The sequence below is a fragment of the Tamandua tetradactyla genome, chromosome 6, assembly GCF_023851605.1.
Source record: "Tamandua tetradactyla isolate mTamTet1 chromosome 6, mTamTet1.pri, whole genome shotgun sequence".
Taxonomy (NCBI): Eukaryota; Metazoa; Chordata; class Mammalia; order Pilosa; family Myrmecophagidae; genus Tamandua; species Tamandua tetradactyla.
The window spans coordinates 112,771,356-112,843,444 of NC_135332.1; the positions used below are offsets into that span (position 1 = coordinate 112,771,356).

Consider the following 72,089-nt stretch of genomic DNA (forward strand, 5'->3'; position numbering starts at 1 on the left):
TTATTGCCCTAAATGCCTTTATCAGAAAAGAAGAAAAGGCAAAAATGCAGGAATTAACTGTCCACTTGGAAGAACTGGAGAAAGAACAGCAAACTAATCCCAAAGCAAGCAAAAGGAAAGAAATAACAAAGATCAGAGCAGAAATAAATGAAATTGAAAACATGAAAACAATAGAGAAAATCAATAAGACCAGAAGTTGGTTCTATGAGAAAATCAACAAGATTGATGGGCCCTTAGCAAGATTGACAAAAAGAAGAAGAGAGAGGATGCAAATAAAGAAGATTAGAAATGAAAGAGGAGACATAACTACTGACCTCACAGAAATAAAGGAGGTAATAACAGGATACTATGAACAACTTTACGCTAATAAATACAACAATTTAGATGAAATGGACAGGTTCCTGGAAAGACATGAACAACCAGCTTTGACTCAAGAAGAGATAGACAACCTCAACAAACCAATCACAAGTAAAGAGATTGAATTAGTTATTCAAAAGCTCCCTAAAAAGAAAAGTCCAGGACCAGACGGCTTCACATGTGAATTCTATCAAACATTCCAGAAAGAATTAGTACCTACTCTCCTCAAACTGTTCAACATAATCGAAGTGGAGGGAAAACTACCTAATTCATTCTATGAAGCCAACATCACCCTCATACCAAAACCAGGCAAAGATATTACAAAAAAAGAAAACTACAGACCAATCTCTCTAATGAATACAGATGCAAAAATTCTCAATAAAATTCTAGCAAATCGTATCCAACAACACATTAAAAGAATTATACATCATGACCAAGTAGGATTCATCCCAGGTATGCAAGGATGGTTCAACATAAGAAAATCAATTAATGTAATACACCATATCAACAAATCAAAGCAGAAAAATCACATGATCATCTCGATTGATGCAGAGAAGGCATTTGACAAGATTCAACATCCTTTCCTGCTGAAAACACTTCAAAAGATAGGAATACAAGGGAACTTCCTTAAAATGATAGAGGGAATATATGAAAAACCCACAGCTAATATCATCCTCAATGGGGAAAAATTGAAAACTTTCCCCCTAAGATCAGGAACAAGACAAGGATGTCCACTATCACCACTATTATTCAACATTGTGTTGGAAGTTCTAGCCAGAGCAATTAGGCAAGAAAAAGAAATACAAGGCATCAAAATAGGAAAGGAAGAAGTAAAACTATCATTGTTTGCAGACGATATGATACTATATGTAGAAAACCCAGAAAAATCCACAACAAAATTACTAGAGCTAATAAATGAGTACAGCAAAGTAGCAGGCTACAAGATCAACATTCAAAAATCTGTAGCTTTTCTATACACTAGTAATGAACAAGCTGAGGCGGAAATCAAGAAACGAATCCCATTTACAATCGCAACTAAAAGAATAAAATACCTAGGAATAAATTTAACCAAAGAGACAAAAAACCTATATAAAGAGAACTACAAAAAACTGTTAAAAGAAATCACAGAAGACCTAAATAGATGGAAGGGCATACCGTGTTCATGGATTGGAAGACTAAATATAGTCAAGATGTCAATCCTACCTAAATTGATTTACAGATTCAATGCAATACCAATCAAAATCCCAACAACTTATTTTTCAGAAATAGAAAAACCAATAAGCAAATTTATCTGGAAGGGCAGGGTGCCCCGAATTGCTAAAAACATCTTAAGGAAAAAAAACGAAGCTGGAGGTCTCGCACTGCCTGACTTTAAGGCATATTATGAAGCCACAGTGGTCAAAACAGCATGGTATTGGCATAAAGATAGATATATCGACCAATGGAATCGAATAGAGTGCTCAGATATAGACCCTCTCATCTATGGACATTTGATCTTTGATAAGGCAGTCAAGCCAACTCACCTGGGACAGAACAGTCTCTTCAATAAATGGTGCCTAGAGAACTGGATATCCATATGCAAAAGAATGAAAGAAGACCCATCTCTCACACCCAATACAAAAGTTAACTCAAAATGGATCAAAGATCTAAACATTAGGTCTAAGACCATAAAACAGTTAGAGGAAAATGTTGGGAGATATCTTATGGATCTTACAACTGGGGGTGGTTTTATGGACCTTAAACCTAAAGCAAGAACACTGAAGAAGGAAATAAATAAATGGGAGCTCCTCAAAATTAAACACTTTTGTGCATCAAAGAACTTCATCAAGAAAGTAGAAAGACAGCCTACACAATGGGAGACAATATTTGGAAACGACATATCAGATAAAGGTCTAGTATCCAGAATTTATAAAGAGATTGTTCAACTCAACAACAAAAAGACAGCCAACCCAGTTACAAAATGGGAAAAAGACTTAAACAGACACCTACCAGAAGAAGAAATACGGATGGCCAAGAGGCACATGAAGAGATGCTCAATGTCCCTGGCCATTAGAGAAATGCAAATCAAAACCACAATGAGATATCATCTCACACCCACCAGAATGGCCATTATCAACAAAACAGAAAATGACAAGTGCTGGAGAGGATGCGGAGAAAGAGGCACACTTATCCACTGTTGGTGGGAATGTCAAAGGGTGCAACCACTGTGGAAGGCAGTTTGGCGGTTCCTCAAAAAGCTGAATATAGAATTGCCATACGACCCAGCAATACCATTGCTAGGTATCTACTCAAAGGACTTAAGGGCAAAGACACAAACGGACATTTGCACACCAATGTTTATAGCAGCGTTATTTACAATTGCAAAGAGATGGAAACAGCCAAAATCTCCATCAACAGAAGAGTGGCTAAACAAACTGTGGTATATACATACGATGGAATATTATGCAGCTTTAAGACAAGATAAACTTATGAACCATGTAATAACATGGATGGACCTAGAGAATATTATGCTGAGTGAATCCAGCCAAAAACTAAAGGACAAATACTGTATGGTCCCACTGATGTGAACGGACATTCGAGAATAAACTTGAAATATGTCATTGGTAACAGAGTTCAGCAGGAGTAAGAACAGGGTAAGACAATGGGTAATTGAAGCTGAAGGGATACAGACTGTGCAACAGGACTAGATACAAAAACTCAAAAATGGACAGCACAATAATACCTAATTGTAAAGTAATCATGTTAAAATACTGAATGAAGCTGCATCTGAGCTATAGGGTTTTTTTTGTTTTTGTTTGCTTGTTGGTTTGTTTGTTGTTGTTGTTTTTTACTATTATTACTACTTTTATTTCTTTTCTTTATATTAACATTTTATATCTTTTTCTGTTGTGTTGCTAGTTCCTCTAAACCGATGCAAATGTACTAAGAAACAATGATCATGCATCTATGTGATGATGTTAAGAATTACTGAGTGCATATGTAGAATGGTATCATTTCTAAATGTTGTGTTAATTTCTTTTTTTTTTTCTTTCCGTTAATAAAAAAATAAAAAAATAAAAAAAAAAATCAAATTCTTCAATGATCTATGACCATTCCTTGTCAACTGAAAGTCCCCTACCTCTCATCATTATGACCCATTTTTGAGCGCTGGAATCCTGCCTTACATTTTCCCCTACCCTAGCAGCTCTCTACTCCTTCCAGCCTTAATTTATTAAGCCTAGTGGAAGAGGGTATAGAACTGCTCTGTGGCCTTTCATCTAGCCTCAATATCTGAAAGCTTGACTCTTGACCAAATCCTGCTTACAACACAAATTTAAAGAATATGTACTGGCTCCACGATGAGTCCTGCTGTGGTTGCTACATACTGAAGGAGCACGTCTCCTTCTTTGCAGAACTTGTTTATTGATTTATATGTAATTGATGAGCAAATGGTAGTTAATGAGATACAACTGCACTAGAGAGTGGAGTTAGGTGACTAGTAAGGATAAAAGCTGAAGAGACCCCAGAGTGAATGGCTTCCATGAGCCTCCATGGTCCACACCCACTCAGCCTTGTCTCTCGTGACCACCAGCAGCCAAGGTAGAGGGATTTGAGGCTGTCGGAAGCTATGCTGCGGGGGAGGGGAGGGACTAAGATCTCTGCTAGGCCTTTACCATCCTTATGACCCGCATTTGTTCTTAAAGCTATGTAAACATGGTACTGGGTGAAGTCTACTGTGTCTCATGAGTTTTACTGTCTATTTGAACCTTTGACTAGCACCAATTTATAGAATAATTTAGTCGTCTTTGTCTCAATCCTAATTCGTTCTCTCTATGTCCTGAGGGCCCTCTTCTATAATTAAAACCAGCTGTCCTCATGTTTTATAAAAGAGTGTTCCTTACCTAGGACAATTCTGCCTCTAGTCACCATACCAGCATGTTTGCTTTCTTTCCAGTGCAGGCACATATATTTAAGGCAAATGGTCTGGAACGGTATACTATAATATGTTAACATTAGACTTTTCTAGGTATCAATAGTTTCTTAACTGTTTTTATTTTCATATCCATATTTTCTTAATTAGACATACTTCTTTCATAACGATAACTTAGAATTGTATGTTTAAAAAGAAAAAAATAATATAGGACTTCGAGTTTAAATGATGGCATTTCTTCAACTTATGGTTATATTATATAATGACATTCAAGAGGAAACAAATTCGATATAATTGACGAGAATCTGAAAGGAGTTTGCTCACTTTACCATCAGTGCAAACAAATTAAGAAATAACATTTCTGATATGAAATAATGCAAAGCACTCAGTCAAGTAAATTATAAGAAGAAATATTGAGTACTTGCCGAAAGTGCTGAAAAGTAGGGAATGCACCAACTATAAAACCAGGTAAATTATGCCTCTCTCTGCTCCTCGCCCATACACATCAAGAACTTTTTAAGAGTGACGAATCTATTGCCTCTATCCACTCTTCCACACTAGTACATCTCTTTTTAAAACTTAATTCATTTTGAGACTAAACTTACATGAAAAAATAAGAATTGAAGTAGACTGGAATAGGATGAACTTTATAGTACCCTAGAAGACATAGCTTCCCCTGAAAGTTGTTGATAAGTGAAAATAAGAAAACTCTGTATGCTGAAGAATGGAGGTTTTTAACAAGCTACTTAATTGTAAATAATATCTATTACTCTCCTGTGATGGTTTGAAGATGTGTGTGTCCCCAGAAAAGTGTGTCCTTATATTTAATCCATTTCTGTGGATGTGGGTCGATTGTAATGTGAGGAGGAACTTAAGATGTGACCCATCTCATTCAGGTGGGTCTTAATTCTCTTACTGGAGTCCTTTATATGAGAATGAAATTCAGTGAAAGAGAGAGAAACTGCAGAGGCAAGAAACTGCAAGCAACAAAACCCAGAAAGAAGGGAGAGGCCAGCAGATGCTGCCATGTGCCTTGTCATGCAACAGAGGATTCCAGGGTCACTGGCAGCCAGTCTCCAGGGAGAGAGCAGAGCTTGATGATGCCTTGATTTGGACATGTTTCTCAGCTTTGAAACTGTCAGCTTGTAAGTGAATAAATTCCCACTGTTAAAAGCCAACCCATTTTATGGTATCTGCTTTCAGATAATTAAATTCTCCTGCAAAGGGCAATGTGAATTCTAGCAGTGCTCACATAAATGATGGCAGAAGCTAAAGGCAACCAACATGCCTGCGTGCTTGCAAACGTGACCCCTGGCTAGTTTCATTTACTTCATTGTGGGCAGTATCAGTCAGGGTTCAACTGGAGGAGCAGAACCACCAAGAGATGATAATAGATTTGCTGCAGGAAGTTGCCTTTACACGACTGCAGAAGTGGTTAGGTAGTCCCTGTAGGAATGTTATCCGCATAACTGATGCTGCAGCTTGAAGTCTACAAGGCGTGCAGAACAGAAGGGAGGGGGATGCAGAATGGGGATAGAAGCACAAGCTGGAGCCCCCCAAGGATAAATTGAAGCTCCTCACTTCCTGTTGCCTCTGCCCTTGTTGATGGGGTTCCTGCTGAACCCAGAGCCCTTCATCATGGAACTACACTCAGACCCCTGTCCCAGGAGTCAGAGAACCTGAAGGAAGATCCAGGGGAAGACAGAACAGCTACAGGCCCAGTTGCTGCCCCATACCAGTGAGGTGAGTTAGCACATAAGCAGGAAAGTTTGTGGGCTATAAAATGGATGCTGCTTCACTCCACTCTCCCAGTCTCCCACGAGCATCTCTCTTACCTTCACCAGGAACCTATAGGAAGGAGAATTTTGGGAAACATCGTTCAGTCTAGTCAAGTTGCCACACTACAAAGCCATCTTACCCATTTAGTGATTTGTCTCTCAGTACCATATCCATCGTTTTCTGTCCTGCTTTGTGATATTGACACTGGACTCCATAAGTAGTTCTCATTTGCCAGCTGGCAGAATGTTGATCTTCATCAGCAGAGGGCACTGGGCAGACACTGGAGGGCGAAGGTGGCAGTAAGATGTCCATCTGGAGTCCTGCCCTCTGTTATTCTTATTTAGCACGGAAACCAAGAGGCCTGTGTGGAAGAATTCTAGCTGCTCCCCAGGCCACATTTTCTCCACCAGCAGCTGCTTCCAAACAGCTCTGGCCAGCCCACACCCAAGGACAACTGTCAGCTGCTTCTCCAGTGCACACCCTCTCATGGTTTCCTTCCCTTGGAAGCCACACCCTCTAGAAGTCTGGCCTTCAGTCTTGGGAAGGGCCTTTCCTAATCCCCTCTCCCCCACCCTAGAGGTTATAGCTGCTACCACTTCTGGATCTCATAGAGTCCTCTTTTACCCCATACGTTATTTAACAACCTCCTCCTAGTTAACCATATTTTATATTAAATTTTCTGTGCTCAAGTAACTGGTGTGTCTGTCTCCTGACTTAGATCCTGACTGATCTACAAGGTTTCTTTATTTCAAGGATGGATCAAAAGAAAATGTAATCATTACATTAGATACATAGTTATTCAGATGTGTAGATACACAGACCTGTGGATTTGTAAATGAGCTTCTATAGCATAAGAAAAATTTACAACAAAAAAGAAGAGTAGAACTTCACTGAGTAATTGGGGAGGAGGACCGCCTGTATGTGAATGGTGTAATTTAAGTCAAGAAGAGAAGGAATTAGGAAATAAGAAAAATAGAGAAACATATTACTCATAGGATATGAGACATGATGTCAAAATAAAAGAACAGGCTGAGGGCCAAAGAAAGTGAGTAAGATAAAAAGAAGCAGGCTTCAAAGAAAGTGTAGCAAGCTGAATAGGAGTAGAAACAGAAAAAAAGAGGAATCTGGCCAATATAAGGAAAAGTAGGTCTCAAACTGACTCTGAGGAAAGTGTTCTTTGAAAAGAGACAATAATGGGCATAATAACAGAGAAAATAGGAGTTTGGAGATGATTCAATACTATTCCTAATAAGCCAAAGCAAAATAATCAAAGTCATGTTAAAGAAAATCTGTTGAGCTAAAAATTATAAGGTTCTATAATGTTCCAGAAAAAAAAAATTGTAAAAAAGTAATAAACTCAACTTGGAAAGATGCTAAATGAAAAGGAAATGATGTTCACAGAGATTTGAAGGGAAAAATCTTATAATCCAAAACTTCTGAATTCATAGAAGTTATTACTCATCTGGCAAAATCTCAGCAATGTAAGGGTTTAAAAATATAAAGCACATTTATCCTACCTTTAAAAAGTACTCAGAGATATACTCTAGCTAACAAAAAGAGTAATCCAAATAAAAATTCAAGGATAGGGAAAGAAGAATATGAAAGGATTGAATGTTACAATTGAGACCAAAAAAACACAGAGTTGTTGGATAATTAGTGAAAATTTTAATATAAATTTGAAAATAAAGCTAACTATAAAAAAATTAGTTCAGGAAAGTGTTGTCATCCTCTTCCTCCTCTTTGGTGTTAAATATCACGTTAAAGTAGTATTCCTGGGAAAGTGGATATATGAAGGGATATAAAGTATAAAGAAAATGAAAGCAAGCTAAACTAAATCATTTCCCTTACAAAGAGGAGATTAAAAATACATGACTTTTTTAATCTTGATAATTAGATAAAATAAGTCCAAGTTTGCTTTTGAAATGGTGGTAAAAAATAAAATGTCTTCTCTACAATTACCACAGAAAACAAAGGCAAAAGAATTAACAAAGAATACAAAACATTTATAGAAGTAAAAGGAGTTACTTTCATTATGACATTAAATGTCTGTGGTTAAAACATCTAAATAAAAGACCCAGAAAAGTTGGATTTACTTTTTTTATCCAAATTTATGCTTCTCAAGAATGACACATAAAGTCAAAGGACAAAAATGGTTGAAATAAAAATACAGAAAACTACCTACTACACAGGTTTAAAAAATTGGTGATACAAACATCTCACAGTATAAGAATTACAGAAAAGTAGAATTGATGCTTTTCTTCGGGAAAAAATAGTGGAGTAATTTTAAGAATAATTAAAAATTATTCTATTCTATTCAAAATTAAGAATAGAAGACATTATCATCGTTTCTTAGTACATTTGCATCGGTTTAGAGGAACTAGCAACACAACAGAAAAAGATATAAAATGTTAATATAGAGAAAAGAAATAAAAGTAGTAATAATAGTAAAAAAAAAAAAAAAACCCTGTAGCTCAGATGCAGCTTCATTCAGTGTTCTAACATGAATCTATGTGATGATGTTAAGAATTACTGAGTGCATATGTAGAATGGTATGATTTTAAATGTGTTAATTTCTTTTTTTTTCTTTCCATTAATAAAAAAATTTAAAAAAATTAAAAAAAAGAATAGAAGACATTAATGAATAAAATAAAATAAGTAAATTTAAAATATTTAATATTTCAAAATGAAATTTTAAATTTAAGATGCCTATTAAAAAATACCAACAAATGAAAAAATTCTGGAAAATGTAATACTGCTCTGCCAAGTTTAACTGATGTGGTCTTTGACAGCTACTTTAATCATTGTGATTTTTTTATTGATCATCTATAAAATAGGAATGTTATCTGTTATGGTTTGGGTTCATGTGTCAGCTTGGCCAGGTGATGATGGCACCCAGTTATCTAGTCAAGCAAGCACTAGCTTTACTGTTAGTGCAAGGACATTTAGTGACTGGCTTACTAAATCATTATCAGGTTGATAGCATCCATGGCTGAATACATCTGAATTGACCAAGGGGAGTGTCTTCCACAGTTATTGACATTTCATCTAATCAGCTGAAGTTGTTAAAGGAGAAGTCAAAAGAGAGTCTCTCTCTCTGATTCAGCCAGAGAGCCTCTTCTGGGGGATTCATTAAGACCTTCATCAGAGTTGTCTGCGCGCAACCTGCCCTACAAAATTTGGACTTGTGCATCCCCACAGTTACATGCAGCACCTTTATAAAATCTCATATTTACAGATCTGTTGATTCATTTTCCCTAGAGAACTGTGATTAATATGCTATAATATTTCATTTTTATAAGAACTAAGATATAGTGATGTGGAATGTATATGAAATCCTCAATCATGAATATAATTAATATCACTGAATTATATACTTAAAAGTGGTCAAAATGCATCCAGGGGTGAAAGTCTCCCTGACAGATGAAGCTGGCCCTGGCACCATGGGATCAACAATTTCATCCTGACCAAAAGGGGGAAAAGAAGTGTAACTAATAAAGTATCAGTGGCAGAGAGAGTTCAAATAGAGTCAAGAGCCTACTCTGGAGGTTGCTCTTATGCAACCTTCAGTTAGACCTTGCTTACCTGTCATAACCTGCCAACCCCCAACCAGGACCATTCCAGCCAATCCCAAAGAACACCTAGGGCAATATATAAGATTCCACAAGGGTTCATGTACTAGAATAACTTTCCGGAAACTTACAACCTCCAGATGGGTCCCTGGACCAGATAAATCCTGAAACCTAGAGGGCCCAGCCTCTCCAGAACGTCAGATAGTTCCAGCTCCCCTTATTATTAACAGTCCCTTCCAACATTAAAAAGTTAGAATGGCCATAGCCCAAACACCCCTAAAGAGAGGGATGGAAAGATCAAAGGTGATGGTGGAGTTATATAGAGAAGATAGGATTTAACAAACACATATGAATTCTAAATCATTAAATTGATATCTCTTTTAGTCTCTAGTATCTTAGAGCAGCTAAAAGTAAAATCCTGAAGTTGTGGAATTGTAATCCATGCCAAACTCTGAAATATGTTCTGCAATTAATTGTGGCACTATGCTTTAAAATTTATTGCTTTTTTGTATATATGTTATTTTTCACAAAAAAGAAAAAAAAAGTCAGTTTTCATGATAAAAAATATTTATGCCTTCTACAATCCCATATTCTGGATCAGTAGAAGGAAAAATCTGAGAGGATCATGTGGTAGCCCATGACAAACTCTGGAATCTGTCCTGTAAGAACTTATTGAAAAGTGCTTTGAAAACTATTGCTTTGTATATATGCTATATTATACAATTAAAAAATTAAAAAGAAAAGTGGTCAAATTAGGAAATTTTGAGTTGTATATGTGGTACCACAGTAAAAAGTAAAAAATATATATTTATAATAATAATAAGCAGTTCAAAGCAAGTGGTCAGTAAAGGGTTTTTGGTGCTGTTAGGAAAAAAATTACCTCAATGTATTCTAAAAGTTAGTCAGCAAAATTAAAAATTAATGCCCACTCCATTTAAAATTTTAGAGCTCTAGACTGATATATTTAAGGCTGCTATCACAATTTGGAAGAACACTAAACCATTGTTATTTAGCTTTGTTTTGCAAATAACCCACAGATACATCTTTTTTTTTTTTTTTTTAAACATGGGCAGGCACCGGGAATCGAACCCGGGTCCTCGGGCATGGCAGGCAAGCACTCTTACCTGCTGAGCCACCGTGGCCCACCCCAGATACACCTTTAAAGATCCATTTACTGCTTTTAGCAGTTATATATACCTATAGTTATGGTAAATTTTATTGATTGTACTCACTGTTTGTGAATGTACATATATTTGTATTGGGGATTGAAGTAGTACCAGAGTACCAGAGAGGTCAGAGAAGAGGGTGTCCCTGGGTTTCATTTCTTCTTAGAAAAATCATGATTCCAAGAAAATATATTTATTTAGATAGTTTCTATTCAAATAATAATGGTAAACAATAAATGGTAAATTAATTTCTTTTATTTTTATCATTTTATTATATGAATAAAGCATTATTAAAATGAAAACTATATATTAGCAGGTTAAGTAAATGAGAGCACTACTTCACTTATCAAACTCTACATGAAAAGGAAAATTTCAGTAGAAAACAAAACCACATCAAAAGCAGTCAAACTGAAATTCTAAACTTGAAAAATACAATAACTGAATTTAAAAATTCATTGGATTTGATTTCATAGCTGTTTAGACATAGCTAAAAGGAGTATGAATAAATGGAAAAATAGATCAGAAGAAATCAAACATGCTGACATTTACAGAGGAAATAAAGCAAGGAGAATAGAGATAAGAGCATGAGACAAACAGGGTGTATTAAAAAGGGTCCCAAAATACGTGTATTTGCAGTTTTAGAAGGAGAGCAAGAATGGAGTCCAGGAAATATTTAGTGATACTGGCTGCAAATTTCCCAGTACTGAAGAAAGACATCAAATCCCACATCCACATAGCATTAAATATTCCAGTAAGGATTTTTTTAATGGGGGAAAAAACAATATGAAGTCTTATTCAAATAAATGAAACTGAAAAGACAGAAAAATTTTGAAAGTAGCCATTGAAAAACACATAGTACCTTCAAAAAAGGAACAATAAGAGCTGAGAATAGAAAAAAGATTAATAATTGGAAGAGAATGTGATCTCCAAAGTACTGAAAGAAAGTAACTTCTAACTGAGAATTGTATAGCAAGCAATATTAGAAGAATCTATTTATACACCAAGTCTTATTTACCAGGTTTGCTATAATAAGTACCACAAACTGTTTGATTTAAATGACAAATGAATCGGTTATCTCACAGATTTGAAAGCTAGAAGTTATCAACAGGCCTTGCTTTCCATGAAGTCTGTTACTTCATAGTTATACTCAGTCCTTTTAAATGTTTTTTTTTCCATGCAGAATCGTATTTATTCAATTATTAATATTGCCACTCATAGTCTTTTTTATGGTGTATTTTCATCCATTCTCTTTTTGGTTGCTTGTCTGTGATCTATCCCTAGTAATAAAAAAATGTAGCTTATTTTAAAAATTGGATCTTAAAGGTTGTAATATTTTTACATGAGGATTTAGCCCATTCACAGCTATTACGCTTACTGATGTTTTATTCTTACCTGTCATCTTTCTATAGATTTCATTGTCATTCACGATGATAACCCTGTGCAGCCATAATCACGTCCGGATTCATCAGTACAGGTAAAATGACTTGGAAGCCTGGGCAAATTATCTAACATTTGAGATTTTGTGCAGTTAATGAATGAATGACAGGAGGTCTAGATTTAAGAGAAAGCAGCAGCAAGGACTCGCTGTCACTGATGCGTGTGTGTGATCACATCATGCATCCCCTGGTTAAATCACCTAATAGCCATTACCTCTGTGAGAAGGATTAAGTGAGGGGAAAGATGCTGCCTCAAGCCATGGCTACTTACTCAGACAATACTACTCACACTTCCAATTCACAGCCACCTTTGAAGAAAACAGAGGGACAGAGTTTTAGGTACTTGCACACTCCATCACTATGCTACAGTTTTTCCTTATTCAAGACTATGGCGTTTTGGTTTCTCATTGTTGGTCCTTTTAGCAGTTTCACCTAAAAGTTGCAAAATTATGATTTTTCTTAAGGAAACAGAATGCTACATTGGTGGTTATAAATGCTGAAAATATTATAAATCATGAGCTAATATTTCAAAGACAAAATGCAATAGTCTCCACAGCCCTGTGGTGATATCTAACCACATATGCTGTTTCCAAGAAAGCATTAATCACTGGCCCTGAGATTTTCTACAACATTCTCTAAATGAACTCCCATCAGCATTTGCATCTAGTTATTTAGTTACTTGTCTTTCCCCCTAGCATTTTGTGTAAGGAAATTTTATGATACATATGCAGCTTTGTAGAGTACTTGGTCAACTTCTATTCAGTGGGTTGTGTAACTTAATGGATATTTCCAGAATGGGTTTTCTGTTGTTGTTGTTGTTATTGAAGGGAGAACATGATATGAGGATTAATATTTGGGAAATTCATCTGGTAATTTACAATAATTCTCTGGCGTCAAACCAACACCCATGAAAAATCTCACACTACAAAAAATATGTTCACTATTTCACTGTTTCACTCTATTTTGCTACTTCGCTGGTTAAACAGAGCATACCAAAAAATTCTGCTATTGCATTATTTGTTTTTAGCATCTCTTTGAACTTTATCAAGAAGCATAACATTTGCCACTGATCTGCTTATTGTGACAAAAGAATATAATTATATTAGAAGAACAAATTTAGACTGAATGAAAAAGATGATTTAATGATTTTTTTTCATTCAGAGTTACTATTGCAAGTAATGAGAGAGCATGTACACTTGATTCCTGACTTTCATCGTTTTTTTTCTTCAGATGAAGAAATTCACAAAACCTCATCATTTTCATCCAAATAGTGTCCTCATGGTTTCTATCCTATGCTTAATGCTTTTCTTTTTTACAGTAGCTGAAAGTGCTTTGTAGGTTATGTTCTCTCAATATGTCTAGTACAGGAAACTCCTTTCTCTGCATATAACGTGCTCATTTCTATGTTTTCCTAGAGCTAAGACAGTAACAGTAAAAAAAAACAATAACAAATCAGCACTTGTGGGTTAAAAATGCATCTAATTTCATATTTATTTTATCCTGGAGGGCGCAGCATAGTCAGCCCTGTCTTCGGCAGAGATGTAGATGTGTTGTCTACTCTCAGTGTTCCTGCCCTAAAAGTACAACTTTTAAAGTACTTGTCAGTGATGTTTCATTCAGTACAATAAGCAGAAGAGTTTAGTTCAAAATAGGGAAGAAATTTGTAACAGTTAGTGCTGTACTATAATCATATGAACTGCCTCCATGATTCAAGAATTCTGGGTTACCAGGAGTGTTCAACAACCCTTTACCGGGAAACTTGCAAAAAGCTAGAAAAGATGACCATTAAGTATCTTTTGACTCTTTTTTCCATTAGACATTCATCGTGTGTGCAGTGGGAAGGGGAGAAGATAAGGACCTGAAAGACCCATTTAACAGCCTCACTTCAGGAACTCAAAGAATTTACCCTCTAGGCAGGCAGGCAAGGTGTATAAAAAAATCAGTCCAGTGCTAATATTATTGGTACTGACCAGTGTTCTAGGATTTGAGGCAAGCAAGAATAATGAGAAGTGAGGCAATCAGGTTAGGCTTTAAGTAGATGCTAAAACATGATGGGTGCATCAAAAATGGTTAAGGGTAAGTTGGATGGAATGGAAGGAGCAACATTCCAGGTGGGGCAACACAAGTAACCAAGACAGTCAGAGTGTATGAACACTGTGTTCAAGAAAACCTATTGGAGTGTATTGTGAAGACAGATTTCATGCATTTGCTTTACTAGTTTTCATCTCATTCTAACAACAGAGGCAATGACATTGATACTGTTCTGAAACAGCTGAATTTGGGGGCAAACCACAGGATACTAGTATACTCTGATGGATACACAAAATGTGGCGCATACATACAGTGGAGAGTTATTCAGCCGCAAAAGGGAATGAAGTTCTGATACATACGGCCACGTGGATGAACTTGTAAGATGTCATGTGGAATGAAATAAGTCAAACACAAAAGGACAGATATTGTACCATCTCGTTGATATCATACGATCTCGGGTGAGGTGGAGAATGGAAAGTGAATGGTTAATGGGCACACAGTTTCTCTTTTGGATGATGGGAAGTTTTAGTAATGGATAGCGGTGACATCAACACAATACTGCGAATGTAATTAGCACCACTGGATTGTGTATTTGAAAGTAGATAAAAAGGAAGGATTTTAGTTGTATGTGTTATTAGAATAAAAGTTTTTGAAAACCCTTAAGAGAATACAAAATGAACCCTAATATAAATATAGACTATAGTTATATTAATTATTAAATTATATTAACATTGTTCTGTCAACTGTAACAAAGGAATCATACTAATGTGAGGCTTTAATAATAGGGAAAGCTGTGGGTGTAAAGGGGGTATAGGAAGGTTCTGTATTTTCTGCATGAATTTTCTGTAAAACTACAACTCCTCTAATTAAAAAATAATAAAATAAAATAACACAAAAAATGCAGTAGCAATCATCTGCTCTGCTTCTTTTATTTGAATGCTTCATTAGCTGTAAAATGCTACAGTGCTATTTTAAATACAGGAAAAATTCTTCACATCCGATTATGGTTTGCAGTGTTCTTTTCCAGTCAAAAAAAAAATTGCCTTTTCTTTAAGTAGCTAGTCTTTGGCTTCACATTTTGCAGGCCACAAATTGGTGTTAGTTTACATAGAAACCAGACGTCCAATGCTGACTTCAGAGGTTAACTATTGACTGGCAAGTCAATAGCAGCCTGCATATGAGAACACTATAATAAAAAGCAAGTCTCAGAGATCATATTCTCATTAGCAAAACCTCCATCTCTCTATAATTTCTGTGAAACATTGTCTGAGTAACCTTTGAAATCCTAATAGGGGAAAAAACAAACCAGACTTTGGCTGACATTTACAGAAAAATCGGATCCTTCATTTCCACTGGATGGTGTGTGTAATGAGGGGAGTTTCGGGTTAGACAATAGCAGGAGTCCTACAAGTCTGTTTTACATCAGTTAATGTTGGCAGGTAATGCCCTTATTTTTGCCACTGTTTTGTTAAGGAGGAGGAATGTGGTGTAAATCCCCTTAAAATTAAAAATAAGGCACCGGCCCTCCCACCCCCAACATTTAGTCATTCCCCTAAAATGACTTCTTTTAGAATGGTTACGGAAGGTCTCAGACCCACACCTTTCTCCACCCAGTTACTGGAAGGCTCCCCATCCCCTCCTCTGTGGGCTTCATGGTGACAGCTCTAGAGTGGAATGTGGATGGCTTTGCTAAATGCTAAGTAATGATTCACACCAGATCTGTGAATAATGCTTGGGTGCAATGTGAGGCAGAGGCAAACAAGTTAGGGAAACCAGTATGAAGAGAACTTTGACTGAATAAAATGAGGTTATTTTCTGTCAACACTTGAAATGAAATGCAGCCTCATCTCCAAGGTGAAGGCATACTATCCCAGAGGTTACAGTCAGACACAGAATCCAAACCAGCTCCTTTTATTTTCAAAGCAATGTAGCTGTTGTGTGACCTCTTTGCTTTTAGCAAGTGGTCAGCTACTTCCAGTTAGGAGATCATAGATTCGTACTGAAAAGAAAAGAGACAATAATCGATAGCTTAGGAGTGAAGAATGAAATCTTTTACATAGCGAGCTGCCATGCTAAAACTACTCCTAAGAATTCCAAGGACATCATAAAGAAAAGCAACTGCCTTTCAGAACTAATGCAATAAATTTAACCCAACAGATTTTTAAAGGGCTAAAAATTTTCAAAAATGATCTCTGCAGTAATTCAAATTTTACAAACTCTAGGCAAGAATATTTTGATGTTAATATAAGTGGTTTATTATCTTCCAAAATTTATGCAACGAAACCAGAGATAAATACATCCATGTCTTCATTTGGAATGAACCCTCATAAAAAGGCAACTCTGGCTTTAGATACTTACCATCAACTTTCTATAATAATAAAATTAAAAAGTGAGCTCATGGATGGAAGCACTAATTTATTTCTGGTTTCTAATTTTTGTCTTTTTCAGATTTTGATGGATCAATTAATTACTGAACTCTCGTAGTGATAAGTACTATAAAGAATACATAGAAGTGGTTAAGAAGCCAAGAAGAAAACATAAATCTTTCCTTCTGTGCACCTTCTCTGTCTCTCTCCATCCCTGTGGGCACTTTTATTATCCTGAAGGGGATACTTGTGTGGTAGATTGTCTTAGGGATCCTCAGACTATGTCGTAATAAAATCTGAAATCCTGTAGAACAACCAACAATAAAACAACTGCCATTTATGGGGCCCTTCATATGTTACAGGCAGTCTAACTAGTGTACACACAATGTAGTGTTTATTTCACACATGAATCCTATGAGGTGTACCTCCACATTATCCTCAGTTGCTGCTAAGTAAAAAAAAGGTTAAAAATGCTTAATAAGTTATCCAAGATAATAAAACAACAGGTCATAAAGTTGAGGATTCAAACCCAGGTCCATCTGATTTGAGAGACACAGTTTTAACTACTACACTGCATTGTCTGTATACTGCTGCTTGTTTTGACTGGGATGATCATAAAAATGTTACAGGTAAAAGCAATCTACTCCAGACACAAGACATATTTAGGAAGGTAAAGATAATCCAATATGTATGAGTGAGAGTCATAAGCAGTAATATATACACGGAAGAGAAGAATAAAAGATCTGTATATCTAAAGTAGAAAATGATTAAATTAATGTATAGGACTGAATAGTTCATATCCATTTGTCATCTGTCCATTTGTTTTTGGTTTGTTTGTTTTTTTAATTAATAAAACCAATCCACATACAACAGGAACAGTGTTAATGTGAAACATTCCATACTTAGTGTGCAATCAGTGGCTCACAATATCATCACATAGTTGTATATTCATTACCATGATCATTTCTCAGAACATTTACATCACTCCAGAAAAAGAAATAAAAAGAAAAAACTCATATATTCCATATCCCTTACCCTGCCCTCTCATTGACCACTAGTATTTCCCCCTACCCAATTTATTTTAACATTTGTTTCCCCTATTATTTATTTTTAATCCATATTTTTTAACTCATCTGTCCATACCATAGATAAAAGGAGCATCAGAACAAGGTTTTCACAATCACACAGTCACTTTGCAAAAGCTTTATCATTATACAGTCATCTTCAAGAAACATGGCTACTGGAACACAGCTCTACAGCTTCAGGCACTTCCCTTTAGCTTCTCTAATACACCTTAAACTATAAAGGGGATATCTATATAATGCATAATATCCATTTGTTTTTAACCAAAAATAATCGAGTGTTTACTGACTACTGTGTACTGTGAGTCACTACAGGGGGCATAAAGATGGGTCTGATGTGGTCACTGCCTGCAAGGGCCAGGCCACTGTGCATAGTTTTGCTGATGTCTTTAGGAAGGGGAAGCAGACTGCCAGGGAGAAACTGCCATCCTGTGTCAGAGGTGATAGAGATTGACTCCATGAGAAAGATACTAGATAAGATAAAAGAAACTGAAAACAAAGATTCAGGTGTTAGTGGAATCGATGAACTTGAGCCAGTTCTAGACCTGGAGAAGAGCAATTTAAAATGGAAATGATACGCCAAGTAGACATGTAGCAGAACTCTGAGGAAACCGAAAAGGATAAGTAAGGGATCACTAGTTTAGTAGTCCTTCAAAGGTTCAAGAGCAGCTGGAAGGATTCGATGAGAGTAATTTCATTGCCTTTTCAATTCATTCCTTATTTGTAAGAACCAAAAATAAATAAGGAAAGAGATTGGAATTGGAATTAATTCTTCCAATAAACACTTCTTGAGTGGGCTGGACTAAAATGAACGGTTCAGAATTTCTGTCTTTGAAAGGTTTCCCCTCCAGTAAGAACGATATGGCTAAAAATACAAATCGTTTTTCAGAGCATATCGGGGGAAGTGCCACAGACAAGTAGTGAGTGTAATAGTGGCTCCGATGTACTTGCCAAGGTGAAAGGAAGGTAACATTAAAAGGGTGATATTTGAGCTGTGCTTAAAAGAGAGGAGAGGATCAAGGAGGTGGAAATGATGAGAGAACTTCCAGAGATAAGAAATCAAAGACAGAAACACCAGAACAGGTATTTGGGGAAAATGACAATTCTGAGAACATGAAATAATGTTGGGAAAAGGGAGGAGTTGAGGTTGGAAAAATCGTGTGGGAATTGACCTTGGATGGCTTTAAATGCTAACTTAAGGAAATTGGACTTCCGCTGGCAAAGAATAGCCTGCTATTTCCTTACATTCTTAAAACTGGTATACAAGGAGCTAGTTCCTCAGAAAAAAAGAAAAATGCAAATTCTACTTGCACTTAACTAAGCTACCAAGATTTGTGCTTTTCAACGAAAGGCACAAATTTCAGTATTTTCATCTACATGAATGTGGGAAACATAAGTGGATTCCCAGTAGGTGACAAGGAGATAAAGCTAATCCACAATTAGGTGAAGTTTTTAAGAAATGTAAGCGTGGAAAGTATATTTATGAAACCTGAAGCATGTAAATTAAAACATGAAATTCGGTGGCATGTAATATATAGGTTCAGAGAATGATGAAAAAGATTTGGGGTAATGGATAGATTCCTATATAAAACATGAAGAAAAATGTTTCAGTCCAGTTCTATGAAACTCAGAGATGCTGTTGAATGACAGGAATGTCAAAGTAAACAAAAGCAAAGTTGTAGCCTAAATTGAATTGCATTGTATATATAAACAAAGAGCAGGCAGCTCTATTTTAGAAGTGTGTGCAAGTATATGGGGGTGTTTATATGTTAATATACACCCCCTCACAGGGCATTTCCTAATATGCCAGGATTATTTTATTAGGTAATAATCATTTTGCTGCTGACAAACAGCAAGAGAAGAATGGAAGCCAGATGTTTACATTAAGTCCAACCCAGGAAAGAAATGCACACCCAATCAGTTTGACTGTTTCTATGTAAGCAAATATCAGCTGTACTCTGTGAGGTAGGGATCAGAGTTCATTGGTTTTGAAAATGTATACCCATAAAATCTGAGAAACTAAGCAGATAGTTTTCTTTTATTATTGACTAACACAACTATTGGCAGCATTATAATTTTACATTTTATGCAGAAATAATTAACAAACATTTTAAAATTTACATTCCAGATGTAATGTGGACTTTGCAACAACCATTCTGGGGTCTAAAACAGAGGGTCTTATTTAAAATAAACCTGAATCTGCCAATCTTCCAATTGCAGTTCAAACCTTGCAAATGCTTAATTCAGAAATACCTCAATTTTCTTCTTCAAATTTGTTATAAATGTCAAAGATGACATTGTTTATAGATTCTCATCACCAGTCCTTTTGTTCTAAACAAATATTACACTGTATTCACTGTGTCCCAAAGAAGTGTAATTCATGCTAATGCAACTCTCCTGTTCATAAAGTTGCTTGGACTGTGAAAGGTATGCCTTGCATTTATGTGTGACTCATTGACCCCTCATTTTAGGGGGCACTGTTCGGTCTGGGTCAACAGAGTGAAAGAGATGCTTGACCAAAGCCTAAGCACGGTTTGAATGTCAGTTCCGGCTGGTGGAGGTGTGGCTGGGCAGCCGGAAGATCCGAGCTCTGTGAGGAGAAACCAGCATCATATGGTAAAAGGCAACATGGAGCCCGTCCAGGTTTAGGGTGTCAACACTCCTGATTTGCCCAGATCTGTCTTTAGCACTTAAATATCTATGTTCCTGGAAATCCCTCTCCAAAACAAAAAATCCCTGTTTTCAGTGATGGATGCAAAACTTGGGGGGGAAGGTAAATTATCCATATAGTGGCCCCCAAAACAGAGGCTGAAAGCACCACTGTTTATTATGCCAAATGGTCAATACTGTAGGCAGAAAACAGCTTGGGTTTGGGCATGGTGGAGAAGGGAACAAATAAGAAAACACATATGGAGGCTGAATTTTGCAAGTCCAGAATGAGTCAGGAAAGTACTTTTAAATGAATCAAAGCTTTCGTTGTCTTTCCAACGAAAAGGCACCAAGACTTGGTTAAAAAAAAAAAAAAAAATAGCGACTGCTGAATAGCTTGGTCATACCACACCAATGAACATGGGATATTAGGTCATTCTGTTGATTGCTCTATGAATACAACTACATTTTTTGATTCAGAGAAGACAATTAATATGTCTAATGAAAAAACTCAGGGAATAGTTTAGAAACAGATACATTAGCCCCTTATGGAGAAGTGCTGTTTCCGTCCGATCTTACCTGCTCCGTGCTTTCTACCAAGTCACAAGGCAGATTGTGGCAGCAATAAAGTCCTCTCAGGTCTCAGGGACTTTGATTTGAACCACTGCATTTCAAGTCATCCTCTCGATTTCTGTAAAAGAGCTTGATGAAATGACAGAAAACATTAAAAAAAAATAGATTGTTGATAACTTGCCCCAATACAAACGACATTTTGCTCATCTCTCTCCTTATTTGGCAATAATTACATTGTGCAAATGTAAATTTTGGCAGTTTTCACTTAGTCTATGATTTTTTTACCAAAGAAAATAAAAAGATCTTGCCTTATAAATGTCCTGCATACCTTGTATAGAAACCTGCTAGAATGCAATGTGATTTGCCTAGTTTACATAATGAGAGCTTTGGGTCACATTTCAGTTTCCTCAAAATGTGCAGAAGAAATTAATAGAACTTTTGACATTTAGACATGGAAGGAGATAACCTCCTTACACAGGTACCTACAAGGTGGCTACTATTGTTCCTGCACATGGAAAAGGTGTTAAAATGTGGGCCTGCTATAAAATCATACTTTCAAAGTATGGGACAAAAAGGATGTCCTTCTCTAATTTGGAAGCGCTCCGAGGATGGGAATGCAGAAATAGGTTACAGTGAAATGCAAATTAATATGCTGTTTCTCCAAAATTGTGTGTTGGTCTTTGAAGACACCAGAAGGGGCCAAGAAAAAGAATGAACTGACTGAACCAGAGTTGTTCAATATTAACTGTAAATTATAGAATTCGTAAAGCAAAACTTCCTTGTTTTGAAGGAAAAAAGACTACTTCAGAACTACAAAGTGAAAAATGTCCCTAGCCAGGGGCAGCCAGATTAAACTTTCTTAATTTCTTTACTGAATCCCAATTTTGATTTCACAAGATCAACTTACATCTGTTCTGTAAAATGATTTTCCCTGGTAACAAAAGGTATGACTTAGGGTGACATTCACTGTGCTTCATAGTGTTTAGAAATGATGTGCATTTAGATATGGCTAGTCTCTCTGGTGAATTTGTAGGCGAAAAGGACCCAAATGACAAATCTACCAATGGAGATACAAAGGGAATGGACTTTTTTTTTGAAATCTGAATACTAATTTCTACAATTCTAAACACCTGCCCTTACTAATGAGGCTAATCCTAAGCATTCAAAGCTCAAATGTGTTTGTTCAGAGGATATTTAGCTGCATGTCTGATACCAAGAATCAGTATAATCTGATCCTGGTAACATTAGAGCTGCAAGTCAAAGTGAATTTTATATTTGACCATATTCAATTTACCTGTAACTACACAAAAGAAAAGAAGAATGCCCTAAAGTCTGCAGTTCAGAGAAATATTATTGGGAAAGGAACCAGTAATAGGAAAAATATCTTACTGAATTATGGGACTAAAGGAAAATTGCAAAAATACTCGTTTTTATTATACATATCGTTTGTATAATTAGTCCTACTATTATTTACTACTTATTGCCATTCTTTAGTCTTACTGTTGATTTGTTTAAATAGCAGCATTTATGTAAGAGAAAATAAGTATAAAATATATCATTTCAAATGAAACACCTCTATTTTTATGTTAATAGTGCATATTTGATAATTATCCATTATATATCACATTGTTGTCTTCTTTGTGTTTGGTATGGCTGGGTCTCAGGTTGACTCTCTAAAAAGTTGATCACCTTATCTCAGGTTTGAATTCTGGTTTAGCAGTTTTGTAGCATTGGGTTAGTCACATAACATTCAGCTCATTATCTTTCATCTTATAAAATAACTATATAAACAGTAATAAACTTTTAAAGGTTGCTGTGAAGACAGCAGATATCAATAAATATTAGCTCTTCTTTAAGTATGATTATCCCACACCAATCCATGACCAGATCTTCCACATGGGTTTTGTTTTCCATTATGGGGTTCATCTTTTCTTGGCCCTGTGGCCCCAGGGTCCTCAAATTGCTTGTTGCTCAAGTCCTTTTCCTTAAAGATCTTGTAACTCCCTGGGTGCTGACAGTATTTTTAAGCCAAGTCATCTCTGACTCCTTCTCTGGCCAATTCTTAGATGGCAATTCTTAGATTCTTAAATGGCAATTCCATTTGCCCCGTTTAAATTTTCCTAATTGGTGTGTTTCTTTTTTAACATTTCTGAGTGCTTTTCAATCACATCATTTCCTTCAAAAAAAAAAAAAACCCCTACCCTCTACTTCTGTTTCCATCCTTTGGATAGAGTAGGCTCACACTAGCTTGCCAACAAAATCCAAGTAGAAAGGATACCTATATGGACAGAAAAGTACTGAAGGCTGGCAATTCCTGCATGGCTTCTCTTCTGGGAAAGCAGTGACTGGAGGGAAGATGTTTTGAAGCATGGCCTTTGGTTTCTTAGCCTAAGTCTGCTAGCGAGAAACATTTCTCAGGAGAGAAACAAGAAAACACCCGAGAGAGATTGTTCCTAAAGGGGTAATTTCCTAGTGGCATTGTGCCAGGAAGCTAGTTCTTTCCCAGGGCACTTTTCCACTCCCCAAGACCATCACGCACAGTGCTCAGGATCAGTGCCAACTATGCTATCATCAGAGAAGCCAAACTGGAGAGAAATGCCATGTTCAATTTGTGGTCAAGGGTGACCGAGAGGCCAGACTATCAGTGGTGCCAGGAGATTCCGTGTGGTGTAATCAGAGGGAGACAAGGATGTGACCAATGCAATTATTGGCTTGATGGCTTGACGGCTCTCACGCCAACATGGGAACTTTGGAGGATGAGGTAGCCTGAAACCTCTCTTAGGGAGGATGTGGGCAAAAAGAAAATAAACCCTGGAGAACAGATAGAGAGCCCTGCCCAATAGCAGAGTCTCATAGAAAGAAGAATCAAAACAAATATGAAAAAAAAAAAAAAAAGCTGTTAGGAAAAGAGAAACACGTGAATTACTGACCCAACATTTCAATAGGCGCAAGTTGATGGAAGAGCCCATGAGGCCAGGGGTTGGGGGTGCCCTTGAAGGTTAAGTCCTTGTTCAATGAAAGAACCCCCAGAAGGATTGGCATAAGGTCTTGTGGGGTCACTGAGGGACCCCTCCTCCCAGGGGCGTGGGGCATAGTTGCCAATCTCATTGACCAGGGAATGAACATAAATTAGATTCTGTGTTTTTGAAGACGTAAACTACAGATGTTAGAATCTGAATGTTTGAGGTAGGAAACGATACGGGGAAACTCAGTCTATGAGAGACCATAGGCTTACACACTGTTCCTAGAGCCAGGTGCTGCACTGGGCGTGTGCTTGGTGGTGATGGCCAGGAGGGTGTGTGCGGGGAGTGATCTAAAAGGGGTAACCATTTAGAGTTAACATTTAAGGAACCCAACCATGGGACACTTTAGGATGAATTTAGTCGAAATAGAAACAGATCTGGCTATTCACTCGAAGTTGTAGAATGTAAATGTGAGAAGTAAACACTGGGGAGTTTATTTTAAAGGAGTCTGCAATTTTTGTTTCTTTAAAAAAGGGACTATAAAGATATCACTAGAATCTGGTGGAACCCTAGTGTTTTGCTAGAATGGAAGTTCCATGAGGATGAAGAATTCAGTGCTGTATTCTCAGAACTTTTGGTCATGGCAGTCTGTCAATAAAATATTTATTATATAACTGGATAAAAAATCTATTTGTTATAACATTTTGAGCTTTGTAAATACTAATTAAATATATGGGTGACTAAAATCAGTGCAGAAAAAAATGCAAACAGTTGATTTTATGTGTAGGGCAGAGATAATTAAATATTTTAAGTTTATCAGGCCTATGAAAATAAAATATAATTCAATTCAACTTATATAAACATTTATTAGGCTCTTATATTATGCCAGATACTGTGCTAAAATTTAATGGAAATGCAAGTTCCTGCTTTGAAGCAATCTAATGAAGGAGATGAACATCTGTGTCAGTTTGAAACAATTATGTACCCCAGAAAAGCAATCCTGATCCAGTCTCATGGGGCCAGACTTATTGCTCGGGGTGGGAAACTTTGATTGGATTGTTTCCATGGAGATGTGACATACCCAGCTGTGGGTGTGACCTTTTAGTTAGATTACTTCCATGGAGATGTGATACACACAATTGTGGGTGTGGCCTTTTGGTTGGATACAGATGTGACTCCACCCATTCAAGGTGGGTCTTGGTTATTTTACTAGGGTCCTTTAAAAGGGGAAACCTTTTGGGGAAACCTCAGATGCAGATGCTCAGAGAGCAGAAGCAACAGAAGTTACAGAGCCAGTGTGAGACCCAGATGTTGGGATATGCAGGGCTCAGCAGACCTCATGTGCCTTCCCGTGAGCTGCTAAGCAAGTCAAAACCTGAAGAGAGCTAAGGGAATCCAAGAGATAAAACCCAGTCCTGGAGAAGCCAAGTGAGGAATCCCCACAGGAAGCAGAGGTTTAAAGCAACAAAGTCCAGGAACAAAGGACCAGCAGATGCCAGCCAAGTACCTTCCCAGCTGACAGAGGTGTTGCAGATGGCATCAGCCTTTCTTTTTTTTTTTGTAGTTTTATTCTTCTTTTTTTATATATATACATTTCTATTGTCAAATCTTCACACACACACACATTCTATACATGGTATACAATCAGTGGCTCACAATATCATCACATAGTTGTGTATTTATCACCATAATCATTTTTTAGAATATTTGCATCACTCCAGAAAAAGAAATAAACAGGAAAAAGAAAAAAAACTTATACATCTCATACCCTTTACCCCTCCCTCTCATTGACCTCTGGTTTTCCTATCTACCCAATTTGTTTTACCCTTTGTTCCCCCATTATTATTTTTTAACCATATTTTTTAATTCATCTGTCCATACCCTGGATAAAAAGCCATCAGACACAAAGTTTTCATAATCACACAGTCACATCATAAAAGCTATATCATATACAATCATCTTCAAGAAACAAGGCTACTGGACACAGCTCTACAGTTTCAGGTACTTCCCTCCAGCCACTCCAATATGCCACAAACTAAAAAGGGATATCTGTATAATGCATAAGAATAACCTCCAGGATAACCTCTTGACTCTGCTTGAAATCTCTCAGCCACTGAAACTATTTTGTCTCATTTCTGTTTTCCCCCTTTTGGTCAAGAAGGCTCTCAATCCCTTGATACCAGGTCCTGGCTCATCCCGGGAGTCCTATCCCAGGTTGCCAAGGAGATTTACACCCCTGGGAGTCATGTCGCCTGTAGTGGGGAGAGCCTGTAGTGAGTTCACCACCTGCTGAACTGGCTTAGAGAGAGAGGCCACATCAGCATCAGTCTTTCTTGAATGAAGGTAATCTCTTGTTGGTGCCATAATTTGGATGTTTCACAGCCTTAAAATTATAATCTGCACCTTGATAAATTCCCTTTTAATTTATTAAAAGGGGGTGCAACGGTACTTCAGTAGTAGAATTCTCACCTGCCATGGGAGACCTGGGTTCGAGTCCCGGTCCGTGCAGTTCCCAAAAATCAAGCACGCAAGCAAAACAAGCAAACAAAAACCAACTAACCAAACAACCAAATCAACAAATGGTGCTGCAATAACGGAATGCTCACATGGAACCATAATGAAATGTGTCCCCGCCATACAGCATACAAAAAAAAAGCAGTCCAATTCTGGTATGTTGCAATTCAGCAACAATTGGTTGTACTGGTAACAAACCAATACAACATCCAAAGAGACAATGCAATTTACTTCAATAGAGGTATTCTGAACGACTGCAGGGATAAGATCATTTTTGTTAATGTTCTATATATCTAATATTAGCACACTCCCCATTTCTTTAGGTTCTACTGATCTGCAGTGCTGCCCTATCTCCATTTTTCCAGCTCATACAATGAAGCACATGGATGACCTCCTAGCCAATGCTGAGGATCTTCTTGATCCAAATTATTATACTCATCTCTTCTTTTCTTTCTTTCTCAGGATTTGTATTAGTTAGGGTTCTCTAGAGAAACAGAATCAACAGGGAACACTTGCAATATAAAATTTATGAAAGTGTCTCACGTGACCGTAGGAATGCAGAGTCCAAAATCCACAGGGCAGGCTGTGAAGCCGATGACTCCAATGGATGGCCTGGATGAACTCCACAGGAGAGGCTCAACAGCCAAAGCAGGAATGGAATCTGTCTCCTCTGAGTCCTCCTTAAAAGGCTTCCCATGATTGGATTTAGCATCACTAATTGCAGAAGACACTCCCCTTTGGCTGATTACAAATGGAATCAGCTGTGGATGTAGCTGACGTGATCATGACCTAATCCTATGAAATGTCCTCATTGCAACAGACAGGCCAGCGCTTGCCCAATCAGATGAACAGGTACCACAACTTGGCCAAGTTGACACCTATTCCTAACCATGACAGGATTATATACATATTGTGCCACTTCACTTATATCTGCCAGTGCCCACAGTTCAGCACATTTCTTCATGTATCACTCTGGCTCTTTCCATACCTCTGTATCTGTCACTGACCTTTTTTACACATTTCCATGTAGGTTTACAAATACATTTACCATTGTCATCACCATCACTACCGTCAATACCATCATCATCTTCACCATCATCACCATCATCTCTCCAAAGCATTATTCTGTTTTCCTTGATAATGAAAAAACACTTTAACTGTTGTATGCAATGAAACCTCTTCAATCATTTGAACAGCAATTCTGCTGTTTTCCCTTCTGCATCTCAAGGAACAAGGTATTTGCTTATCCCACTACCTGACTTTATTTCTAACTTGCTTCAACTTCTTTCATCTTCACAGGTACACAAAATAATCTGGTCTACATTGTAAAATACACCAAATTAAAAAAAAATTATAACGTGAGAGTAAAAAAATATATTTGTCTCTATCCAAGTTAACTTTTAATTTCCAGAGAGCCAAGAAATCCTGATCATCATCTCTCATAAATTAAGATAGATTATTTTAAATTTAAGAAATGCAAAAAATACATTCATCAAGTTGTTTTATTCTGTTGGTTTTTGTTACAGGGACAGTATCTCCTTTTGTTTCAAAAATTATGATGATTTTCTTTGTATTATTGCCAAGATCATCTAGCACGAAATTTTGTTATCTTGTTCTTTGTTTTATAAAAACCTTTAAAATTTTAAATAAAAGTCAAATAGTAAATTTTTGGAAATCATGAAAATTATATGCTTATAAAATAGACACATAAAGCATTATTCTATTAGTTATTTGTAATAGATTTATGTTTCTAAACTAATAAAGTGACTTTTTAGCCTACAAAAGCTATATTATAAGTTATTTTTAGTGTTAAACAAGTAAGGATAAACTATGGTGGTACCTTGAAAAGCAGCATCAGCATCACTTAGGAACCTGTTAAAAATGCAAATTGTCAACCCAACTTGGACTTACTAACCTAGAAACTCTAGGGGTGGCACCTTCTAATACATGAGTTAACAAGTTCCCCAGTTGAATCTAATACACACTAAAGCGTGAGGACCAGGTCTTTATTCTATGAAAGCAATCACTGGTGATAGTTGTTTCCCCAGGTAATGCTGACTTGGAAGACAAAGGAGGATGTGAACACTAATGACAATAAATATAGCCCCCTTGGTTTCTACCTGTAATAATGCTTGGTTACCAGTAGGCTTTGGGGAATGTCTTTAAAACTAAGAGGCCATGTCAGGAAGAAAACAGAGGTGCAGCCCCTTGGAGGGCAGTGTAGTGATTCCACAGGAGGCCAGGGGTGGGGATGCCATATGATCCTGGAACCCGATTGCTCAGTGTATACCTGGAGGAACTGAGTGAATGGACACTTCCACACTGGTGTTTATGGTGGCAGTGTTCGCAATTCACAATAGAAGGAGGAATGGAAGGGGGAACTGTGGTGTATTTATGCAATGGACTGCTGAGCACTGCAAGAAAGAATAAAGTTTTGAGGCATGCAACCAGGTGAATGAACCCTAAGGACTATATGTTGAATGAAATGTCAGAAACAAAAAGACAAGTATTATCATGCCTCACTCATATAGACTAACTGTAATATAAAAATCCGGTGAACTGAAGTCAAGAGCATGGGTTATCAGGTTTGGGCCTTTTGTAAAGGGTCCTAGATTGTAAGTTCTTACAGCACTCATATATTCAGGAGTTGTAACTATTATTTCTAAATGCTGAGATACTGAGCTGTTTGTATATAACCTGTTGGTTCCCAGAAACGTCAGATATTTATGTGACACCTGAGAACTCAGAGTTAGAACTCTGAAGCTATGAAAGTCAGCATTACCCCTTAGAGGAACCTTAAAAAGTTGAAAAAGGGATCCGACTTCAGCTAGAGATAAGAAGGAAGCTGATCTGGATAGGACTTGGGTAGATCAGAATACAGGGTAAAGGATGGTATTGTCCATATTTTAAAACTTCAACTTCTGTGTGAGACTAAAGGGAGAGATGTTTATTTGGTGCAAAATTTATATTTTGGGGTAGTGTTTGACCTAATTTAACTTGTATGGTCAGGTCAATTGAACACCATAAGTACATGGAATCTTGAATAGGGCATGAGATCTTGTAGGTTTGCATGTTTTTTACAGATGAGCAAGAAAAAAAATGGATAAAAATAAATAAATAATAGGGGCAATAAGAGGTAAAATAAATTGGGTAGATTGAAATATTAGTGGTAAATGAGAGAGAGGAGTGAGGGGTATGGGATATATGAACTTTTTTCTTTTTTTTTTTCTTTTTCTGGAGTGATGCAAATGTTCTGAAAATGATCATGGTGATGAATACACAACTATGTGAGGATATTGTGAACCATTGATTGTACACCATATATGAACTGTATGTGTGTGAGGATTTGTCAATAAAAATATTTTTTAAAATAGGAGAAGGAGGAGGTATAACAGAGAAAATGGGATTTAACAGACAAGTATGGCTGCTGAATTGTTTTATTAATCTTCCTCCTAGCCTCCAGTGTTTTGGACCAGTGAAAAGGAAAAATCTGAGATGGTGGAATGGTAGCCCATGACAAACTCTGGGATCTGTTCTTTAGCTACTTGTTGAAGTATGCTTTGAAAATTATTGCTTTTTTTCTTTCTTTGCTTTGTATTTATGTTATATTTTACAATAAAAATTTAAATGAAAAAAAAAAAAACTAAGAGGGCAGATAGCATATACAGAAGGGATGCTGACCCTGAACCCCTACCCTGTCGAATTAAGAGAGCCCAAGCCTACGAGGACACCTACTCTTATGCAAGAGTTCCAGATGCTGCCTGTGCTCTCTTCAGTGGCAAAGATTTCCTTTTGTGCCCTTTTTTATCTATCCCACTTCCATCAAATTTGATGGCTTGGTCAAAAGCTGGATTATACCTCATTTAGCTACCACCACCATTTTCCTTTCTTTGATGCTCATGTCATTTGTCCCAGCTCTCTTCTTCCCAGCTTCTCCTGCTTTTCTGCTCCTCCAGCTTATGATGCCTCTTGTTTGAGTCTGCTGAGGTTGGGGTGGGTTCTCACCATTCACGCTTTATTAACAATCACAATGGTTGCTAAGGAACTTGGAATATATGCTGCCCTGAGCAAAATTTGAAGGAAGATATCTGAGTGACTGAAATGCATGCATTCCCACTGACGATTAGGAGTGCAATGATACAGGCCTCTAGTGTTTCCTTTGTCATACAATGAAGAGAATATCCTTCTTTGCTAGGGCATATACGTACCCCCACTCTACCCCACTCTGCCCCCCCACTCCCACCCCACCAGCTTCTCTGGCGTTAGTATAACCACCAATCCCTTTGGCTAAGAGTCTCAGTTCCAATAACAAGGGTCTACAATTGACTTCCAAACTCCCTGGCTTCCATTCCTCCAGTCCTTCATTCCCAGGACAGCAGGCTTGCAGACTAATCGACATCCCCATACCACTGACTACCTACCACTCCACCAACACTCAGGATACCTGGATTTCCATTAGACCCCTAAATCTTTATTCCACTAACCAGAGCCACACTATTAAAATCAAAATTACTCTACCTTTTAGATATAAACTCTAAAGTCCAAAATTCTGTACTTTTAGAATTCCCTTCCAGAATTTCAACAAAATATCTCCAGTTGCCCATTTCCTCCTTGAAGCTTGTTTTTCTTCAAACACAACTGTAAGGCCTGACCCGGTAGCCTCTGGCTGGAAGACCCCCCTCCCAAACTAAAACCAGTGAACATCCGGGCATACAGCTGTTCAAATTCAGCCAATCAGGACCTGGCCTGACAAACAAAGGACCCTCACTGCACACGGCCCATAGCTATGCACCCCCTAGTTATGCCCCTGGCCCTAAAGTGTGCAAAACTCCTAACCTACCACAGGAGGCCCCGTAGGCATCGTCAGCACCCCCACTACCTAGCCTATATCCAGCCCCACCACCCCCAGGTGGGCGCGACTTCCCCAGCCCGCACCCTGAGCACCCGGACCCGGGAACCTCGCCCTGGGACAATAAACTTTTTTAAACTCGGACTCAGTTTCTCTGATTTTTCAGTCGGTTACCGTTTAAAACCTAACAACAACCGTTCAAGATTTATGTTTAAAAAACAATTTAGTTTCCCTATTATTCAGTTTTGTTGCCATGGGTTTTTAATTTATGATTATATTTTTATTATATTGTGTTATTGTAATAACATTATTTGCCACTGTTTTTTGTGGCAAACATAATCTAGCCAGGGAATATAATCAGTTATGGGAAATCTTTGGGAAGGTGTGTTTCAATATCCAGACATCTATAATGAACTTTTGAATACAAACTTCTTGTAATTTAACTATGTCCTATAGTATTTTGAAGACGGGATAAATGAGCAGTGGTAAATTAAACTCTAAAACTGCTAATACTGATAGAAAATTTGTTATTAGCATATGAATGGTGTTATTTTGAGAGTGGAACCATGATTCATGGACAGATTAAAACAAAACAATAAGTCAGCTTTTTAAAAAACAGAGTAATGCCATGGAATTTTGGTATTAAATGAAATTTCATACCAGGTCATCCATTCATTGAGTGAAAAATTCCCTCTGCAGATGTTCAATTAATATATTTATTAAATAAAAAGTCTGAGTTGAAGATAATCTGTATTAATTTATTTAGACTTATTGATCCTGGTTATTATGCCCTATTTTATTGCCTGAACAATTTTGCCAGATGATATAATGATATAGTAGGATCATAATACATGTACACACCATACATTCTATTAGATGTATGTATAATAGATGAGTTGTGTCTCTTTTTCATCCAATATGTAATCTGTCTAAAGATAAAATTCTTAAATATCTTTGACTAAAGGTAAATAAAAACTTGACTGTTTTTTTACAAAGTAACTAGAACCTCTGACTGCAAAAATAGTTTCAATTATAGGAGGAGGAGATTTATATTTTTAGAAAAGAACTGGAGCCTTTTAATCTGTTTGAACATAGCATTTTAACTGGATTAATTCCAGATTTTTAAGAAAAGGTATCCAATGTATAAAACAAATACTTTTTAAAATAAATCCATAAGTCATTTTAACAACTTTCCTTTCTATTTTTCAATATACAATTCTTCTAGAATGTACAGTGAGAAACCCCAAGCCATTTTGACATAGATCCAGGAGGCACTATATATTTTAGATTAAAATGGAGTTAGAAGCGGTGCTGGAGACCCGGGTTCGATTCCTAGAGCCTGCCTGTGCCAAAAAAAAAGTGGAGTTAGAACCCTTTGATACAACAAAGTGTGTCAGAATTTTACACTTCTTCCCATCATTTATTCCCAGCTTAAAATATTATGAAAATAACTCTCTTTTTTTCAATACCACATCAAAGTCAACTGCCAACAGAACATGTATTAAAGAAAAGTTGAGTAAAAATTTCAATTTTAGCATTTGGATTTGCATTATTCTATTTCACTTTTCTAAGTCTAGTCCTGATATCCCTAACCAGACATCAGTTTCATCTAATTCCTATATAAGAATTGTAAGAAACTTGAGCAATTAATTACAACCATTTATCCTTCTCTCTAATTAATCCATCTTCTGTATACCAAGACAGTTTCTTAGAAAGATCTTAAATTATGGGCTTAATTTACCTCTTTCCTATTTTTTTTGACAGCCAGAGCCAAAAATATTAGGTGTTTCTCTTCAGCTGCCTTTTTCTGCAAGCAGAAAAATTAAAGACAAGGCAGGTCTAACCCCACAAACAGTTTCTATTTAGACTCGCACCTTTAAATTGATTTACTTAATACCCGCATTGCTTCCAAACCAACTTGGCCTTCGAAGTTGTATCATTTATTTTTTAAGAGCTGGCTTATTTTTTGGACTTTTTAACTTCTGATCCAGCAAGACATACAATTCTGTTTAGAAATGCAGATTTGGATCCCAATGTTTTGCCAGACAACACCTTGGCACACCATTAGTTCCTATTGTGCTTTGGGCAAGCTCTTTGGGACTAATATTGTCACAATCAGCACTTATGTGAAGTTCTACTTCGTCACTCTATGGGCTGCATCTAACTTTCTTTCTTTAATTTTGTTCACCTGCCTGGAGATGGGCAATATAATATTGTTCTTTAAAATGTTCTTATCATTTAACCAAATAATTCCAATTCTAATAGTCTCTTTTAAGGAAAAAGAGTATGAATAAGAATTTTTCAAGTATGTTTACCATAGCATTATTAAAGAAAATTATTAACAATCTAAATATCTTACAAAAGAGAAATAATGAGATTGATTTAGGGTAATTCCACAGTATGAACTAGAATGCAGCCATTAAAAATTCATGCTTAAAAGCACATTTAATGAATTATAATTATGTCATTTTAGTTGCAATAACCAGGCTACAAAAATACTATATACAGTTATGATCCTTGAAAGGTATCTGGAATTTGACCAATGGGGTTTGAAATATTCTCACATTTAATCTTAAAAAGCCCCTGCCCCTACTCACATAATGAAATAGTATGTTTTACATAATCAGCAGAAATACTAAGCTCTATGAGAAGTCCCAGATCTTGTTAAATGTTGGAGGTCAGTAAATGTTGGGATACATTTTAGGAAATGTGGCCAACAGGAATCAAGAGAAAGGCAAGTGAACCTCAAAGACAAACATCCACGCATTCACCATCGGCTTGAGTTGAAACAACCCTCGGGAGCCATTTGCAAATCTGCCTACTTCTCCCTCTAAAGAGAGAAAATAAGCAATTCTTCATTGTTTAAAGGGAGAACACAGTTAAAGGGAATAAATCGGTCCCACATGGGGCCCTAAAGAGATTTTCACCTCTGTTCTCAGAAATAACATTTCTAGCTCCTTCCACCAACATAAAGAAGAGAAGTTATTTCCTTACATTTAAGTAATATGCAGTATAAATAGTATCAATGCTCTCCCCAATTCAAATGGAAGAAGGCAAACTCATTATTCCACAAACTGTTCCTAATTTTTATTATCTATTATCACTCCTTATCGCTCAGTTTTTACTTTTATAGGGACTCGTTTAACTCCTCTCCCTGAAGTTTTCCCTATTTTTCACATCTTGCATTAATGTGATACATTTGTTAAAATAGGTGAACCAATAGTGATACGTTACTATCAACTAAAGACCACAGTTTACATTAAGGGCTGTGCTTTGTTTGTGCAATTCTATGGTTTGTACCATTTTACATTCCCACTAGCAATGTTTGAGACTTCCAGTTGCCCCACACCCTCACCGGCATTTGGTGTTGTCAGTGTTTCGGAGTTTGGTCATTTTAATAGATATATAGTGATATCGTGTAGTTTTAATTTCAATTTCCTAATGATGTATTGCATATTTTTGTATGGTTATTTGCTATCTGTGTATCTTCTTTGGTCAATTGGTTGTTTAGATCTTTTGCCCCCTTTTTTTACATTGAGTTATTTTCTTATTGTTGAGTTTTAAGACTTTGTTTTTTTAAGATACACGTCCTTTACAATATAAATGCTTTCCAAATTTTGTTTGGCAGCTCCAACTGACCTCATCTTTTTAGTCTCTTTAAAAAGTGGGTTTCTTTTAGACTTCATATTGTTGGGTCTTGTTCCTTTTTATCCATTTTAAAAACCTATTTGAATTACTGGAATTTGGCCATTTTCATTTGATATAATTATTTATTGATATGGCTCAATTTTTGTTCTACAATTATATAGTTTTCTGCCTCTCTCCTCAGTTTTTCATTCTTTTACATTCCTTTTCTTGCCTTCTTTTGCATTGTCTGAATATTTTTAATGTCCCATTTTAATAAATCTATTGGCTGTTTTTACTTCATTTTTCTTGTTGCTTGATGGATTATTGTCTACTTATGTAACTTTTCACCATCTAGTAAGTGTGTTTTTCCAGGTGTCTACTTTTATTGATTTTTCCTAGAAAAGTTGTAAGTTTAGAGGAAAATCATGTAAAAATTACAGCATTCCCATATACCCCCTATTGTTGACACTTTACATTCCTGTAGAACCTTTTGTTACAACGATGAAAGAATATTAAAATTCTAATATTTGCTGTAGTCTATAGTTTACATATTATTTTTTCCCATATACCATCCTATTATTATTTTTATTGCAATTTTATTGAGATATAGTCACATACCATATAATCATCTAAAGTGTACAATCAGTGGTTCACAGTATCAGACTATAGCTGTGCATTCATCACCATGATCAATTTTTGAACATTTTCATTATTCCAAAAATAAATGAAAATAAGAATATAAAAGATAAATAAAAAAGAACACTCCAAGCATCCCATATCCCCTACCCCCCAATATTAAATTATTTATTGTCCTTACTTTTACAAATCTGTCCATACACTACATGAAGGGAGCATCAGTCACAAGGTTTTCACAATTGCATGGTCACCCTGTAAAAACTATATAATTACACTATCATCTTCAAGCATCAAGGCTATTAGAAGGTCAACAGTTTCAGGTATTTCCTTCTAGTTATTCTAATATACTAAAACTAAAAAAGGGATGTCGATATAATGCATGAAAATAACCTCCAATTGAGTATTCAATTATGGGTGTGACCTTTCAGTGAGATGGAGATGTGACTCCACCCATTTAAGTTGGGTCTTGATTAGTTTACTGGTGTCCTTTAAAAGGGGAAACTATTGGAGAAACCTAGATGTAGATGCTTGGGCAGCTGACAGAGCCAAACATGAGACCCAGATATTTGGAAATGCAGAACCCAGCAGACAACACCATGGGCCTTCCCATGAGATGCTAAGCAAACCAGGATCTGGAGAGAACCAAAGGAAGCCAAGAGATGCAACTCAGCCCCAGAGAAGTCAAATGAGAAGCCCCCACAGGAAACAGGGTCTGAAAGCAATGGAGCCCAGGAGCAAGGGACTAGCAGAAGCCAGCCACATGCCTTGCCAGCTGAAAGAGGTGCTCTGGACGACGTCAGCCTTTCTTGAGTGAAGGCAACCTCTTTTTGGTGCCTAACATTTTCAGGGCCTCAGAACTGTAAATTTGCAACTTAATACGTTCCATTTTTAAAAACCCCTCCATTTCTGGTATATTGCATTCAAGCAGCTTTAACAAACTAAAATACCATCCCAGTTATGTAGCCAATTCCTATAATAAATTTCTTAATATTTACATAGCCTCCTGTAGGTTTTGTTTCCCTGGAGAATTCTAAATAACACAGTTAGCTTTGTGCCACAGGGATGCCATCCATAAAATGGGAATAATAACAGCTCTACCTCCCAGTACTGGTGTGAGGAGCATTTATTCATTCAGTCATCAAATATGTGTCAGGTTCTGTGCCAGGGGGATACAGTTGCTAATATATCAGAAATAATCCTAGTTTTCCATGAAGTTTGTGATTCATAGAAAGAGCATTAACAAAATAATTTCTCAAATAATTAACTAATGCATGTAAATATTACCTATGAATATCACTACATTGCAAAACTTCTGTTTTAATAAAGAATACTGACATGGCTAATCCAAAACTGCCAATAAAAAAAAAAAAGAAAGAAAGAAAAACCTTTAGAATGACCTGTCTACTGTATTTGAAATCTCTCAGCCATTGAAACTTTATTTTGTTTCATTTCTCTTCCCCTTTTGTTTAAGAAGTTTTTCTCAGTCCCATGGTTCCAGGGCCAGGCTTATTCCTGGGAATCATGTCCCACATTGCCAGGGAGATTTACACCCCTGGGAGTCGTGTCCCACATAGTGGGGAGGGCAGTGAGTTCACCTCCTAAGTTGACTTAGAGAGAGAGGCCATATCTGAGCCACAAAAGAGGTTCTTTGGGGGGTAACTCTTAGGCATAATTATAAATAGACTTAGTTTCTCCTTTGCAGAATTAAATTTCATGAGGGCAAGCTCCAAAATCAAGGGCCCGGCCTATTAAATTGGTAGTCTCCAATGCTTGCAAGAATATCAGGAATTTCCTTGGTGAGGAAGTTTAATATATTCATATTATTTCCCAGTCCCTTCAGGGGACTTTGCAGATACTTTTTTATCCTCTGCCCAATTATTCTGGGATGTATCGGGGTATCACACTAATCTGTACAAACCCACAAGATCTCACTCCCTATTACAGTTTCCCTATAATTACGATGTTCAAATAAACTGACCATACAAGTTAAATTCAATAGTGTCCTATGGGAAATATTAATTTTGCACAAAATAAACATCTCTTCCTTTGGTGTCACACAGAAGTTGAAGTTTTAAGGCACAGTCAGTATCATCCTTCACTCCTTTAGTCTGATTGCCCTTAGTCCTAATCAGATCAACTTCATTCATATCTGTAATTGAAGTCTGATCTCTTTTTCAGCTTTTTAAACAATTGCTGTATGGGGTACTGCTGACATTCATAGCTGAGGAACTCTAGCTTTGAGTCTCAGGTGTCACACTGAAACCCAAAGTTCCAGGGAATGACCACGTTATACCCAAAGAGCTCAGCATCTCAGACTTTAGAAAATAACCCTTACAACTCAGGAATAAATGTGACTGATATAAGAGCTTACAATCTAGGAGCCTATATGATAAGTCTTCCCCTGATAACCTATGCCCTTGAATTCAATTCTCAGACTTTGCACATCATAGTTTTAGATCACTGTTATATACTTGTCTTCTCGTTTTGGTTTATTTCACTTAATATATTGTCCTCAAAGTTCGATCACCTATTTCAGAACTTCACAGCCACTAAACATTCCATTGTATGTATAGACCACAGTTCACCCTTCATTCATTAGTTGATGCACCCTTAGGTCACCTCTGTCCATGTGAGTTGTGAATACTGCTGGCATATACATCAGCATGCAAATGTCCATTTGTGTCCCTGTTTTCAGTTCTTTCAAGTATATACCTAATAATAGGGTTGCAGGATCATAGCCACCTGTGGAACCACCACACTGCCCTCCTACCACCCTGTTATTATTACCCTGTATTAGTGTGGTCCCTTTGTTTTATCTCATAAAAGAACATTCTTAAACTTGTACTATTAACTACAGTCCATCTTATACACTAGAGCTCATTATGTTATACAGTCCTATGTTTTATCTTTTAATTTTTATTCTGGTAACATATATATGACCTAAAATTTCCCCTTATAACCACATTTACCTAAATAATTCAGTGTGTTAATTACACTCAATAATGTGCTACCATCACCACCATCCATTGCTAAACATTTATAATCAAATTAAATAGAAATTCTGTTCAAAGTAAGCATCACTCCCCATTCTCTAACCCCAGTTTATCCCCAGCTAATCTATATTCTAGATTCTAACTCCATGAGTTTGCTTATGATAATTAGCTCATATGAGTGACATCATATATTTGCCCTTTTGTGTCTGGTTTATTTCACTCAGCATAATGTCCTCAAGGTCCATCCATGCTGTCTCATGCATAAGGACTTCATTCCTTTTTATGGCGAAATAATATTCTATTTTATGCATATACCACATTCTGTTTTTCCATCAGTTGATGGACACTTGGGTTGCTTCCATCTTTGGTGATTGTGAATAATGCCATTATGAACACTAGTGTGCAAATATCTGTTTGAGTCCCTGTTTTCAATTTTCTGGATATATACCTAGTAATGGGATCACTGGATCATATAGCAATTCTATACTTGGCTTCCTGAGGAACTACCTGTGATAGAGTCAGTTGTCAACTTGGCCAGGTGAAGGCACCTAGTTCTGTTGCTGTGAACATGAGTCGATGGTACGTGAACGTCATCTGTTGCTAGTTAAATCTGCAGTCAGCTAGGAGGCGTGCCTGCTGCAATGAATGATGTTCATTAATTGGCTGGTACATAAATGAGAGAGCTCAACGTAGCACAGCCCAAGCAGCTCAGCATTCCTCATCCAAACAGTGGCAGCTCAGCCCAGGCCTTTGGAGATGCAGAAAGGAATCACCCTGGGGAAAGTTGTTGGAACCCAGAGGCCTGGGGAGAAGGCCAGCAGAGATCACCCTGTGCCTTCCCACATAAGAAAGAATCTCAGTGGAAAGCTAGCTACCTTTCCTCTGAAGAACTAACAAAATAAATCCCCTTTTATTAAAAGCCAATCCATTTCTGGTGTGTTGCATTCTAGCAGCTAGCAAACTAGAACACTACCAAACTGTCTTTCACAGCAGCTGCATTATTTTACATTCCTACCAGCAATGAATGACTGTTCCTGTTTCTCCAAATCCTCTCCAGCCCTTACAGTTTTGTTTCTTTAATAGTAGTCATTCTAGTGTGTATGAAATAGCTAATAACGTTGAACATCTTTTCATGTGTGTTTTAGTCATTTGCATATACTCTTTGGAGAAGTATCTATTCAGGTATTTTGCCCATTTTTTAATTGGGTAGTTTGCCTTTTGATTGTCAAGTTGTAAATTTCTTGATATATTCTGGATATTAATCCCTTATCAGATACGTGTTTGACAAATTTTCTCCCACTAAGTTGTCATTTCACGTTCATGGCAAAGTATTTTCATGCATAAAAGTTTTTAATTTTGAGGAGATCCTATATATCTATTTATTTTTCTTTACTTGTGTTTTGGGTATAAAATCTAAGAGACTATTGCCTAACACAAGATCCTGAAGGTGCTTCTCTACATTCTTCTAGGAGCTTCATAGTTCTGATTCTTTTATTAGGCCTTTGATTATTTTGGGTTAATTTTTGTATATGGTGTAAGATAGTGGTCCTCCTTCATTCTTTTGCAAATGGATATCCAATTCTCCCAGCATAATTTTTTGAAGCAACTATTCTTTTCCAGTTGATTGGACTTGGCAACCTTGTCAACAATTTATTTGGTGCAAAATTTGTATTTTGGGTAGTGCATTATCTAATTTAACTTACATGGTCAGTTTAGCTGAATACCATAAGTACATGGAATCTTGAATAGGGCATGAGATTTTGTTGGTTTGTCCAGTTAGTGTGGTGCCCTGATATATCCCAGAGTAATTTGGGCCATGAATAAGGAAGTATTTGCATTAATAAAGTATCAGTGGCAGAGAGAGTTCAAACAGAGTCAAGAGGCTATTCTGGAGTTTGCGCCTAAAGCTTCAGGTAGACCTTGCTCCCTATCATAACCTGCCAACCCACAACCAGGACCATTCCAGACAATCCCAAAGAACACCTAGGGCAGTTTATAAGATTCCACAAGGGTTCCAGGCACTAGAGTAACTTTCAAGAAATCTACAACCTCCAGATGGGTCCCTTGTCCAGATAAGCTTTGAAACCTAGCTACCCCAGCCTCCCCAGAACATCAGATAATTCCATCTCCCTAGTCTATATTAGTGACAGATCCTTTCAATGTCAAAAATTTAGAATTGCCATAGCCCAAACAACCCCAATGAGAGGTATGGAAAGATCAAAGGTGATGGTAGAATTATTCATAGAAGATAGGACTTAACAAATGAATATGAATGCTGAATCATTAAATTGATCTCTTTTATCCTCCAGTATTTTAGAGCAGCTAGAAGTAAAAACCTAAAATTGTGAAAATGTAACCCATGTCAAAGTCTGAAATATGTTCTGAACTAATTGTGGTGTTGTGCTTTGAAATTTATAGCTTTTTTGTATATGTGTTATTGTTCACAAAAAAAGAAGGGAAAAAAGTCAATTGTGATGATAAAAAATTATTTAAGCCTGCTAGCCTCCTGTATTCTGGAGCCTCTAGAAGGAAAAATAAGAAGAGATCATATGGTAGCCCACAAAAAACTCTAGGATCTGTCCTGTAACCACCTGTTGAAGAGTACTTTAAAAACTATTGCTTCTTTTTTATTTCTTTGCTTTGTATATATGTTACTATACAATTAAAAAAAAAGCGTTTTTTTTTTTTTTTAAAAAAGAAGTATTTGCAAAGTCACCTTGTGGAACTGGGGAGAAAGAGGAAATATTCAACTTCCCCATTTGGAGAATTTCTGATATTCTCACAAGCAGTAGGGACAAGCAAATCAATAGGCTGAGCTCTTGATCTTGGGGTCTGCCCCTATGAAATTTATTCCTGAAAATGATATGCTAAGCCTCCTTAAAATTACATCTAAAAGTCACCCCCAGAAACCTCTTTTGTTACTCAGATGTGGGCTCTTTCTGTAAGCCAATTCAGCAAGTGAACTCACTGCCCTACCCCTATGTGGGACATGACTCCCAGGGGTGTAAATCTCCCTGGCAATGTGGGACAGAAGTCCTGGGATGAGCTGGACCCAACATCAAGGGTTTGAAAAAGTCTTCTTCACCAAAAGGGGGAAGAGAGAAATAGACAAAATAAAGTTTCAGTGGCTGAAAGATTTCAGGGTCGAGAGGTTATCCTGGAGGTTATTTTTATGCATTATATATATATCCCATTTTAGTTTATGGTGCCTTGGAGTGGCTGCAGGAAAGTATCTGAAACTGTAGAGCTGTGTTCTAGTAGCCTGGAAGATGACTGCATCTTCAAGATGTTTTTAATATGCCTTAAATTCAGGAAGTGTGAGTCCTCCATCTTTGTTCTTTTTAAAGATGTTTTTAGCTGTTTGGGGCCCCCTACCCTTCCAAATAAAACAGATAGTTGACTTTTCCAGTTCTGCAAAGTAGGCTATTGGGATTTTGATTGTAATTTCATTGAATCTGTAAATCATTATAGGTAGAATTGACAACTTAACAATATTTAGTCTCCTACTCCATGAGTGTGGAATGTCCTTCCATTTGGTTACTCTTCTTTAGTTACTTTTAGTAAAGTTTTGTAGTTTTTTGTGTACAGGTCCTTGCATCCTTGGTTAAATTTATCCCTAGATATTTGATTATTTTAGTTGCTATTGTAAAAAGTTTTTTTATTGCCTCCTTGGATGCTCATTACTAGTGTATACAAACACTATTGATTTTTGCATGTTGATCTTGTACTCCACCACTTTGCTGAATTTGTTTATTAGCACTTGTAGCTTTGTTTTAGTTTTTCACGACTTTCAATATATATAGGATCATGTCACCTGCAAATAGTGAAAATTTTACTTCTTCCTTCCAATTTGGATGCCTTGCATTTATTTTTCTTGCCTAGCTGTTCTAACTACAACTTCCAGCACAGTGTTGAATAACAGTGGTGAGAGTGGGCATCCTTGTCTTGTTCCAGATCTTAGAGGGAAAGCTTTTCAGTTTCTCATCATTGAGTATGATGCTGGCTGTGGGTTTTTCATATATGCCCTTTATCATGTTGAAGAAGTTTCCTCTATTTATATTTTTCTAAGTGTTTTTATCAAGAAAGAATGCTGGCTTTTGTCAAATGCCTTTTCTGCATCAATTGAGATGATCATGTTTTTTTCTCTTTATTTTGTTGACATGATGCATTGCATTAATTGGTTTTCTTATGTTGAACTACCCTTCCATAACTGGAATAAAACCCACCTGATCATGGTACATAATTCTTTTAATGTGCTATTGGATTTGATTTGCAGGTATTTTGTTGAGGATTTTTGCATCTATTTTCATTCACTAGATAGGCTATAATTTTCTTTTCTTGTAGTACCTTTATTTGGCTTTGATATTTGGATGATGTTGGCCTCATAGAATGAGGTAGGTGGTATTCTCTCATCTTCAGTGTTTTGGAAGAGTTTGAGCAGGATTGGTATTAATTCTTCTTGGAATGTGTGGTAGATTGGAACTGTATGTACCATAGAAAGGATCATGTTCTTTTTTTTTTACATGGGCAGGCACCGGGAATCGAACCCGGGTCCTCTGACATGGCAGGCAAGCATTCTTACCTGCTGAGCCACCATGGCCCGCCCGGATCATGTTCTTTTAATTCATTCTTGTGGTTAAGACCTAACTGTAGGTGAGAACTTTTGATTATTTCAGTTGAGGCTTACCCCAGGATTGACCTTAATCCTCTCACTATAGTCCTTTTTAAGAGAATAAAAGGCAGAAAAAGACCAGAGAAGTTTATTTTTAAAAGTCCTAGAGAAGCTGAGAGGACCCATAGAAAACAGAGAGGAAGTCACTGAAAGTGAATGCAATGAAACCCAGGAGAGAAGAACCAGTCAACACTGACCATTGCCTTCCCATGTGACAGAGGTGTCCCAGATGCCCACAGCCTGTCTTCAGAGTCCAAGTATCATCCTGTTGATGCCTTGAGTTGGACAGTTTCATGGCCTAAGAACTGTAAATTGTAAGTTAATAAATCTCCATTGTGAAAGCCAACCCATTTCTGGTATACTGCATCCTGGCAGGTTTAGCAAACCAGAGCAGAATGATTGGTAGAACTCAGCTGTGAAGGCTTCTGGTCCTGGGACTTTTCTTTGTTTGGAGGTTTTTGCTGAATGATTCAATCTCGTTACTTGTAATTGGCCTGTTGAGATCATATACTTATTCTAGAGTCAGTGTAGGTAGTTCATATGTTTCTAGGAATGTGTCCATTTCATCTAGGTTGTCTAATTTGACAGCATGTAGTTGTTCATAGTATCCTCTTAATATCCTTTTTTTAAAATTTCTGGGGTCAGTAGCAATGTCCTTCCTCTCATTTCTGATTTTATTTATTTGAATCTTCTCTCTTTTTCTTTTTTTTTCTTTGTCAGTCTGGCTAAGGGTTTGTCAATTTTATTGCTCTTTTCAAAGAATGAAATTTTGGTTTTCTTAACACTCACTAGTTTTTTGTTCTCAATTTCAGTTATTACTGCACTAATCTTTGTTATTTCTTTCTTTCTATTTGCTTTGGTTATAGTTTGTTGTTCCTTTTCTAGTTCCTCCAGGTATGCAATTAGATCTTTGATTTTAGCTCTTTCATCTTTTAATGTAAATGTTTAGAGCTATAGATTTCCTTCACAGTACTGCTTTGACTGCATCCCATGCGTTTTGATAAGCTGTGTTCTTGTTTTCATTTGTCTCAAGATATTTACTGATTTTCCTTGCACATTCTTCTTTGGCCCATGATGGTTTAAGTCTGAGTTATTTAACTTTCAAATATTTGTGGGTTTTCTAGTTCTCTGTCTGTTATTGATTTCTAACTTCATTCCATTAGGTCAGAGAAGATGCTTTGCATAATTTCAATCTTTTTAAATTTATTGAGGCTAGTTTTGTGACCCAACATGTAATTTATACTGGAGAATAATCCATGTACACCTGAGAAGAATGTAAAACTAGCTGTTTGGCAGTGCAACATTCTTTATATGTCTGTTAGTTCTAGTTCATTTAACATATTATTCAAGTTCTTTGTTTCCTTTTTTTATCTTTCATATAGTTTTTCTATCTTTCGATGAAAGTATTGTATTTAGGTCTCGAATAATTATCATAGAGGCATCTACATCTTCTCTCAGTTTTGTCAGTGTTTGCCTCATATATTTTGGGCCACTGTGCTTGGTGCATAAATGTTTGATTGTTGCGTCTTCTTGGTGGTTGTCCCTTTTATTAATTTATAGTGTCCTTCTTTGTCTATTATAATAGCTTTGACTTAAATTCTATTTTATCAGATATTAGTATACCTACCCCAGCTCTTTTTTTTTTTTTGGTTACTATTTGTGTGAAATGTATTTTTCCATCCTCTCACATTCAACCTATTTGTTTCTTTGGACCTAAAGTGAGTCTCTTGTAAATGACATATAGTTGGATCATGCTTTTTTAAATCCATTCTGACAATCTGTGTCTTTAATTGGGGAGTTTAATCCGTTAACAGTCAGTGCTGTTACTGCAAAGGCAGTATTTTGGGGCCGTTTTGTCTTTTGTTTTTTATATGACATGCATTTCTTTTGTCCCTCTTTTTCTTTGTTGCAACCTCCTTTTCTCTATAGTTGGTCTTTATGTATATGTGTACATGACCAGTCCCTTTCTTATTTCTGTTTCTTGTATATTTTCAAAATATTTTCTTTGTGGTTACCTTGGGGTTTATATTGCACAACCTACATCTATAACCTACTAATTTAAAAAGATATCAATTGTATACACAGTCTCTGATCCCATTTTTCTTTTCTGGGCATCTAATTATATTGATGAGTTAACTCTGAAGGTCAAATTCTCTCTCTTGTCTAGGGTTTTACTGTTGATTGGCTTTGTGTTATCTTTTCCTTGATTCTTGGTCTGTCTATTGTAGGTCTTTATCATAGCCTGTGTTTAAACTATTCAGATTTTCTCATCTCTTTATCTGACTCATGCTTTTATATATTGATTATTCTTCTTTTTCTTTGAGTCAACATTTATGGAGTCCTTCTCCAGACTCTATCATCCTCCAAAGTTCTGAGCAAATGATATTTGTCCTCTTATTGGTGACTCTGAGGAAAGACTGTTCCAGGGGATGTCTTAGATCATCATATTGACGACATCACTCCTAGTTTGTATTTTATCACTTCCAGTATAATATAGAGAACTTAAAACCATATATATATCCCTTTACCCTACAGCTTAGATGTTATAAGTGTTATATGTATTACATCTACATACACTGAAACCCCAATCAAACAATATCATGTTTGCTTTCAACAGGCATGCATATTTTTTAAAAATTTAAGATAAAAACATAATCGATTGTATTTATACCAATATTTGCCATTTCTATTGTTCTTCCTTCATTCCCATAATACTAAATTTTTCTGTACTATCATTTCCCTTACACCTGAAGAATGTTCTTTAGGATTTGTCTTAGAAATGGTCTGCTGATGATAAATTCTTTTATTTTTCCTTCATCTTAATCTGAGAATGTTTTCATTCCTAAGGGATATTTTTGCTTGGTATGGAATTCTGGGTTGATGGTCTTTTCTTTAGGCAGTTTTAAAATGTTGCACTGCTGCTATCTGGTCTCCATGGCTTCTGATGAGAAATTTGAAGTCATTCAAATCACTGTTTCTCTATATGTAATATGCTTAGTTTTGATGCCTACTTTCAAGGCTTTTCCTTTGCTTTTCAGTATATGATTATGATGTGTCTGAATATGATGTGCTTTGAGTCTATCATGTATGAAATTTTCTGAGTTTCCAGAATCTATAAACCTATATGCCTTTCATCAAATGTGTTAAATTTTCAGCCATTATTTTTTCTGCTTCACACTATTCTCTCCTTGTGGAAATCCACTAACATGAATGCTAGACATTTTTATTGTGTTTTTCTCAGTTGTTTCAACTGTAAACGTTCAGATTTTACAAAGTCGTTCCGATGGAAAAACTGATTTATTCAAGTCACTGACTCTTTCCTCTATCATCTCCAGTCTGTTGTCAATCTCATGCAATGAAATTTGTTTAGTTTTCATTAACTTCAAAAGAATTTACTCTTACCTGATGGAGCATGGTTATACTTATAGCTGTTTGAAGCTTTTGTCTAAAAATTCCACCATCTGCATCATCTCTGAATGGTGTCTATTCTCTTTCATCTCCTTGAGTGTTATTGAGATTTTCCTGGTTCTTTGTATGGTGAGTAACTTTGGAGTGTATTCTGAGTATTTTGACTGATATGCTATTAGACTGGATTCTGTGAAAATCCTCTGGAGAAGTTTGATTCATTGGTTTGTTTGTCTGTATGCCCTAATTTATAATCTCTCCAATTATGGTTACTGTGCAACTCTCACACCACCTTCATGGGCTGTGGTGTTTTGGTTCAGTTTAGATTTCCAAGCCTCTTCTGTGCTGTTGAGGTTGACTCCATGTATGACTCTGGGACACAGGTAGGTTCTACGCAATAGTTCATTCTCAAAGCTTTGCCATGCTGTGTTGTGTCAGTTACACACGGGCACAGTTCTGAGATTAGTCCAAGACTCCATACATGTAAATAAGGAATCTTCTCCGCCCTGATTTCTCCCCCACTATCAGGTCTTCACGATCCCCTTATACTACTCTTCTCTTTAAAAGTTTCCTCTACTGTTGCACACTTCCCATGACTGGGTCTGCCTTTGGACTAAAGGGGTAGAGAATAGGGAGAGAGAGGAAAATATAGGGATTCTCTCCTGTAGGAGTTTCTTTTCACGGTGCCTCTGGTCACAGAGAAGGATTTCTCTCCGAGTTTTATGTGGCTGCATGGCCACCAATGACATAAAAAAGCAGCATCAAGACTGGGGCCTGCCTGGAGCCAAAATAAGAGTTGTTTGTTTGTTTGTTTTAAAGGATCCCTTCCTCCCCAGCCCCAACCCCTCACAGTTTCTGTCACGAATCTATTTACCAGACCTCCGGCCAGAAAAAGATAGCTTCTTTTGGAACTTTCTTTGCCTATGATTTCTATGCAGTTCACAGATTTGAGCTTCCCTAAAATAGAAACCAGGAGATGCGGTGGGGAAAACACACAAAAGTACAAAACAAGAAACTCCCTGCTCTATAGGTAGTGCTAATTTTTATTTTCCTCCTCCTGTCTACTTGCTATTATTTATTTTCAAGGTCTCACATAACTGCTTTATGTATTTTACTTTGGGTTTTTAATTGTATTGAGTGGAATAGGTAGGGTGAAGTGTGCTTACTTCAGTTTAGCTGAAGTACCTGGACAGTTTCCACATCCACAGCGGGAAGCCGAGGCAACCATCCCAACCCAATAACTTTGATAATAAAGGTTACTTTATAACAAGAGAGCAAGATTGTACATATGTGATCCTGTTTCTGTTATACCTAATAGAGCACCACACACAAACGACCACTTGGAAGACACACTTTAGTAAGAATCCAGTAATGGTCTTCTATTAGGAAAGACATCTTGCTAGTTTATGTCTTCTTCCATTTTTCTGTGACCATGTATGAAATACCTTCCAGTCTCCTGTTTCCTCTATAGGTCAAGAAAGAAATGTCAGTGTGGAAGAGGGCAAGCAATTTAAAACAAAGGAGAAAACAACACTAATACTCCAATATTAAAATTGGAGTAATATTTTTTTATTATTTTTACTCAAAGTACTAATGTATGACCTGTAGAGAAGTTGGACATTTTTAACAGTAGTCATACTTTCCAAGGCAGAACTGGAGTACGTGAATCCCATAAAGAATAGTGAAAAATCACTTCCATTGTAATTCATCTGTGTCATCTTTTTAAACAATATATCACTTTTGTATATATCTATTCTCAGTGAATGTATGTATCTACTAATTTGTGCTTGAGTTTCAACTTGTGAGCCTAAGAGCAAGAAAAAGAGCTCAGATAAACAACAGAAAATAACAACCTCATATTCAGTGTGGAAAGCAGAGAATAATGAGTGAATCAGAGAGAAAGAGGCAGTGAGGGAGTGAAATTATTTTTCTTTAGAAGCTGAAAATAAAGGGAAACCTCGGGGTAGTGATGTAAGAGGATGCGTGTGAAAGAGCCAGAGAGGGGAAATCAGGTTGAATAACCACTTCCTTGAGACCCAGAGGAACGGAATCAAACATTGCAATTGTACTGAGGCACGATCAGGGGGACTTTAGAAAACACAAAAAGAATGGGTTCAGGGAAATAGGCTGGCAATCTGCACCAGAAAAACACTCCTAACTCCTTTCTGGAGTAAAGTGATATTCTCTGCATTAAGAGAAGTGGCCTAAGATGGTGTGTCTATTCCATACTTATCCTATGTGGTGTGGGGTGCAATGGGGGTGGTGGTAAGGGGTGATCGGTGGGAAAGTGATTTTTTTTTTTTTAACATGGACAGGCACTGGGAACCGAACCCGGGTCTCCGGCCATGGCAGGCAAGAACTCTGCCACTGAGCCACTGTTGCCTGCCCAGGGGCTTCATTTTTTAGGAAGCAGGTACTCAAAAGGTGGTGGCAGTGGAAGGGACAGGACAGACAGGGACCCTGAATTTCTTGTACCTACATAGCTTCCTTAAAAGTATTTATGAATAATAAAATAATAATGGGAGATTCTATAAATATTTTCTACTTCATCTTGTTTTTAATGTATTGGGAACTATGCATAATTTGCATTACATCTATGTTCATACCACTATATTTTCCAGATCAAATGTTATAAGAAAAATGCCTGCAAACAGATGACAGATAATCTTCTCTATATAATTGTATTAACCCCTGGAGGAATTCTTTCCATTTTGTAATAACGTCAGTCAGTGTTAAGAATTTGTGGTCATCTGAGAAGGTTTTCTGACAATGAAGACTCTTAGAAATGAATCTGTAGCCACAAGCTGAGGCTAAGAGGGTGACAGGACAACCATATAATGGGAAATTTGGTACAAATTCCCACCACATGAAACATCACAAATAGGAGGATGCATTATCATTTACTATAAAAAATATGCTTTGTTCAGCTTTGCAGCATAGAATATCTTACTGGCAAGAAAATAGAAGGTTTGGGTTTATCCCAGCTGTGTACTTAGCAAGGCCTCATGGCTGCTTTTTTTTTTTAAGCTCCTTTGTGGTAAAGCCCTTAGGGAGAGAGAAAGTGTGATTTCTCATAAACATCCTTATCCATGTTCTCCCTAATTCTTTCTCCATCTCAGACGTCTTTCAAAGTACAGATCTTGGCCTATTTTCAGAAAGTAGGGAAACCAAAGTTTTGCAAATGGAATTTAAATAAACATTTTGGACTTCTGAGTCTATCAGTGAAACAGTAAGCCAGAAGCTGAGTGCATCTTCTCTGGGCTTCCATCCCAGGCCGTGCTGCCAGCTGTCAGTGGGGCCGCCCTAACCCAGCCCCTCAGGCAGCGCCAGCCTCTCTATCCATCGTAGATCTCTCACCTGGGTGAAAAGAGCCCGGCCATGTGTAGAGGAAATTGACAAGGCAAATTCATACACTCAGACCTGCTGGCAAAAATCTCAGAATTTCTGGGGTATTAAAAATTATTGACCATATAGCACCCAAGCAGAAGAACACAATACACTAAAAAGTTCAAAGAGTTTTGATGGGTTAATCCACGGACAGTTTGAACAATTCCCTTTTCTCTGAAACTGACATCACTATATTGTTTTTAATTTATGCTAAAAGCAAGTAATATCCCGGAATATTCCAGATAGCCCTGCCAGCTTCTTCCTTTTTTGCCACTATAGAAGAGAAACAGCCTTTCTGTTACATTCCTTTTTGGTCCAAACCTGGAGGCTTAAACAAACTGTGAAACATGAGCTCAGTGATTTCTGGTTCGTACTGCTCATTTCATGCTTTTAAATTGAAAATAATAGTTTCTCGATCCCCTCCCCTTCCATTCGTATTCATTTCTCAAAAACAAGATAGGCAACTGAGGGTGACTTAAAATGATGATTTCTGGCAATCTGGGATCTCCATCTATCACCAGAAGACTAAGCTACCAGCTTTTCTGAGCTTGCAGGAAGTTGGCCTATGCTTTTTTTTTGCAAACAGCTTTCTGATGATTTCCTGATTTTCAGTCTGTCCTAATGGAAAATGTGACTCAGATAATATATTGCCTTGAATTTATGAAAGACAGTATGTTCTTCCAAGGATGTAAAAATATATACAGCCAGATTTCAGGGATTACGTACAAACATGGTCATTTTTCCGTACATATTGGTAGCCCTTTCTGACCCACATAACACCCTGTGGCACCTCCGATAGAAGGTATTCAAAATCTTTTTGAGTGGTACAGAAAAGCGTACAACTTCTCTCTTTTTACTGTGCAGGCAATTCTAAATTGGTGAGGTGGCAGTGAGACTGGGGAAGAAGAATGGAAAGTAATGGCCTAAATGCATCCGAAGAATTATTGATACACTCCTGGCCCTCTCATTCTTTGACAATCAAGATTTGGTCCCATGATATTTCTTATTAATCCCAATAGCAGTTATCGTAATGCTCAGGGCAGATTTAAACCCCTTTTTATATGGAGGAACAGAAATTCACTAACCCAGAAATCCAGCTCTCTGAGCCATCAAAAATATCAGTAACACTCCAAATACTCGGTGTGTGCAAATGAGTCTCATTCATGAAATGACATCACAGCCAGCCTCACAGATCAGTTCCTTAAAAGTGTATGGCTGACTGCTGGGGAATAAGAGACATTGGGCCCAGTTGTCTCTCTGTCATTCCTGCCGCTACCAAATATGTGAATGAGGCAGCCCTAGATCATGGAGCTACCAGGTGATTCACCAGCTGTCTGCAGATACATGGGAACTCTGGTAGAGCAGCAACCAGAAGAACCACCCAGCTGACCTATAGAGGTGTGAGCTAATGAATGATTGTCCTTACCCTCTAAAAAAAAAAAAAAAAAGGTATATGGCTGAATTTATTGAAAATGTGGCTTCTAAAAATAGAACGTTATTTTCCTATTTAGTCCATTTTTTTCTGGATATCTGTATTTACAGGGAATTTTGGAATATATAGCCTACTTATCCTTAAAATTGTGAAAGCCAAACAGGATTTTCTAAATTATCCATATTTTTATCTCCCTAAATACTTCTTGTTTTGCACACTTCTTATCTTTTGTGGATGTAGTGACATGAAAAATGATACCAATAAGATTTGTGTGCTTGATTTACTGATTATTTTACTCATAACTTATATAACATTGTTTGAGTTTGCTAGGCTGCTGAAAACAGTGCCATAAAATGGGTCTGGCTTTTAACCATGGGAATTTATGAGTTTAAAATCTTACAGTTTTGAGGCCATGAGAATATCCAAATCAAGGCATCTCCAAGGTAGGGGTTTCTTCCCAAAAACAGCTGCCAGAGGTCTTTAACTCTTTTGCCACATGGGAGGGGTGGTGGTGATATCTACTGGTTTCTCCCTTCTCTTTCAGGTTTCACTGCTCTCACCTTCTTGCTTCCATGGCTTTCTCTCTGTCTGAATTTCGTTCTCTTATAAAGGACTCCGGTAAAAGGATTAAGTGGCTCACACCTCAAATGAAGTGGCCTCGTCAAAAGATCTTACTTAAAATGGACCCACACCCACAGGAATAGATTAACTTTAAGAACGTTAGTTTTCAGGGGTCCATACGGTTTCAAACCACCATAATTATGTATCCAGAACTTCAGAAAACCATGGGTGAATCAGGCACATATCCTTATTTGAAAAAGCTAAAGAGACTAAAAAAGGAAAAGACATTTATAACAATAACTCTGGTACAAAGTTAAAAGAATAAATGACCTAAAAAAGTGGTAAATGTACTGCTGTATTTATAAAGGACTGGCCAGCAATTTTTTTTCTAATAATTTATACATGTGGGTTGCCAGGAAAAGGCCACTTTAATATAGGAAAGAGGAATGAGGAACAAGCCATGTACTTTGTAGGGAGGTAATCTGTAAAACTAAATTTTTAAAACCAGAAAAAGAAAGAAACTGGGCGGGCCACGGTGGCTCAGCAGGCAGGAATGCTTGCCTGCGATGCCAGAGGACCCGGGTTCGATTCCCGGTGCCTGTCCATGCTTAAAAAAAGAAAGAAAGAGAAAGAAAGAAACTCAGTAATGTATATCCCCATCTGAAGTATTGTTTTAAAGTCATACGTATATTTCATAAATTAAAAATTCCACCAAAAAAAGAGTTTTTGTGATGGATTGAATTGTGCTCCCCAGCAAAGGCTTGTTCTTAATGGTAATCCACATGCCTCTGGGTGTGAATTCATTTGTAAGTAGGACCTCTTGAAGATGCTATTTTTAGTTAAAGTGAGGCCCAGCTGGATCAGGGTGGAGCCTAATCCGCATTACTGGAGTCCTCTATAAGCAAAAGAAATGCAGATGCAGTTAGAGACGGCCAAGCGTGAGCCAGAAACTAGAAGTCAGTGGGAAGTAGAAGTGCAGACACAGGGACAGGGAGATCTTGATGTGGCAGGAGACAGAGATGCGAGTCAAGGAAGCTCAAGAATTGCAGCCAAGAATAGCACCAAAATGCTACAGATCTGGGGGAGAAAGCATGGTCTTTCTGATGCCTTGACTTGGGACTTCAGGCCTCTAAAACCATGACCCGATACATTCTTGTTGTCTAAGGCAACCAACTGTGTGATATTTGTCACAGCAGCCTGGCACACTATGACAAGTTTCGGCAAAATTTAGCCTTTAGATAGCTATAAAAAATTCTTACTAATTTTGATAGGTAAATATTATAGAAAGAGAGGTTTTCTTGCAAAACAGAATTATACGGGAGGTACACTTTTAGCAGGTCATAAAGAATGTATGGAAAGCATACATTCTAAGCATAAAAAGGCAGACAATGTAAGAAGCAGGGCCAGGGAGTCAAGATCATGGGTGGATGTGGGGTAGGCTTGTTTGTTTCTGGAGGGGAGTAATGGCAGATCCGATTATTCAGGCAGTTTAAGATCACATTATGGAAGGATTTGAATCTGCACTATGTGGTATGGCCGATCCTGAGATGGCAGTCAAAAGCCATTGAAGTGTTTAAATAGGAACATGCATGATATTCAAGTTGTTCTTTAGGAAGACTATACTAACCACAGTATGCTGAATGCACTGGAGTAAGAAAATGTATTAAAATGTTACTATAATCTCCCAGTTTATACGGCTGATTGATAAATATTGAGTGACTGAGTGGTAGAGTGAAGGTAATGGCAGTAGGAATTGAAAGGAGGGGATGATTGCAAGGCCTTCTCCTAGTGACAGAATAAATCGCATTTTAGGCAACAAGAACAAGTTTACCTTCACTCAGATTCCCTTGAAATACAAAGATGGCCCTTGCTTTGAAAGACTATTGCACAAACACTTAACAATCTCAAATAGTGGATCAAACCACACCACACTGATTTAAATTTCTACTTGTACTTGCAAAAAAAAAAGTTCGATGTCATGTACCCAGAATACTTTTAATGGCACTGTACAAGTATCAAGTTGACTAAAATCATGGATTTCCATCTGATGTGAAACACACTGCCAAGCCTTAACTTCATAAGGAATCTGCAGTGTGCCAAACAGATCATCAGAGAGCCATGTTTCCTCTGAATTCAAATGCACCAGTTGACCCTTGGATACCAGTCTCCCTAGCTTTGGAATTAAGGAGGAGTCTTGTAACGTCATATAGCACAGTTGGGTGAATAAGTCTGTGTATGGGAGCCAGTGTTTTTATGTCAGTGACATACCTGATTGTCTCTTCAAATTAAACTTCAACTACCCCACCTTTCTTTATGTCAGTTGTTCTTGCTGAAGTCTAAATAGAGGAAATTTAATCTAATCAAACTATAGACTGAAAATAAACACTAAAGAGGAAAGTAAGCAGCCTATGTTATTTGAATTTCGAGGGCTCTTTTAGTTCAGCCAACACCACTCCTATTCGGGAAGCCTCCGGTGGGACCCACGGTAAGTGTATAAACAAAAAGCCAAGAGCTATCAAGTTATTGTCTGGCAATATCAGAAAATTTCCATCTTATTTAAGAAAGCACTCACTGGTGTCAGTGAACATAGCATAGCAGTGAGGAAATCCACACTGGCATGCCATGGCTTTTCCCCATTAAGCCGTGAAGGGCAGGTTGAGTTACATTCATGCCTTGCCAAACAAATTTCAGTTGAAGTCAGGAAGTGGAAAATGCCTGGGTATTTCATTGTTTAATGGAGAACACCAGATATACAGTAAAACCATCAAGAATCAGGAATTTATTGACTGACAAACATGCTCAAATGGAAATAGGGAACTAGAGGGTTGGCCAGAGAATAGATTTTCCTGTAATTGTTTGCAACTGAAAGTTCCTGGAAAAGATCACCTTCCCAGGGAAAGAAGAACCACTCCTATGGACATGGCCATGGCGAGCTGAATGGCCCAAGTTTTCAAACCAGACGATTTAGGAAATTATATGACTGCATTTTTTAAAACCTGCATTTCTACTTCATATATCACAAAGCACTTTAATTTCCTAACCTGTAATCTTTTTACTCAGACTTTCCACAAAAGAAAAGTTTAAATGAAAATTATTCTTTTCAAACCTTTGAAATCCTTTCTCATTCGAGTCAATGTGAAAAATTGTGAATTATTGAACAATCTGGACCAGAGAATGTTTCTAAAGCAATTATATTGAAGAAGCAGGGGAGAGAATTTCTCACTTAAGGGAAGGAAAAATAACTAACTTCTCAGCCCTTGGCACCTGTAATTAATTTACTTCTGAGAGTTGGCCACTGTGGTAGGTATGTTGCACTCCATTTTATAGATGAGGAAGGAGACTGAGAAGTTAAAAATTGTCCAAAGTCACACAAATCGGAGAAGCCCAAAGGTGGGATTTAGTCACTAGAAATTCTAGTGGCTCATAACTCCCACACCCCTGGATCTTCCCAATGTCAACCAGTGGCCACTAAACTCTAAATTATTCTCACCTCACGGTCCTAGGATGAGGAAGGCTTCATTTCAGGGTGACACATGCTTCTCTGGTCATCTGAACAAAGAAAGCAAAACTAGTTCGATTCTTACAACTTTCACCTGAAAGTGAAACCTGAGGCTTCTGCTCACATTACATTACAGCAAAGAAAGTTTCATGGCTGTGACAAACGGTGGTGATGTGCTATCCTGCCATATGCCAAATCTGGAACACACAATCGCAATTCTGATTTAATATAATTTCTACAATTAATATACAAAAATAAATACCAACTTAAATCCTCTTCAGCATACTCTGGTTTTTCTTCAGACCGTGTAAATCTTTCACCTTTTACAAAAGATTTCTGTGGAGAGGAACGATTCTGAGTTTATACTCAATTTTTTGAAGCCTTGTATTATGCAGGGCTTATAAAGCTGTACGAAAATAAAATTTGAAAAAAAATCCTCTTTAGCAGATACTCTTCTTTAGTAAAATCATTATTAATGAAGTTGTGTTATGTTAGTAAATGCAAGTACCCCTCACTATCCAAATGTATTCTCTTCCAAACTCTACTTGCAAAATATTGGAACTGAGGGAGAGCCGTACTTAAAACCAAAATAGATGCTGCATTAAACTGAAGACTTTCTTTCTTTTGTACAGCCTTCCTGTGGATATCCCAATTGTAAACATTTTATTATATTTGCCTTATCTATATATTTTTTCCTTGAACTATTTGAGAGAAAGTTGCAGACATGATGGCCCATTAATTCTAAGAGTTTCAGTGCAAATTTCACACAAAAAGGCATGCTCCTTTATAATCTCATAAATACAACAAAAAATGAGGAAATTAACAATCATACAATAATACCATCCAACCTACAGGTCCCATTCAAATTTTATCAGTTGCCCCCAGTATGATGTCTAAATTCTTTTCCTTCTGAGCAATGAGTGGACAGATGTCTGCTGAGTAATGAGTGGTCCGATGTCTCATGATTCCAGCTGCAGCGCCCTCCCCTGTTCCCCCGACCTAACACCTCCCAGTTTAGGATCCAATCATTTAGTTCTCATGTATCTTTAGTCTCTTAAATTAAAATTGTTCCTTGGGATTTTTTCGCTTGTATTTCATAATCTTGACATTTTTTGAGGAATACAAACCACTTGTTTTGTAGAATGTTGATCATTTTGGATTTGCCTGATATTTTCTATAGCAGGTTTTGTTATTGTTGTTTTGTTTTTGGTCAGGTGTACCACAGAAGATTCTATATTCTTCTCTATTTATCATATCATTAGGCATATGATGTTGATTCCTCCCACTATTGGTTATATATTAATTTTTATCACAGTTAAGATTGTCTTCTTCATTGCAATAATACTTAAGAAGTTTTTGTATTTTGCCATTTTTCATAAATATTTTGTGAGAAGATACTTCAAAACTATTTTAATATTCTGCTCCTCATCATTCACCTACTAGTCTTCGCATCTATTAATGATTCTTACCTAAATCAATTACTATCATGAGGCTACCAAATGGTCATTTTTAAAGTCCATCATTTCTTATTTGTTGACATGCTAATAGACATATCCTTTCTCCCTTATTTATTCATTCATTCATTTTATTATGTCAGCGTGCACTCATAGATTCTTCTTTTATCCAATGGTATGCAATTCATTGCTATCACACATTTTTCAGTGCTCAAATTTTGGTGTATTTAGCTAGTGGGAACCTGTTTGAGCTGTTTTCTCTATTCTTTTTACATTAACCCATCATTCTTTTTTTTTTTTTTTTTTTTTTTTACATAGGCAGGCACTGGGAATCGAAGCCCGGGTCCTCTGGCATGGCAGGCAAGCATTCTTGCCTGCTGAGCCACTGTGGCCTGCCCCCCCATCATTCTTTAAGCAATTCCTATTTTCTCACACACACAAAAAGATGTTCAAGGCTCATCTTATATTTTTCTTGACCTAGTCTTGAAGACTAGGTCAAGAAAACAATACCCGGGTTCTTGGTGTGTTCACTGCTACTGGGATGGCATTGCTTCCTAAGTTCTCTCAGAGGAGGGAAGTAGGAAATACAAACATATATACACACACATACACCATTCAAACATACACAAAAGTGCATTTATATCCACATCTATTTCTATATCCTTCTATCTCTATATGTTAAAAATCCTAAGTTCACACCAATACCTCTAGTTTAAATTCATGCTACCAGTGTTTATTCTGGTCTTCCAGCTTTCCATATTTGCAACTCCATTCTCTGATGTGAGTTCCTTCATCTCAGTCCTTCTGATGTGTTAGCCACCAGGGCTGACCATTCCTGCCCCAGGCGCCTAAAGTGCCTGAAGTCCCTTTGTTAAAACAATTTGGAAATTATAATAGGAATTGAATGGAAAATGTTTTCTTCTGTGAGTGGGCTAATTTTATTCACAGCAAAACATATTTATGCCAATCCTAAAGGACACTGGGGGCAATATATAAGATTCTACAAAGGTTCCATGGACTAGGGCAACTTCCCAGAAACCTACAACCCCTAGATGGGCCCCTGGTCCAGATAAACCCTGAAACCTAGAGGGCCCAGCCTCTCCAGAACATCAGATAGTTCCATCTCCTTACCCTCTACCCCTATTATTGACAGCCCTTCCAACATGAAAAATTTAGAATGGCCATAGCCCAAATACCTCTAAAGAGAGGGATAGAAAGATCAAAGGTGATGGCGGAGTTATACAGAGAAGGTAGGGTTTAACAAACAAATATGATTGCTGAATCATTAAATTGATATTTCTTTTAGTCTCCAATATTTTAGAGCAGCTACAAATAAAAACCTAAGATTATAGAATTGAAACCCATGCCAAACTCTGAAATCTGTTCTACAACTAATTGTTGAGCTGCACTTTGAAATGTATTGCTTTGTAGTATATATGTTATTTTCCACAGAAATAAAAGAAAAAAAGGTTGATTGTGATGATTAAAAAAAAATTATTCCTTCTAGCCTCCTATATTCTGGAACAGCTAGAACGAAAATTTTGAAATGATAGTATGGTAGCCCATGACAAACTCTGGGATCTGTCCTGTATCTACTTGTTGAAGAGTGCTTTGAAAATATTTCTGTTTTTTTTTCTTTGCTTAGTTATATTATACAATAAAAAATATTTCTAAAAAACATATTTATGGAAGAACCACAGTCAGGTCAATAGATGGTAGAAAAGTTTCGGGTTTGGCTAGAGTACGTTGCATATCCACAAATTTACAAAGTAGGAAAACAGATATTTGTTGATGTAGCTTTAATGATTTTTATTCCAGAATCATACATAAGAAGGTCTATCTATAAATGTGGGTGTACATGAAGCTTTTCATCAGTATGGAATTTATTTTATTGAAATATTCTCTAAATACAGATACCTAGGCAAGAGAAAAATGGAACTTTTAGTTCCAGTAGGAAGAAATAACCCCTTTCCTCCCAGGTTTTCCCTCCAAAAATTATAAAAACCCTGGACATAACACAGCAAATATACATATGAAGACACTGAAAGGTGGAAAGGAGAAGACAGACTTCCTCAAGACTTGAGAAATGACACAGTGGCGAATTACCTGGGCTTCCTTATTGTCTACTGTATATCCTTAAGGTACAACAGAAGCCTTTGACCCTGAACTGCCAACAGACACAACTGAAAAAGCTTTCAAGAAAATCCTGTTTCCTAGACCTAAGGAAGGAGAAAAAAGGTGTCCTGTCAAAAGAAAACCATGTTGGTAATATTATCCTACTCCAACCAAACATCAACAGAAAAATGAACTCACCAAACCCTCTGCAGTTTCAGCAGAATCAAGCAAAGAAACACCTTCCATCCCACCCCTCTGCCCCATGGAAGCAAGTGGTAGTACTTTGTTGCCCCTACTCAGTGGTATCAGTAGAGCCAAGCAAGAAACTGAGCCTCCATCTCCAAACATCATCAATGAGATCGGGAAGGTGGTGCAAGTCGGGACTGGTCAATGCTCCCCTTTCCACCTTCCCTGGTGTCAGCAGGCCCAGTGCGGAGCTGAACCCCCATGCCCAGCCAGCAGCAACAAGACTGAATGAGGACGGGCAGAGCAAGGCTAATCAGTACTCTGCTTCCCCTCCCACAGTGTCAGTGGAGAGCTGTGTGTCCACCCCTATCTGGCATCAATGAGGTGGCAAGAAGTGGTGAGAGGCAGGGCTAGTTGGCACTCTTCCCCTCCTCTGGTGTCAGTGGGGCCCCAGTGGAGAGCTAAGCTTCAGCACTTTTCTGCAGCTGCAATGAGCTGAAGGTGAGCGTGCACACCCATCTCACCGTCATGCTACGCAACCAAGGGAAATGGCCTAGAAGAGAAAAGAAAAAGGAAGTTGGATCCAGAGTCTCAAAAAATAATATCTGAAATGTCCAGGATATATTTTTAAAAATCCAGGAAAATCACAACTTGAATGAGGAAAGACAATCAACAGACATCAATACCAAAATGAATCAGATGTTGACATCAAATGACAAGGAGTTTAAACTAGCCATCTTAAAAATATTATACCAAGAAATTCTCTTATAAATGCACAAAGTAGAAAACCTCAATAAGGAAATAAGGTTATACAAAAGAACCAAATGGTAGTTATAGAACTGAAAGTACAATAACTGGTATTAAAAATCTTACTGAATGAGCTTAATCGTGGTGTGATGCCAAAGGTTAGATTCAGTGAATTTGAAGACGGATAGAATTTACCTAATCTGAGCAACAAGAGTAAATAGACTAAAAAAAAAAAGAAAATGAGTCTCAAGAACATGTAAGTCAATAAGAAAAGAACTAACATTTGTATCATCCGAGTCAGAGAAGGAAGAAGAGAGAATGAAAGAACAGTAGCCCCCCAAAAATATTCGAAGAAATAATGACAGAAATAGTCCCAAATTTGGTGATAGACATAAACCTACAGATTCAAGAAACTGTGCAAGCCTCAAATAGGTTAAAACTCAAAGAAATCCATGCCAAGACACATCACATATTACTGTTAGACTTCTGAAAGCTTAAAGATGAAGAAAGTATCTTGAAAACAGGCAGAGAAAGAATACGTTATCCAAGGGGTAATGGTAATTGGGATAAGAGCAGATTGCTCACCTGACACCCTTAAGACCCCAGCCTATCAGGAATTTTCTTAAATGTGTGTGATCCAACTATGCCAACTAAAGACTGAGTGGGAGAATAGATGTAAAAACTGGTCCATCAATAAGCTTTCAACGAGAAAGTCATTTCAATTCCAGCACTGGTAGGTGGAGACTAAAAGGTTGAAATATACACTTTGCAGACCTTAATTAAAAATGAAAAACAGGATGGTAACTTTAGTAGAAACAGAAAGGGACATTACACAATGGTAGAAGAATCGATCCACCATAAAGACATATGATCCTTCCTGTGTTGCACAAATCAAGAGAGTATCAAAATATATGAAGCAAAACTGATAAAGCTGAAAGAAGAAGCAAGCAAATGTACAGTTATAGTTGGAGACTTCACCTCACTCCCAATAATTAATAGAAATATCAGAAGGAAAACCAGCAAGGATATAGAAAATCTGAGCAATGCAATCAATGTAATGAAATAATTGTCATACTTGGAATATCCCACCTGACAACACAGACTACACTATTATTTTAAGCACCCATAGAACATTCACCAAAATAAACCATTATGTGGGCCACGAAACAAACTTCAAAAAATTTAAAAGAATTGAAGTCATACAGAGTGTGTTCTCAGACCGTAGTGGAATCAATAACAAAATGATGAGAATCAATTGTCAAAACAATTGGAATTTTAAAAACACAGTTGTAAAGTAATCCATGGGTCAAAGAAATGTCATTAAAGAAATACACATTTATGAATGAAAATGAAACATGCCAATTTAAGTGTGATGCAGTGAGAGCAATGCTGCATTCCCAAAGAGGGAAATTCATAGCACTAATGTTAACATTAGAAAAAAGGGAGTCTTAAATCAATAAAATTGAAAACCTCTAGGAGGACTGCAAAAGCTAAAGAATAGAAATCCCAAATCATCAATATGAAGAATGAAATAAGGGGTATCACTACAGATTTTAAGCCATTAAAAAGATAATAAGGCAATACTATAAACAACTTGACACTTATAAATTAGAAAACTGAGAAGAAATGATCTAATTTGTCAAACAGTAAGCTACCAAATGAAACCAAAGTGAAATAGACAATCCAAGTAATCCTGTAGGCATTAAATAAATTGAATTCCCAATGAAAAAGCTCCTGAAAAAAAATCTCCAGGCCTAGATAGCTTCACAGGGGAATGTTACAACACAAGTAAAGAAGTATTAATGCTAATTTTACACAACTTAGTCCAAGAAATAGAAGAGGAAGAAAAACTTCTCAACTCATTTTATAGGCTAGTATTTTTCTAACATCAAAGACAGTACAAAAGTAAGAAAGAAAACTGGAAATCATTACCTCTCATGAACTCAAGAAAATATTCCCCAGTAAAATATGAACAAATTCAATCCATAAATCTATAAAAAGATATAGCCAAGTGGGATTTAGTTCATGTGTGCAAGACTTGTTCAATATTTGAAAATCAATCAATATAGTTCCCCATAGCAACAGGCTAAAAAGAAAAAAATTATATGTTCACGTCAGTTGGCACAGAGAAAGGAATTAGCAAAGTCCAACACCTATTAAAAATAAAAATTCTCAGTATACCAGGGAATATCAAGTAAAAAGAAATAAAGGGCATGCACATTGGGAAGGAAGAAATAAAATCATCTCTATTTATAGATGGCATGATTGTCTACACAAAAAAACTCAGGAAATCTAAAAAAGAACTTCTAGAACTAATAAATGAGTTCAGCAAGATTACAGAAGAGCACAGAAATCCGTTGCATTACTATTTACTAACAATGAACATGTGGCATCGGAAAAACAATTTTCAATTGCTTAAAGAAAATGAAATACTTAGGTGTAAGTCTAGTAGACATGTGTAGGATCTGTGTGTTGAGCATTACGAAATGCTGATGAAAGAAATCCAAGAAGACCTAAATAAGTGGATATATATATGTATGTATATGTTCATGGAAAGGAAGGCTCTACATAGTAGTGACAATTTTCCCTGAATTGATCTATAGGTTTAATCCATTTCCTATCAAAATCCCAGCAAGATATTTTATTGGCATAGATAAGCCTATTTTAAAATTTATATTGACACATTGTTTTAAATTTGTAAAATTAAGAATAGAATGGAAGAAAGCTTCTCTGCCCCATATGAATCCTTACCAAATTCTTCAGTAATCAATATAGGTGATAGTGGTGGAGGGATAGTACCTAGATCAATGGAATCAAATAAATTACCTAGAAATCGGTCCACACAAATATGCTCAACTGACTTGTTTTTGTTTTTGTTTTTGTTTGTATGCGGTATGGTGGTGTCACATTTCATTATTTTTCCATGTAAATATCCCATTATTGTAGCATCATTTGTTGAATTTTTGGTTTTGTTCGTTTGTTTTTTAGGAAGTGCACGGACTGGGAATCAAACCCGGGTCGCCTGCATGGCAGGCGAGAGTTCTAACACTGAACTATCCTTGAACCCCCCTCAACCGTTTTTTGTTTTTTTTTTTTTTGTCATGGGCAGGCATCAGGAATCGAACCTGGGTCTCTGGCCTGGCAGGCGAGAATTCTGCCACTGAGCCACCATCACACTGCCCCTCAACTGACTTTTGACAAAGGTGCAGAAGCATTCAGTAAAGGAAGGATGGCCAAATGGCCCTAGAGCATTTGGCTATCTGCAGGCCAAAAAATGAACCTCTAGCTAAACCTCACACTGTATACAAAACAAACTCGAATGGATCATGGACCTATGTAATATGGAAATCTAAATAACTTTTTTAAAAAAATAGGAGGGACTTCCAGAGAAGATGGCGGCTTAGTAAGACCCGGGGGTCTTAGTTCCTCCTCCAGAAAAACAACTAAAGAAACAGAAACAATATAAAACAGCTCCCGGAGTCACGACAGAGACCAAAAAGACAGCGTACCCCATTCTGGAACGGCTGAATGGGCAGGGAGAATCCGCTGCGGTGAGGTACCCGAGGGGCGCGTGTTTTCCCGGCCGGGGCGGCTGGCGACTGGGGTCCCCTCCACGCACGTGGCTCCCCGGTCTGACTGGGAACGTTGGATAGCGGGGCCCTCCCGCCACGCTTGGCGTCTCGGGCCAGCTGGGCAATTTGGACCGGCACTCCCCCAAGCCTCGGCGGCCCGCAACCCCCGCCTCCACACGCGGTTTCCTGGGCGGACTGCGAGATTCAGATTGGCAAGTTAAAGGAGCCACAGCATCTTTTACTGGTGGGCCCCGCAGACAGACGAGTGCCACGAGTGCCACCTACTGGGCAGGAAAAGAAAAACAGAGCCCAGAGATTTCACAGAAAAACCTTTCAACCAGCCAGGTCCCACACCCAGGGAAATCTGATTAAATGCCCAGACACCAGCAGAAAATAATGGATGACGCTCGGAAAATTGAAGATATGGCCCAGTCAAAGGAACAAACCAATAGTTCAAATAAGATACAGGAGCTGAGACAACTAATGCTGAATATACGAACAGAAATGGAAAAACTCTTCAAAAACCAAATCAATAAATTGAGGGAGGACATGAAGAAGACATGGGCTGAACAAAAAGAAGAAATAGAAAATCTGAAAAAACAAATCACAGAACTTATGGGAGTGAAGGACAAAGAAGAAAAAATGGAAAAAACGATGGATACCTACAATGGTAGATCTAAAGAGACAGAAGCTACAATTAGTGAACTGGAGGATGGAACATCTGAATTCCAAAAAGAAACAGAAACTATAGGGAAAAGAATGGAAAAACTTGAGCAGGGGATCAGGGAACTGAATGACAATATGAAGCGCACAAATATACGTGTTGTGGGTGTCCCAGAAGGAGAAGAGAAGGGAAAAGGAGGAGAAAAACTAATGGAAGAAATTATCACTGAAAATTTCCCAACTCTTATGAAAGACCTAAATTTACAGATCCAAGAAGTGAAGCGCACCCCAAAGAGAATAGACCCAAATAGGCGTTCTCCAAGACATTTACTAGTTAGAATGTCAGAGGTCAAAGAGAAAGAGAGGATCTTGAAAGCAGCAAGAGAAAAACAATCTGTCACATACAAGGGAAACCCAATAAGACTATGTGTAGATTTCTCAGCAGACACCATGGAAGCTAGAAGACAGTGGGATGATATATTTAAGTTACTAAAAGAGAAAAACTGCCAACCAAGACTCCTATATCCAGCAAAATTGTCCTTCAAAAATGAAGGAGAAATTAAAACATTTATAGACAAAAAGTCACTGAGAGAATTTGTGACCAAGAGACCAGCTCTGCAAGAAATACTAAAGGGAGCACTAGAGTCAGATACGAAAAGACAGAAGAGAGAGGTATGGAGTAAAGTGTAGAAAGAAGGAAAATCAGATATGATATATATAATACAAAAGCCAAAATGGTAGAGGAAAATATTATCCAAACAGTAATAACACTAAAAGTTAATGGACTGAATTTCCCAATCAAAAGACATAGAATGGCAGAATGGATTACAACCCAGCAATACCACTGCTAGGTATCTACTCAAAGGACTTAAGGGCAAAGACACAGATGGACATTTGCACACCAGTGTTTATAGCAGCATTATCTACAATTGCAAAGAGATGGAAACAGCCAAAATGTCCATCAACAGACGAGTGGCTAAACAAACTGTGGCGTATACCTACGATGGAATATTATGCAGCTTTAAGACAGACTAAACTTATGAAGCATGTAATAACATGGATGGACCTAGAGAGCATTATGCTGAGTGAGTCTAGCCCAAAACTAAAGGACAAATACTGTATGGTCCCACTGATGTGAACCGACATTCGAGAATCAGCTTGGAATATATCATTGGTAACAGAGACCAGCAGGAATTAGAAACAGGGTAAGATAATGGGTAATTGGAGCTGAAGGGATACAGACTGTGCAACAGGACTAGATACAAAAACTCAAAAATGGACAGCACAATAATACCTAAGTGTAATGTAACTATGTTGGAACACTGAATGAAGCTGCACCTGAAATATGGTTTTTTGTTTGTTTGTTTGTTTGTATCTTTTGTTTTTGTTTTTTTTCCTTTTTATATATATATATTTTTTTATTAGTATTATTATTTTAATTCTCTTCTCTATGTTAACATTCTATATCTTTTTCTGCTGTTTTGCTAGTTCTTTTCCTAAATCGATGCAAATGTACTAAGAAATGATGATCATACATCTATGTGATGATACTAAGAATTACTGAGTGCATGTGTAGAATGGAATGATTTCTAAATGTTGTGTTAATTTTTTTTCTTTTTTTTGATTAATAAAAAAAATTTAAAAAAAAATAGGAGAAAATCTTTGGGGCTTAGAGCTAGGTGAAGAGTTCTTAAACTATATGCCAAAGCACAGATCCATTAAAAAAATAATAATAATAATAAACTGGACCTCATCAAAACTAAAGACGTTTTATTGCTCTATGATAAGTCCTGTAAGGGGAATGACAAGACAAGCTATAGACTTGGAGGAAAGAGTTGCAAACCACATATCTGATAGAAGACTTGTACCTAGAATATAAAGAACCCTCAAAACCTAATAGTAAAAAAAATCCGATTAGATAATGAGCAAAAGACATGAATAGACCTTCACTGATGAGTACAAACAAATGGCAAATAAGTACATGAAAAGATGTTCAACATCATTATCCGTTAGGCAAATGCAAATTAAAACCACAATGAGATATCACTATACACCTATCAGCTAGCTAAAAAAAAAAAAAAAAAAATAGTGATAACATGAAATGTTGGCAAGGATGTGGAAAACCAAGTCATTCATACCTTGCTGGTGGGACTGCAAAATGGTACCGCCACTCTGGAAAACAGTTTGGCATTTTATTACTGAACAAAACATGCAACTACCTTCAACCCAGCAATTACACTCCAGGGCATTTATCCCAGAGGAATGAACACTTAAATGTTCACAACAAAAACCTATATATGGACGTTCATAGCAGCTTTATTTATAATATCCATAAACTGGAAACAATCCTAATTTCCTTCAATCAGGTGATCCAACTAAACAAGCCATGGTACAGCCAAACCACCAAATACTACTCAGCAATAAAAGGAACAAACTATCGGGTAGGCCACGGTAGCTCGGCAGGCAGAGTTCTCGCCTGCCATGCCAGAGACCTGGGTTCGATTCCTGGTGCCTGGCCTATACAAAAAAAAAAAAGAAGAAAAGAAACAAACAAAGTATTAATACAGGCAATAATTGGGATGACTCTTAAGGAAATTATGCTGAGTGGAAAAAAGCCAATCTTAAAAAAGGGTTGAATACTGGATGATTCCATTTACATAACATTCTTGAAATAACAAAATTATGGAACAATTATCGGTTGCCAGGAATTAGTAGGGGTGGGGGAGTTAGAAAGTGGTTGTGGCTGTGGCTCTGAAAGTGCAGCATGAGGGATCCTTGTGACAGAACTGTTCTGTGTCTCAATTGCGGTGGTACATGAATCTACATGTAAGATTTCATAGAACTAAGTACGTGCACCTTCCCCCCCCCACACACACACAGATAAATACATGCCAAACTGCTGAAGACTGCATAAGGTTGATAGGTTGTATCAATGCCAATTTCCCAGTAGTGCTATTTGTAATACACTTATGTAGGTTGTTACCATTGATGGAAACTGGTTCAAGAGTATTTGAGATCCCTCTACTTGATTTCTTACAAATGCATGTGAACCTACAATTATCTAAAAATAAAATCACTTTTGGTTGTTGTTGTTTTTTAATCTACAAAAGAGGCTGGCTTGACATGGCAGAAAAAAATATTTAGAAAAGGAATATCATGACCACAAATTTTAATTTATATAGGAAGGACCATTTCTTCTTTACCGAAACCATCCACTATAACAATATATATACAGAATTCTCTTTAGAAAACACAACAAAACAATCTCTCAATAACTGTTTGTGGACCTCAGCTTCTTTTTTTTCCCTGTAGGCAGATTCATTGGAGAAATAAGATATATACGTTTTCAACTAAACATTATTTAGAAATTCTGATCTGAAGTTCAGAAACAATGTCGTCTGTTGCAAAGGGTTTTAGAATAGCTGCAGAGTCTGAGCTGTAGGTGTCATCCCAGACTCCTGCTTCTGGATAGTGGCAGAAATGTGGTCCCATCGTGGAGCCTCAGCCACAACTGCTCACAGAGCTAAACGGCCCATATTCTCAGTAGTCAACCCTAGCCTTGAGCTAACAGGGCCCCAGGAGAAAAAGCTCCTGCAACTTCTCACCACAAGAGTGGGGATATCACTGGAAATAAACCCTGTGAGTGCTCTTCTAGAAGAATTCCAGTGATTTGAAACCTTTTAAAACTCAGCCCAGAACTAATCTGGCAAGAAAAGAAAAGTTGGATTCATCAATTTTGTCCAAGAAGGTTGGGGGTGAACGTAGGGGAATAGTAGTTCAGTATAATTTAGGGAGACAAATAACTTTTCCACCATTCCTCTGCCTGAATATTCAAAGTCTGGAATACATCAAAAGCTTTTGAAAATAAAGAAGATCATTTTAGTTATCTGTCATCCCAATACAGTTTCCATATTATTTAAAATAGCAAGCTATTTTTGGGTGACATTAGCCTCAGTGATGTGAGTTGCAATCTTTTTATGCTGTGGGAACTCAGCTATTTATTGAGTGGAAGGAAAACTATGTAACAGAATGTACCTTAATAGGAAGAAAATCAGTTACACTAAGTAAACTAGAGTTTACATTCCCTCTGTCTCTCTATTTCATCTAATATTACCCCATGTTACTGTAGCCTCAGCCAACAGATGGGTTTTATTCTTCCTGGCTGTGATTCTCCCATCAGTAAGAAATGTTCAGGCGAAGGCACATAATATATGCAAATAAATTTAGCTAGTATTTGCTTGGCTGGTTCTCAAAAAAGGATGAAGAGAGGGAATGGAGAACACCAACTATTCTAAGGAACATTTTGAAATTGGCAATGTTGCAAGAATGTTGTTTTATGGTGATTCAGATACATAATATGTTTTATATAATGTTTGGAAAAAAAGAAAATGATTAAACCATAGCCTTGTAGACATAGATGGCATGACAAGGAGTTTATTTGATATACAGTAAATATTTGAAAAATGGTTTCAATTCATTTAAAGTGGAGTACAGAATAAGACTTGGTGAAGAAAAGAACTTTATAAAATACACTGTGGTATTTGCAGTTCTATTAGATTTCATTTGTGATGTAAGAGGAAAATCAATGTTTCTTTTATATTTTAAGAAGTTATTTTAATTACTTGTAAGTATTCTACTGTTGTAATTTTGCACAGAAGACTGTATTAGGCATAGTACATGTGCTTTATTAAGTGACATTATTACCCTTCTTAAAAAAAATAAGTTCTGAAATTCTGCTGCTTATTAGTATCACCGTGGATTGCTTTACAATAAACACATCAGTAAAAAGGTATACATTCAAACTCATTTCTTAGTAGTGTTAGAAAAAAAGAAAATACAAGCTTGAACCTGGAATAAATTTAACAGAAGAAGGGTTCAGAATGACCGGATTTTTTATTTATTTTGACTTTCATTCAAATGGCTCTTACATTTTATTTATTTTTAAAATATTTTTGCTTGAGAAATCTTCACACACATACAGTCCATCCATAGTATACAATCAGTGGCTCAAAATGTCATCACATAGTTGTGTATTCATCACTGTGATCACTTTTAGAACGTGTATTATTTCAGAAAAAGAAAAAACTCATACATCCCATACCCCTTACCCCTCCCTCTCATTGACCACTAGTATTTCAATCTACCCAATTTTTTTACCCTTTATCCCTCCTGTTATTTATTTATTTTAATCCTTATTTTTTTTACTCATCTGTCCATACTATAGATAAAAGGAGCATCAGACACAAGATTTTTACAATCACACAGTCACATTATAAAAGCTATATTGTTATACAATTGTCTTCAAGAATCCAGGCTACTGGAACACAGTTCAACAGTTTCAGGTACTTCTCTGCAGCCTCTCCAACACACCATAAACTAAAAAGGAATATCTGTATAATGCATAAGAATACCCTCCAGGATAATCTCTCAACTCTGTTTGAAATCCCAGCCACTGAAACATTGTCTCATTTCCTTTTTTCCCCTTTTGGTCAAGAGCTTTCATTTTATTTTGTATTATTTTAATTCCTTAGGTCTTCTGCCCATCACAAAACTGAAGTCCTAAATAAGCTAGCCACTGTGACATCCAGGTTGCCCAAATAGGGAAATGCTACGCAATTTGATTAGTGCTATTTATTTTCCATATCAAGTAACTTAGGTCAACTCAAGGAAATTACACAAACATGAACTACTAGAATTTTAGAGGAAGTAGATGCAGTGAACCGCCAAATCTCAAGGGGTTGTTTTAACCTCAGAAGTAATTCTATCTTTACAGTTAATCTAAGACATGGTTAAGAAGTCAGGAGAAAAGAGGTTATTTGCCAGATGTATCTGTAGATGTTTAAATTCAAATAAACAAGAAAAGCAAATGACCCAAAGACAGTAATCTTTAAGAGTTTCCTTGGAATTCATAAAAATCTTTCCTTTAAACAGTGCTGTTTCTGGACTAGCTTTTTCACGTTGGATTTTAGTTAATGAACAAGTGGTTATTTTGAGTGTTCTCCTGGTTTAGCTAATATGTCATTTAGAGGTCATGAATTGGTGGAAAATAATATGAGGTAATACTGGACCTAATATTTGATCTCTTTTTTGACTGATATGATTCAAAAGGTTTGCAGGCAGAATAACCTTGGATTAAGACAGCCTAACTTCAGTTCAGGCATTCCTATTCTCTCACTTTATGACCCCCAAAGCCTTTTAACTTCTCTGAGCTCATCTACAAAAAGAGGCCTATAACATTCCCTCTGTTTGCTTCACGTGTTGTCATGAGACCTTGATGAAATAATAGAAACGAAACTGCTTATAGAAAGTAAGTCATTACACAAAGAAAATATATTTTGTTTTATTTTCATAACATTCAAGTGAACAAAATTAAAACCATCCTAGTTATCCAAATTGGTTAAATATGGTTCAGCAGTGATAGCTGGTCATTTTTCACACTTGCAATGAAAAGCTCATTGTTAACTGATCAATATCATGGCTGAATCAATGGCTTTGAGGTCTTAGAAGAAAATTATAGACCACAGATTGGCTTGTCCTTAGGGTTTGAGTAATGCTTTCTGAGGAATTAAAAATTGTTTAAGAAATATTTGCCGAATGAAGTAATGAATGAACAAGTCTTGTCCACAGAAATAAATCCAACCCATAGATGCCAGATTTGCAAGGAAAGCTACTCACGTAAAGATCATTGTCTGTTTATACTAAATACATTTAGAAAGGCCCTGAATTGCCATCAACAGAGAATGTTATACGAGTTAGGGCATTATCTCCTTATGATCACCTGAGAATTGATATTTGAGATAATACACTTGGTTTATTCTTGATGTATGCATATTGTCTTTAACATTGCAAATAGGAAAAATTAAATGAACTATCACAAGGAATAAATCATTTTGATGCCTGGATTTTGATAGCATAGGCAGATTGTATATGCAAGTAGATTTCTGAGTGCCATATAGGAAGAACAACATGGGACACTTCTTTCTCTTAAAACAAGTGTTTTTTTTTCATAGAAAATGAATAGCTTTAAATGTTTATTCATATACCAGTTAAGACTTGTGTGCAAAGCATTAAAAATGAATGTAATTATGCTCTGATCTTATCACTCTTGCTAATGGAATACTAAGGAAATCTGTTAAGTATGGAGGTTTATAGAAGACTTTGCAGCATAATAGTTACAGTAAAGTTGGCTTTTTAAATCTGAAGAAATGATTCCAGTAAATTACTAAAAGTAAGCTGGAAAGTCTTAGTACACTCTATTCTGCCAGCTCTGCAAAATAACACACCGTTCTGGCTTGGAGTCTAAAGAAACTAGGTCTTTGTTAAATAACACAAACTTGGGAAAAGTATACATTTAGCAAAAGTTCAGTTCAAAATACTTGACTATATACTATATTCATCTTTATCTTTAGCTGCAAAGCTTAATCCTAACACATATTGTCAATGTGATAGTAATCAGTTTGGAAAAAACTTGACAACGTTTGCTGATACAAACTAGACCCTCAATATTTGATTTGATCACCATTTTTAGTAAGTGTATGGGGAAATGTTCATTACTTTGCAGATATTTTCATTCATTCATTCATTCATTCATTCAATGAAGAGCAGTTCTACTGTGCCAAGATCAATGTTCTAGTCTCTTCTGTTTTAAATACGAACCAGAAGAACAGCTCATTCTAGGGTTCATAGTGTAGTAAGGGAGCCACATCCAAGGAGGATTCTGGAAACTCTGAGGAGAATGCAGCTAGATTTCTGGAAGGGTGGGGAAATCAAGGAAGGCTTTACATAGGAGGTAACACTTGAGCTGTGTCTTATATGATGGGTGAAAAAATTCATGCAGTGTCTTTCCCCAGTTGTCAATATCTCACCTTTCTCATAGTAGCATTTGAATATGGAGAT

At 36.9% G+C, this 72,089-nt stretch overlaps 1 long non-coding RNA gene and 1 other non-coding gene across 3 annotated transcripts; one reads left to right on the top strand and one right to left on the bottom strand.

The window, feature by feature from the left end:
• Positions 1 to 11,957: 11,957 nt before the first annotated feature.
• On the bottom strand, positions 11,958 to 30,383 carry LOC143686288 (uncharacterized). 2 transcript variants are annotated; one of them, XR_013177001.1, is made up of 5 exons: positions 30,254 to 30,383; positions 28,236 to 28,267; positions 20,925 to 21,047; positions 12,174 to 12,525; positions 11,958 to 12,058 (listed from the first exon to the last, which is right to left on the bottom strand). It is a non-coding gene; the product is annotated as an uncharacterized LOC143686288 (long non-coding RNA). The 2 variants fall into 2 exon arrangements; XR_013177002.1 differs by lacking the exon at positions 28,236 to 28,267.
• A 25,355-nt stretch (positions 30,384 to 55,738) lies between these two features.
• Positions 55,739 to 55,855, top strand: LOC143689098 (U5 spliceosomal RNA). The gene has a single exon (XR_013178571.1). It is a non-coding gene; the product is annotated as a U5 spliceosomal RNA (small nuclear RNA).
• Positions 55,856 to 72,089: the final 16,234 nt, after the last annotated feature.